Source organism: Peromyscus eremicus, chromosome 17 (genome assembly GCF_949786415.1).
Source record: "Peromyscus eremicus chromosome 17, PerEre_H2_v1, whole genome shotgun sequence".
Classification (NCBI taxonomy): domain Eukaryota; kingdom Metazoa; phylum Chordata; class Mammalia; order Rodentia; family Cricetidae; genus Peromyscus; species Peromyscus eremicus.
The window spans coordinates 26,933,639-27,005,727 of NC_081433.1; the positions used below are offsets into that span (position 1 = coordinate 26,933,639).

Consider the following 72,089-nt stretch of genomic DNA (forward strand, 5'->3'; position numbering starts at 1 on the left):
GAACTCCTGGCTCCAGCACCATGTCTGCCTGTATGCCGCCATGTCCCACCATAATGATAATGGACTAAACCTCTGAAACTCTAAGCCAGCCCATTAAATGTTTTCCTTTTTAATAGTTGCCATGGTCACGGTGTCTCTTCACAGTAATAGAACACTGACAAAGACATGAAGGAGCAATGAAATAATTTTATGGTTGGAGGTCACCACGACATGAGGAACTATATTAAAGGGTCACAGCATTATGAAAGTTGAAGACCACTGATCTAATGTTTCCTTCTCCTCCTCTGAACAGTAGTAAATGTCTCCCCAAGCCTGGTGCTCAAATCGAGCTTTGGGATAAGTGATTTTAACCAGTAGGGTCATGGAAAAATGTGACAGTAGAATATGATTTTCATGTGGCTCACTACTACCTGTAACTCCAGCTCCAGGGGATCACTCTCTCTCTCTGTCTCTCTGTCTCTCTCTGTCTCTCTGTCTCTCTCTGTCTTTCTGTCTCTCTGTCTCTCTGTCTCTCTGTCTCTCTCTCTCTCTCTCTCTCACACACACACACACACACACACACACACACACACACACACACACTGGGGGGGTTGTCTAACAAGGACAAAAACCTGTGGTTTCTAAGCATAAGATTCTTATATCACCAATCTCCATATTTAAGCAAAGAATCACATAACATTCCAAATCATTACATTGCAATTTTCTTATACTTCATTTTAAAAGGCGTCGCTTCCTTCTTGCCTCTCAGACCACTAAGTGGTAAAATGCAAGAGTTACCTGAAGTAAACAATGTAGGCGTTAATGGATTACGACTTAAAGTGTCTTTATTACATTTTACCTGTCTCTCCTGAATTTGAATCTATGTAGTGTTTGGAGGTTGCATCGTCCTCGCCAAAACAAAATGGATGAAAGTCGCCTTGTTCTTCACATATTTCAGGTAAGGCAACAGAGTGTAGCTCAGTTGCAAAAAGACAAAGGTCAGCAAGTGATGGAGAGCTATTCTGTTCCACTACTGCTGGGTGTGCATGGTTTTCACCCAGCTCAGGACGGAATAACCTCCAGACAGAGGTAAGGTGAATGCTCACAGGCAGGTGTGCCTGACATCAGATGAAAGAACCCAGAGGCTGGCACTGGCTGATGAAGAGACTTCATGACATTCCTGAGACACGGGCAGGTTAGTTTCCATTCCGCCTAGAGACTCCTCACCCATTTTACTGTTGTTCATAAAGAAGTCCTCAGTAAGAGCTCTTATTGAATGTAAATTAAAAAAGAGCACCCTGAACAAGCAGACAAAAACATTTTATGAACATATATTAAGAATTAGAAATTCAACACTGCACCCATGTTCTCCATGTAGGGTATGTCTATATGTAGGGGTGCTGAGACATCTTCTAAGGGACTCCACGGAAGGGTAATCTTAAAGGAATTTTACTCCACATTCTCAATGTAAAGCACACGCACATGCAAAATCCAATGCATCCTGTCTACAAAACCAAGGCACACCACTCACCTCGGCTCACTCCAGGGGTGCAGGCCTGAGGCATTAACACTCCTGCACAAAGGTGGGGAGCTCAGCAGTTTTGCAGACATCTGCCCCAGTGGCTCAGTGGCTAAGAGACTTGCTCTGCAAGCATGAAGATCTGAGTTCAAATCTCCAGCGCCACAGAAAAAGATGGGCGTGGCCGCATGTTCCTGTGAGATGTCCTGCCATGGTCTCTGCATGCATACCCACATATTCACATGTGCGCGCTCTTTCTCTCTCTCTCTCCCCCCTCCCCTTCCCTCTCTCCCTCCGTTTAGTAAGAGGAATTAGTAACAGGGATATTTGGGGATCTGTCAGGATGTTTAAAATGTGGATATCTAGAAAAATAGAGCAAAAATAAATTATGATTTTAATTAACAAGTTGATCTCTTTCATCTCTCAGACCCCTACTCAGAAACACACCTTCGTTTTTTGTCTGCTTGCTGCTTTAAATGGGGTCTTGCTCTGTAGCTCTGGCTGGCCTGATACTTACTACAGCACACACGGAACTCAAGTTCATGGCAATACCTGCCTGCCTTAGCCTCCCCAGGGCTAAGATTACAGGCATGTGCCACCACCCCAGTTATTAAGTGCATCAGGTGTTGTCACTTGAGGGCTGTGGTTCCCCCTCTCCTTTTCTTATTGAGACAGGGTCTCCTAGTGACCTTAAAAATATATACTAGAATGGCTGGCTGGCCAGAGCCCAGGAATTGTCCTAGTCCACACCCCGGGTGCTGAGGTTACCAGAGTGTCCAGCTTCTCTTCCTGGAGACGGTACTCAGGCCCTCCTTGGCCCTTCACCCTCTGAACCATCTCCCCAGCCTCCAAAAGACATCCTTCTTTTATTTTCTGAAAAAAATGTATTGGCTTATTATGTGTGTCAGGAGGCTGTCAGTGTGCCACAGCACTCATGTGGAAGACAGCTCTTTCCACCCGGTGGCCCGGGAACCAAACTCAGGCCTGGCAATGGACACTTTTATGTATCATTCCCGGTGAAGCTCCACCAGCTGGGCAGCAAACACCTATAAGAGATACTGAATGCTATAGTGTTTTACCTGAGTAAAATTGTCAACTGTTTAGAAACCAACCAGAGCGGTGAGCTGGTTCAGCAGGCAAAGGCACTGGCTACCAAGCCTGATGACCCGAGTTTGGTCGCCGGGTCCCATACGGTGCAGGGAGAGAACTGGTTCCCTCAAACTGTGCTCAGACTGCCACACTTCATGCAACCCCCCACAACATGAATAAAATTTAACAGTAATAAAAGCATTGAGGACAATGTCCAGTACAATTAAGGGTACAATTAATGTCAGGTTTTTAAAAAACAAAAAACCTCATTCTTAATGGTTCCACCTCCACGTGTATTTGGGTAGCACAAATTGGACCTGGTAGTTATAAAAAAAAAAAAAAAGTAAGAGACAGGAATTGGGAGGGGCTGAGGCAGTCGGGATGGGTTCAAGAGTTAGAAGTTTCCAGGTGAATATGATAAAAATACATTGCGTATATGTATGAAATCCTCAAAGAATAAAAAAAACATAGAAAAACTTATTCTTAGGACAATAAATAAAATAGTAACTTTGAGCCATCAAAATTATATTCTGGTAGTTTATTATTTTTATTGTAGCATGGAATATTTTTATAGACTATCAAAATTTTATGAACTGAATAAAACCTATACACAAAATGTTTCTGAATCATACTGTAAAATATTTACCCCCACAACAAATAACAGTTTACTTAAGCCTTGTAAAATTATTACTACCATCTCCTAGCAGAAGACAAATTAGACGCCAGCTGCCAGATCAGTTTGTTTTCAGCAGCATACAGCACCTGATGTAATAGTAAAACTGTTTGCATTTACTTCCCAATTCTACCAAACATCTCAGTTCAAAACAAGTACTTTTACTGAAAGAAAACATCTCACCTTGTACGTAGCTAACTTGCTTACTAAATGGCAATTTCATACAAAGCATTGACTTGTTACAACTTAGAGAAACAAAACATTGAATCTTGTCTGGTAAATCTACCAGAGTTTAAATCCTCATTGCTTTGTATAACTTTTTTTAAAAAAGATTTATTTTACATGTTCTGTCTGAATATATATATGTGTCCATGTGTGCCTAGTGCCTAGGAGGTCAGAACAGCACACTGGGTCCCCCTGGAACTGGAGTTATGGATAGTCTTAACCACCAAGCCTCTCTCCAGCTCCTTTGTCCAACCTTTTCATCACAGTCTATATTGATTTTTGACGGTTTTCATGTCTTCAGAATTCATCAGCACATTTTATTCACAAGTCACTCTTTCTGCCAAAATTAGTCCCATTTGGTTGACTTACTATGATGGTTATTTTAACTTAATTTTATTATATGATGGATATTTGCCATATATAAAGTCAGGAGTATATAGTACAATAAAAATAATCCAAAGCACTAATTGTATAAAAATACTATATATATATGAACAAAAGATCTTTTGAAACTAACAGGTTGGACTATCCTAATTCTTATTTCACTGGATTAGGCAGTTTCCCTAAGGATCAGCAAGTCCAACTAATATGCACATATGTCTTAGTAAGACTCTTTGGGCTTCCATTCCCAAACCTGAGAATATATAATTCTGAGTAACAAACACTTCTAACAGTCTATAACCTACAAATACTTGTTTTCCACAAGAATAAAAGACCAAGAAGCGAGTCATAATTAAATGACTACTTTTTAAAACTCAGTTTTGAAAACAGATCACAATGTAATCTTTGGCATGGGATTTAAGAAATTGAAAACCAACTGTCCTGAAAGTTATTTCCATTCCTCCTCTCCTTCACGTAGGGGCTGTAGTCACAGTTATATGGATACAAGTTTTAAAAATTAGACATAGAATACTAGGCGCTCTTTCATGAACGTAGCTCTACTGTGGGATGCTTGACTAGTGTCACGCATGAGACCCTGGGTCCAATGCCCTGAACACCCCTGCCCCCTAAAGGAGTACTCCCCAGTTTTCATTTCTGTAATATCAACTATTTAAATCACGAGATCTACTGGTCCACTGGGAACGGCTCCTGCTCTCCAGCCCAGGCACTGTTCTCAAACACCGTAGTGAAAGCATTAGTGAGTGACTGCCGCCTCGGGGACTTCCTAAGTGGAGGGAATGGCCAACTTTTATGTTTCACTGCTTTTACCACAATGTAAAACAATTTTCCTTCTTTTGCACTAATACAATCTTACATTTTCATCAAACTTTTAGGTCCAACATGAGCATTTTTAGTGGTTTTACTGTATTAGAAAATCTTGATGGGGCCGTTGAAATAACTATGTAATTTAAGAATAAGACATACTTTAAAAGTTTTTATTCATTTTCCAGGTTGTTTTTTATAAATGGTGTGTATCCCTGTGCATGTGAATACAGTTGCCATGAAGGCCTGAAGAGGGTGTCAGATTCCTTAGAGCTGGAGTTACAGGCAGCTATGGGCCACTCATCATGGTCATTGGTATTGAACTCTTAACCACTGAGTTATTTCTCCAGCCCCTCCCTATGCATTTTTTTTTTTTTTTTGGTTTTTCGAGACAGGGTTTCTCTGTATAGCTTTGCGCCTTTCCTGGAGCTCACTTGGTAGCCCAGGCTGGCCTTGAACTCACAGAGATCCGCCTGGCTCTGCCTCCCGAGTGCTGGGATTAAAGGCGTGCGCCACCACCGCCCGGCCCCTCCCTATGCATTTTCTATATGGATAGTAGAATTAATTTCTATAGCATTTAGAGTCCATCAGACATAAAGAATGATGCCTATTGTAACATGTGAATATTTATGCTAAGGTGAATATCCTATCTACTGACAACATTAAACCTGGGAAATTTGATGTGCTTTATTGTGCAATGGAGCCAAGGTGTGGCAGCTCACACCTTTAATCCCCATATCAAGAGACTGAGGCAGGTGGGTCTCCGGAGAATTCACAGCCAATCTAATCCACACAGCAAGTTCCAGGCCAGCCTGGACTGCATCATGAGACCCTGCCTCAAAAAACAAACAAAAACCAAGTGCAATGGAATAGTTTCTTTTTAAAAACTTTTTAAAAAAGTATTCATGAAAACCAAACAAGTTGAAGAATTACTTTTCTAAAACAGAAGGGAAGCAATGAATGACCTTTTCAAGGTCAAAGATACTCTGAGAGGGTTTAAAATCAGCAATACAGAGACAGAATAGGAATGAATTTATCATCTGTTTGCTTTTTCTGGCACCTAGAGGGAAAGGCGAGTATTGATAGGGATTAAATATTTCTGACTCTGAGATTCAGGGTTCATAGGAACAAGAAAATGGAAAGCTCTGGTGGTGTCTCTCTATCCAGGCAGCTACTCTTTCCTCAGAGTAGTCTGGATTTAAGTCGTTCACCTTCTCCAGTTCAGGAAGAGGTACAGACATTAAGGAATATATCTCACCATGCCTATTTTCAATTATACATTGTATGTTAGAGTCTGAGGACACAATATGTAAGAGCCTATGAAGACGAAATAGTGAATATGAACCTCCGCGGCACCAATCAAGGGCCCAGTGGGCACAGAAAACACATCAGAAGACATCATCAAAGTCAGGGTAGGCTGGGATCAAAGATGGTTCTTAAGAACCATAAGCAAGAGACCAAGCTTGATGGCCTACTTTCTGGGGACAAAAGGAGTGTCACGTGACACATGTAAGGCAGGGATGGTGATTGGCCTGGGGCAGATGGTCACCATCAAAACTGGAGAATGTAAGAAATACAGACTGGAGAGTCTAAATGCCAGGAGACTTGACTTTCATTTAATGAGAAAAACAGGCTTCTGCGATACAAGTACAAAGCATGGTTTTAGAAAGATTTTTGTGGGAACAGATAGGAACAGACAGTGTCTTCTGGTTAAGCCTCAGCTTGACACAGCCCAGTTACCTGAATCAGTCAGGCCTGTGGGCCTATCTGAGGCTTTTCCTTGATTGGTAATTAATAGAGGAGGGCGTAGCCACTGTGAGTGCTGCTACCGGAGGCATTTCCTTGATTGGTAATTGACAGGAAGTGTGGGCGGTGCTACCACTATGAGGCTTTCCTTACACTTCCTGCACCTGCTTGAGCTCCTTGCCCTGACTTCTCACTTGTTGGGTAAAATAAGTCCTCCATCCTCAAACTGATTTTGGCCATATTATTTATCACAGCAACAGAGAAAGAAGTTAAACTAGAACACAGCACTATGTTTTGAATGCATAGCCTAAAGCTCATGTCTTAGAAACCTCTCAAATTCCTATGTTGATGGTATTGAGAGGTAGAGCTTTTGGGAGGTAGCTTTACGGGTACAGTGATCAAAGCTGGTGTACTCTTACATTTTCTTCCCACCATTCTCTCTATATCATGCTGACACGGCAAGAAGGTCCTTACCAAATGTACCACCTAGGCATTGACCATCCCAACCTCCAAAACAGCAAGAAAGCAACTTGTTCTTTGTAAGACCCAGTATAGCCGAAAGGTTTCTCCAGTACTGCCTGGCTGCACAGTCCCTCAGCCGCTTATAAAATACTCATTCAGAGGCTCAATATTAATTACTAATTGCATGGCCTATGGCAGGTTTCTTGCTAGCTAGCTCTTATAACTTAACTCATTTCTAGTAATCTATGTTTTGCCACGTGTTCCATGGCTTACCAGTCTGCTGGCATGCTGTTCCTTGGGTGGCAGGCTGCTGTCTCCTCCCTCTGCCTTTCTTCTTCCCGTATATCTGCCTGGATTTCCCGCCTGCCTCTAAGCTGTCTTGCCATAGGCCAATGTAGCTTTATTTATCAACCAGTCAGAGTCACACATATCCACAGCATACAGAAAGATACCCCACAGCAGCCCAGTGTGTGGTATTGTGTGTCAAGATCACAAAAATGGACGAAGACAGTGAGACAATGGTCAGTTAAATTTATCAATGGTTGAGGATGTGATAGGTCAAGGATGTGTACCAGAGCAGGGGAGAAAGGACCAAGAGTCCTGAGCGTTTCAGGACTAAGTGGTTCCACTGGCAAAGATAAGTCAATAAAGAAAATAAACTCAAGGAGTAGCGAGGCAGCAAGCAACAACAGCCCTCTGCTATGGGGGGCAACGTCACATAGCAAGCTTAGCAGTTATTTTGTCCTCTTGATCAAACTGCAAAGGACTTGTGTCTAAAATTGTCACCGATCATATTACATGAATCCAGAATGGTCAGTATTCACTCAACAAAAACCAAAGCAAACCCCAAATTGACAGACCTCGAGAACACTCCCTAGGAGGTGTGAAATTGGACTGTATGTACGTCTCAGAACTCCCATTCCTTTACCCAGGCCTTGACACACAATCCACAGAAATGACTTGGTTCTCTAAATCCAAAGGCTCTTCAACTACAGCTTCAATGAACCAGACTGAAAAAAGAAAAGGTTTAAAAAGAAATACGTCCAGGCTGGAGACATGGGTCAGCAGTTAAGGACACTTGCTTTTTTTTTTTTTTTCCCCCAAGACAGGGTTTCTCTGTGTAGCTTTGCGCCTTTCCTGGAACTCACTGTGTAGCCCAGGCTGGCCTCGAACTCAGAGATCTGCCTGCCTCTGCCTCCCGAATCCTGGGATTAAAGGCATGTGTCACCACCACCCAGCCACTTGTTTTTCTTATAGAGGACCCAGCAGCTCACAACTATCTGTAAGCCCAGTTCCAGGGAATGTGATGCTCTCTTCTGGCCTCTGAGGGTATTCCAATTAAAAAATACATCTTTAAAAAAATGTATCTGCAATGATCATTTTCAGTGAAAATGAAATGCAGACATTTTCACCCAACAGTAGTGCATATAGCCATTTCCACAGCATTCATGAGGGTGATTATAAGAGACCTAGAGATGACTTCAAGTATATGAAAAGGACAGGCTCTTTGCACTATGACAGCAGGGAACATAGGACTGTGGCATCCTGACAATTAGTTATCCACAAGTGACTCTGGACACCAAGGCTGACAGTACGCTATCCCCTATCCCAAGCTTAAGCCTTTTAGCTCCTGTCTCAGTAGACATACCATATTAACATTCTTTCCAAGAATATTGGGGTAACTTTTTTAAAAAAGCCTGTCTCCCCAAAGACTCAGAGCCTGCTCGTCTGAAGAGAGAATCAACTGCTCTAACAGTACTCATTGTTAGGTGTAACTTTAACTGTACTGTAATATCTGCTCTAGGACTGCTGTGGGATGTCTTTCTGTATGCTGTGAATATATGTTGCTCCCATTGATTAACAAAGAAAGCTGCACTGGCCTATGGCAGGGTAGAATGGAGCCAGGTAGGAAATCCAAGAGGGATAGAGAGAGAAGAAAGGTGGGGTCAGAGGAGACACCAGCCTGTTGTCCAAGGAGCAACAAGATGTCCTCAGACCGGTAACATCATGGCCACGTGGCAATATATAGATTAATAGAAATGGGTTAATTTAAGATGAAAGATCTAGCTAGCAAGAAGCCTGAGCCATAGGCCACACAGTTTGTAATTAATATAAGTCTCTGTGTGTTTACTTGGGACCAAGTAGCTGTGGGACCGGGCTGCTGCAGGACCAGGTGGAACATGGGAAAACTTCTGATTACATAGGACTCTCATACTATCAATCAGTTTTTCATCTACTGAGGGAGCTTAATAAGGCTTTCAATCAGGAAGAGATCAACAAACGTCTATAGATGACTAAGCAGCTCACTGGCCAGGTTTCTGGTGAATACTCATCTCAGCTGCTGAGGCACAAAAACATAGAATGCAGGCAAATAATTGGGATCGGGAGCTACTCACAAAGCTTTATTTACACTACCAAAATTTTATTTCCCATGCTACCGGTCACCCTTCATCAGACATGGTAGCACTTACCTGTAATTCTAGCACTGAAGAATTTGAAGCCAGTCTAGACAACTGAGAGAGACACCTGTCAAAAGCAAATGCCCATATACACAAGTGCTCTTTTGATTCTGATCTGCCACTTGGCCATCAGATCCGGCCCGTGGTTAGTTTACTGATCCCTTGCTCTAGAGTGAGCTGGATGCTGTCTGGAATGCAGGTCAGCACTAAGGACAAGAAGACGCTGATTGGGACCACTCGTATCAACACTGGAATCAGCTCTGTATGAAAGCATCTCAACACGCATGGCTGGGGAAAAAAAAAAAAAAAAAAAGAGTCCATAGGCCTTCACCACGGAACTAGCCTTCTCTACAGCAGCAGCTCCCAAAGTCTGCCCTTCAAACAGGGCACACCCTTCACAAAGGACACAGTTAGATTCTGAGGTGGCGACCCTCTGGTGCTGCTTCTTCAGACCACTCATGATCCCTCCTTCTCTAGAAATCTTACTATCTACCTTTCCTTCCCTCCAAATTAATATTTTTGTAAGGTAACATTCAGGAAGATGGACTAATGATATTTCACCTTTCCAGAAATTACCATTTAAAGAAACGACATCTCAGTGACAGTATCTCTCTTTACTAACATGTTAGCAACTCCCAACATCTTTTAAGCTAACCCAGTTGAAGAACTATTGCTATAGCAGGACAAGCAAGTCTCTAAAGGAAAAGAACAAAAGAGGAAAGAAAAAAGAAATCTGAAAGGCATTTCTTTGGGGCAGGAGATGGCTCCATGGCTGAGTGATTACTGCTCTTGCAGAAGTGTGGATTCAGGTTCCCAGCACCCACATTAGGTGACTCCCAACCACCTCCAGTTCCAAGGTGGCGTCTGATACCTTGGGCCTCCACAGGAATCTACGGGCACACAGTGCACCTAAACTTACCCAGGCACATGCATACACAAAAACAAATGTTTAAAAAGAAAAAAAATACTTCTTCATTCTTTTGTTTGATCCAGTCAAAGGATGGAAAAGTAGAGAGAAAGAAAATAAGTATTTTCAGAGTCGATATCAGTATTTAATACAAACATGAGACAAAATCTGACAAAATATAGCTGAGTATATATACCAGTTGGTGTGGATTTGGAAATAACACAGGCAAATAACATCCCAATGTGTCCAAGCAAGGAAAAGGAAAGCAAGGAAATTACGTGGCTACTGATGACGAAGGAAAGCAAAGGCTGTAAGTAACTATTAATAACTATTACTATCCGTGTAACACGTTCTAGCAGTAACAACAGTCAAATAGTACAAATATCTTTATACACAACAGCAGCCATTCCTCAACATTTTCCTCCCAAGAATGGCCTGGTTCTATACCTTCGAGACACACCATCACTGCAGAAGCCAAATCTAACCAGAGGAGGTTGGCAAAGACTCAAAACCTGAGTAAAGACGTTAAAACACTCAGCAGAGCCAAAGGAATTTAAAAACGTGTATTGTTGGAATTCTTAACAACAACAACAACAAAAAAGTAAAAGGTTAAGTACTTGATTACTTGTCAGGAAGAAATTTCAACAGGATGATTTAAAAAACAAAAATTAAAAAACCCAGGAAGGTATTAGTGTTTCCTGCCATTCTCCAATTTTCCAATTGTAGTTTCAGCTATTTGGGAGCAACTATGCAATCAGGTGACAAGCAATTCTTTTTCTAGGGCATGAGCCTGCTTAAGTCAACATGGCTTATGTGGGGAAAATCACCTGAAGGAAGAGTAAGTAAGCAGGCCTCCTGGTACCTGTCACGATGACGTGCTATTTTCCATTCTTCTCCTTCAAGACAGAAGCTTACTGGCTCAAGAAACCCACAAGTCTGTGGAGGGAATTCTCATGCTACCAAGCACATCTACTGTCCTTTCTCTTATCCAGTTAAAAAACATGATGAAATAAATCTACTTGATTGTATTAACCACAGAAATAATGTGGCCTCACAGTTACTATTAAGGGTTAAAAACAAACAAACAAACAAACAAACAAAAAGTAATGTCAGTGAAATTGGTCCATGAAAAACTTGAAAGGGGTTTAATTCCAAAAGTTCACACTTTCAGCCTCTAGACAGAATTTTACATATCTCCAAAGCACATTTTGATTTTAGAAATAGGAATTATTTTCCAGTATATACTGGTCTCTCACTAAGACAAGCCAGGTACTTTTACTAACTATGGCACAGAACATTTAACCCCACAGTACTGAACACAAATGTCAATGCTCATCATGAGCTGTAAGTCAATCTCAAAAGTGGGGCAAATACACATTCACAATGGAGAGAGAGGCTAACGTACAAATCTCTAAACATTCCCATTGATTTGTGTCTTATAGCTCTTATAATTTCACTTCTATTTTTTACTGACCCTTTTTGGAGTCGGGTTTGCGTATGTGATGCAGGGTGGCCTCAGATTCATCTCTGTCTTAACTTCTGAGCATTGGAATTACATGTGCATGCCACCAGGCTGCTTCTTCTAATTTTTCATTAGTCAATAACTAGGACTTTTTTTTTTTTGAGTCAGGGTTTCTCTGTGTAGCTTTGCACCTTTCCTGGAAATCACTCTGTAGCCCAGGCTGGCCTTGAACTCAGAGATCCGCCTGCCTCTGCCTCCCGGAGTGCTGGGATTAAAGGTGTGCGCCACCACTGCCTGGCATAATAACTAGATTTTTAACTAGACCCTGTAATCTATGACAAGGTTTCCAGTTATGAGATGAAACTGGCAGATGTGCCCCAGTACTTTATTACATTTTGCTTATTTGTTTTGGAAATACATGTGTGTATATGTGTGGGCTCAGTTCTAACAGTGTGCAAGTAGAGGGTCAGAGGACATCCTTGAATTGATTCTCAGTCCACCGTGTGGCTCCTAGGATCAAACTCAGGTAGTCAAGCTTAGTGGGAGACACCTTTGGAAGCAATTACCTGTCCTGAATACATGCAATGTTCCAGAAAGAACTACCCAAATTTGCTGCCCAGCAAGCACTAACTAAGCTGAGTGGACCTGATGTGTAACGCACAGGACAACTGCTGTCGCCCCCATCACCTCAGACCTAGTTTGTTTCCAGCTGGTGCTGGCTGAGCAACCTCTTTGTGTGCTATGTGGTAAGGCCTACTGTGGTTGTGTGTGCACCAACTTGTATACTTTTGTTCTTGTCATTCACCCTAAATAGTACAACTATCTTCATAGTTTAGTAAGTATGTTATCTAGAGATCGTTAAAATATACAGGAGAATATGTGTAGCTTATATACAAACATTATGCTACTGGAGGTACAGAATGTGAACATCTGTAGAATCTGGTACCCACACGGCATTCCTAGAAGAAATCTCTCAATGATACTGAGAAGAGGACTGGAGATGAACTTCACCTACAAACTTCAAAAATGAAAAGGACTATGATGTACTAAAACCCAATGGGAACATAAACACTACTTCTCAATCCTTTCCACACTTCCAAAAACATATTTAATTTAATGGTGTTAATGTAGAAATTCATTTCAAATTTCAACATCAGGAAGACACGACATTCAAGGAGTGAATCAATAAAACCTGGCATTTTAAAACCAAAGGAACACATTTTGGACACCTTATAAAGTTCAGTTCTAAGTAGGAATGGTTACTGTGTGACAAACACTGCTCCTATCAAAAGTGCTGGTGACAGAGAAGCCAGTGTGTCCTCCCACACAATGTTTGCATACACACCCATCTATCTGTAATTGTAGTACAGTTTCAAATGTTTAAGGTGCACGAAGGTTGCACTAGAGCCGATGCATTCCTCGGCTACCTCTTCGTTTGTAGAAACGGATCCAGACAAAAACCCAGCTACTTTCTGCTGTGTGGCATCTGTGGAGCTGGAGCGCCCTCTACTGGTAAGGAAGAGGACACACTCATCAACTGTCCTCCATGCATTTTTTCATTGATTCGAAGTTCACATCCATCCTGAAGCATCCGAACTGCTATTCTAGCAATATTCTTAGAGTCATCAAGACCACTGTGAGGCCGCCCATCATAATCCATTCCTAATTTTTCCAGCATTATTGTCAGTTTGGTTTGGCTTCTAGGAACCTGAAAAATAAACAGCATAGTAAGTACTTTAGGCACTCAGAATAGTTAAATTAAAAAATAAGAAACAAAACAGCCAGCACCCTATTCTACTTTTCCCAGAGAAAAGCAGTCTCTCTAAGGCACAAGACAAGAACTTCAAGATGGCAATTATGAATATGCTCAAGGACCTTAACAAGAATAGGAATAAATGCCTAAATGAAGAACAGGAAAACACAAACAGTTGAATGAAATAATAAAAACAACTCAAGACATGAAAATAGACTCTCATTGAAGCCCAACTGTCGGGTGTGGTGGAATATGCCTTTAATCCCAGCACTCTGGAGGCAGTGAGAGAGTTCAAGGCCAGCCTGGACTACATAATAAGTTCCTAGACAGCCAGAGCTACAGTATTAAGATTCTGATTCTAAAAGATCAAAAGAAAAAAAAAATTGATGCAGTAAGTCAAAATAAAAAACTCAGGAGAAAAACTGAGGTGGAAGAGAGAATTTGAGGTCATAAAGACAGTGTGAAAGAAAAGATTAATCAAAAGAAAATTAAAAGATAAATCTTTAAAACAAACAAACAAACAAACAAACAGGCACAAAATACCAAAAAACAAACCAACACACACACACACACACACACACACACACACACACACACACACACACGAGAAAAAAAAAAACAGGCACAAAACATCTAGGAAATCTGGGATGGGAGACTATGAAAAGACCAAACCTACAAATATTGACACAAAGGAAGAAGAAACCTAGGTCAAAGGTCTAGAAAACATTTTAACAAAATCATAAAAGAAAAATCCTCAAATCTAAAGAAAGGGATTCCCATCAAGGTTCAAGGGACATACAGAACATCAAATACACAGGCTCAGAAAAGAAACTCCCCATGGCACTTTAATAACAAAGAAAGGCTGTTAGTCACATAGAGAGGCGGCCACTAGAATAACCCGACTTCTCAATGGAGTACAAGCATGGAAAGACCATAGGCACTAGCAGACCACCACACCCAGCTCAACCATCAATCATAATCGCAGAAGAAAAACATTTCATGGACACCAGTATATAGGTGTGGGCCTGCGTGTCCTTGTGCTAAAGCTGGATATTCAATGTCCAGTCGTAACTTTGTGGTACTGACCAGTGGGAACAAATTAAAAACGGTGATGTTGAGGTGTGCTCACACTATGAAACAGGGAGGCAAGCTGAGACTGAATCAACTCTCAATGGTCTGGGCAGAAGACAAGTTAAGACTGCTGGGTCCTCTTACATGGTGTCAGCAAGAACAAAGGCATCACTCAGGGAAGGGGAATATTCTCTCTCCTTCTCCACCTCGCTCAGCCACCATCAGAGAAGCCTCTTATTACAGCAGATGGGAATTAACAGACCCACAACTGGACATGCGCAGAGTGAGACCTGGAACACTCAGTCTTAAGTGGGATGTCTCCATCCAAGTCCGCCCCTCAGGGCTCAGGGAGGTATGTGGAAGAGGTGAAGGAGCCAGAGGGGAAGGAGGAGTCCAAGGAAACAGTGCTGCCCAGACAACAGGACTGATGCACATACGAACTCAGAGACTGAGGCAGCATGTACAGGGCTTGTAAAGGTCCAAGCGAGATGGGGTCCCAGTGCTGAGGATGAAGTGGACAGAGGTTCCCACCTCTAACCAAAACTACTTGTAACTGATACCCACTGGCAACAGAAAAATTAAGTTTTCTCTAACGAAGTCTCACTGAGTATGGTATTTTTGAACTTTGTCTCATTTGGGGGCATTTTTTGGTCTTATTGGTCGTTTGCTCATAGGCTTTGGTTTCCATTTTTGTGAGTTTGTGAATTTGTGGGTATTTTAGAGAGAGAAAGGGCATGAAGTTAGGTGGGTGGGTGGGGAGGATCTGGGAGCAGCTGATGGAGGGGAAAATTGTGATCAGAATATATTTATGAAAGTTGTTTTCAACTAAAAATGGAAATTCTAATAAAGATGATAGAATAGCATTCAACTTTCTACAGAGATGGAGGTGCTACTTCAAAAACTAGTGATGGTTTTATACTTAGCTTTATATACCTGGGTATATGTGATGTTTAAACATGGGGAAATTCTCTCCACTGAGAACCAAGCGAGACTCCCCTGGCATGTTACAGGCAGTGCTTAAATAAGGAAGCACTGTCTCGACTATACCAGTTTATATGATCTTATAGTACATGAAACTGACCAAAATGAACCAAACCCAGGTCCTCGGCAAGAGCATTAAGTGCTCTTAACTGCTAAGTCATCTCTCCAGCCCAAGATTTTATTAAAATGCCTTAACACAACAGGCAGAAGACAGTTATGTCTGCAACCACAGCAGGACACAACCAGTAAAGGCCATACTACTAAAAAAAGTGCCAGGAGTGCAGCCTACACCTTTAATCCCAGCACTGGGGAGGCAGAGGCAGGTGGGTCTCTATGATAAGTTTAGGCCAGCCTGGTCTATTTAGCTAGCTCTGGGCTATCCAAGGCTACAGTGAGTTCTTGTCTCAAAAAAGAAAACCAAACCAAAATACAAAACAAAAAAGATTTTAAAAGGTAAAGTAGCTGCTAACGGAAGGGGACAGGGAGAAAGGAAAATGACAGGTAAACACCTGGAGAGGCTGAAGAGACCCCTTGGGAGGGGGGGAGGAGACTGGCTGCCCTTCCAGATGACGCTGGGTGAAGTCCAGCACCTGTAACATCAGTTCCAGATCAGAGACCTGATGCCTTCTGGCCTCTGCAGGCACCAAACACACATGCATGCAGACAAAATATCCATACACATAAAATGAGATGATATAAATTTAAGAAACAATCTACTGAGACATATTAACTTTATAGTGATTTGGGCTCAATACACAAAATATATAATAAAACACAATGATGCTTATGGCAAATAGATTACAAGAGGAACTGTGGCCATACACCTTAGGTGTAGTAATGGCATCATGACTATTCTGGAGACACAGTGAAGGATCTACAGTTGAGCTGCTGTCTGTCTTCTGGTTCAAAATAGTAAAGTGAGTGAGGATGTCCCTGAAACAAGACTGACTGTGAACTTACAAGGGCTGGAGCTGAGTCATGGCTCATTATACCTTTTTCCTCTCAGTTATGTTTTGTATTTTCCGTAACATTAAAAGAAAAAAAATTTTTTTAATTCCCAAAATGTGTGACAAGAAAAATACACACACACAAAAAAAGGGGTAAATTATGAAATGTCATCAAAGGACTAACAAGCTATAACCAAACCATGCTAAACCAGTAACAAAAAGCCAGGCCCCAAGTTAAAAGAAAAAAGGATGGATAGGTAGCGCCCAAGTGCCTGGTAATCGCAGATGGCGGCAAAGACATGGATCTACTGTAAACTTGCTGCTAACGAGGCAGCAAAGTGGAAGAAGCCCTTTGGAAAATTATCCTTGTGCTACCCAGCAATGTCAATGATGCACACACCCTGTGACCATCGGTCCTCTCCTAGGTTTGTAGCCCAAAAAGGTGAATGCAAAGGGTACTTGAAGACACGTACAAGAACATTCACAGCATCAATGTTCAGAGAAGGCCCAACTAGAAAACTCCAACATACCCCACCACTCGGCCAAAAAAATAGTTTTCAATAAAGCTTTTAAGAAAAAATACCGGGGTTGGGGATTTAGGTCAGTGATAGAGCGCTTGCGCATGGCCCTGGGTTCGGTCCTCAGCTCTGGAAAAAAAAAAAAAGGAAGAAAAAGTACCTTAAAAAAATATCAAACTAGTTAAGGACATACTTTACCAAAAGATGTTGTAAAGGGAGAAAGAACACAGAATGGGACAGGACAGAAAGCAAATTCTCAAGGGATTTATATAAGACTGAAGGACAAATAAATTAAAAATTACAAGACTAATGGCTCCGAGAAGGAATCCTGAAAGCCAAAAGACTTGAGCACTGAGATGTCTGACTGGTGAGTAACGGAGATCTCTGGTCAGCCAGGGTGGTGACGCAGGTCTGCTATCTCGACACTCTGCAGGTGCCGCACAAGCTACACGGTGAGCCTGCCTCCGTATCAGCACAACAGCAGCAGAGAGGCTCTGTGAGCAGTCTCCATCGTCACAGGCCATCAGCATCCAACAATGACTTGACTATACAGATGCAGGGTGGGAAGGACACTTGTACACAGGGTTAAGAGCTGAAACATCTGTCACTGTAGGAATTCAATAGCTAGGTCACTTGTCACTCTGCAATGCAGAGCACCCAGGTTGGGTTCCCAGAACCATCTACAACTCTAGTTCCAGTGGATCTGACACCATCTTCTCCTCCATGGGCAGCAGGCGTGCATATGGTGCACATACATACATGCAGGCAAAACAATCACAACACACACATACACAAAAACCCCCAACATTGTAAAAACCTAAAAAATGTTTACTATACACACAAAGTCACAGCTGAATATATATGTAAAATAGAGCAAACAAGATCAAGAGCATAACTTATTTTAAAAGTACAATTTTTACCTTATAAAAGTTTCCATATGACTTTCGAATATTGATCCACTTTTTAGCAAAGGGAGGGTATTTGAGCCTGCTGAGCTGGCACTGGATGTTCAAGAACTTACTCATATCCCAGGAACTTATCAAAAGAGAAAAAGGGTATAAAGTAAATGCTAAACTATTATTACAAACAATACTTTAAGTTGTTCTTTTATTTCTTATGTTGACCTTCTTATATTCACACAAAATACCACGCTTAGAAAATTAACCTTGATTCTCAGAAAATACTTTAAAACTCTAAAATGAAAAACAAAAACTAAAACAAACAGACAAACAAAATAAAAAAACCCCCGCAGTATCTTCTTCCCAAACCAATTCTTCCTAGGCTCATCTTTACTGCTTTTGTGGTTCTGATTCCTGCCAAACTGCCGCCTTGCTGTAACTGCTCGGCTTGAATGTCACACCAAATTTATCACTGAAGTTCTTTAAGAGTATGCCTTGACATGTAACATGTAAGCAACTAATTTAGAGACAAATTTTAGGGGTTAAATACAACCTGACCTGCTATTTCTCTAGACGGTGCTTACTGCGGGACAGTGTGCGCTGCACTCCTCAATCCTAACACCGCAGCACACAAACCAGCCAGAGCCACACAGTGAGGCCTTGTCTCAAAACCAAGCCAGGGGAGTACTGAGTGCGCAATGTGGAAATCAGTGCATTCAAGTGTGGCTTTTCTCAGGCAGAGTCAAAAACAGCAGTAACTAGAACCGTCCGTGGGAAACTTTTACAACCCCTCAACTCAGCTGCTGTAAAAACTACTGCATACCCTAGGAGCCCACTGCTGCTGCGTACTTTTAACAGCCCTCACCCACCTTAAGCCCATTCCCTGAGCTGCCTGGGGGCATCAATTACTGGTTTGCTGCTGCTCTAATTAAAAAACCAACCAACCAACCCATACTGATTTTGAATACCTATCCCCGAATTGAAGGTCATGTGTGAAGATCTCGAAGCCCTTCTGTGTCGGCACCGTCCTGACAGGGGAGCACACACCACCACGGCATCAACCAAACCTGAAGCTGTCAGGGCTTCCTCCTTCCCCTTCAAGGGCACTGTGGTCTAGTGACCTTGGGACAATGTCTGTAATCCTGTCAACCCTTCAGACCTTCCTATGCAGCTCTTCATTTTCCCTTTTCTTTTTTTGGAGAAGAGGCCCAGGCAGGTTTTTGAGACAGGGTCTCAAAATACAGTTGAGGCTTGCCTCAAATTCACTATGTAGGCTGACCTTGAACCCCTGATCCTCCTGCCTCGAACTCTCAAGTGGGAAGATTACAGGAGTGCCCCCACACCCAGCTCTCACTCCGCTTTCCATTTAGCAGACAACTCTGGACTCGGTAGGTACTACAGGAAGTGTTATGGAAGACTACGGGATAATAAAGGACTGTTCTGACAGGCCTCCCAACTTCCTTACAAAAAGATCACACACCAGATAGTCACATGGCTGACACTGTACTGGCTGAAGACTTTCACAAGAGACGGAAAGACCAACGTGAGTTGTGGTGCCAGGGTAAAGCAAAAGGAAAAGCTGGTAAAGAAGAGAATCTCCCAGAAGAAAACAGGAAGTGGACAGAGAAAGGTAAATCCTGAGAATGAACGGGCAGCCTGAATAACGGCGGGTGAAACAGGTGTAGGTGTGTCTGTGCGTGAGTGTACGCCAAGCTGAAGGCCTCTGAGAGCAGGTAAATGTCATGATGGAACAGGGCTACAGACAAGCTGTTTCAGCGTCCTGTACGGTATGTATCATTCTGGGTCTCTAGTCACAGACTTGATGATGGTGGCCTTCCCTCCTTCCTTCCATCCTAGGAATTCAAACTAGGAAAAGAACATGAAAAGAAAAACACTCTGTCTTGTGGAGTGACTCCTGGGAACTTTTAATGAGTAACACTGGACATTCTAGCCGTTCAAAGAGTAAGAGCCTCTTCACTGTTAAAAGGATTTAAACCTATTTTCCTACTTACCCATCTGTTAATATGCAGTACTTGTACTTAGTGCCCAATTCCTTTGACTTCATCCACTCAATTACTTTCTTCAGGACCTGAGGGAAAGCATCGGCTCTGTCTACCTGATCCTGAAGACACAAAAGGAGAACAAGTTTAGGGCAGCTGCTGCTTGTAGCCCTACAACATGCCCAGGCATGACCTGGAGAGAAACAAACAGTACGTGAACTATGAAACTTTGTGATTTCAATGATTGAGATCTACTTACCACCTAAATGTTCATGTGAGATCATTGAAATAATTTTATGGCCAAGAACTAAAGACTGCTTTCAAGTGAGTGTGCAATTCTCCCAAAATTAGGAACTAAGATTGTCCTGGTTTTGTCAGCTGACACCTAGAGTCACCAGGAAGAATGACCCTCAACAGAAGGATTACTGGATCCCTGGTCGGTGAGTGGCCCGTGGGGGAACTTCCTCGACTGCTGATGCAGGAAGGCCAAACCCACCTGGGCAGAACCATCCCTGGGCAGGTGGCTAGGGATCCTGGCTGTATAGGAGAGCCAGGTCTGCTTCCTCTCTGCTCTGACTTCCCTCAGTGATGGCCTGTGATCCGAAAGCGCAGGATGAAGTAAACCATCTCCTCCAAGTAGCTTTGGTGGTAGTGTTCACTACAGCACCAGAAGTGAACGAGAACAAGGACCGACCCCCCAGTGGCTCTCCCTGTGATTAAGTGACTCTTCAGACAGCAGCAGACCTCCCTCTAAGATACACCCCTGAAGTATTCTGTCTCGTCTCACTTCTCCACACTACATACACTACAGTATGGGGCACATCGTAGCACACTGCCATGAGGCTGGACTTCAAACTGTCAATCTGATACACTGCCAGTCTCTTACACTTGCTTTCAGGATAGGGACCCTTTCTGATTGGCTTGCCTCTGCCGAGCTCAAACACAGTCTCAAGAATCCATAGATCTGAGCCATCCCGAACTACACTGAGTTCTGCCACAGCACACCTAGAATGTCCAGTCCTTCCTTTCTGTCCATTCACTTATCAAGATTCCGTCTAACTTCACCAACCTGAAGACATGTCTCAGGGCAGCCCTACCTTCCAACACAGATGTAAGCCTCCTGTACAGATGTCTACACAACCTAATAAAATACTGACTTGTCACTCTTCCTAGCCAAGCTGTGACTACTGGCTTATTCTGTCTGACCCCAACTTAGACTTGAAATATACAGTGGGCACTGAACTATGTGGAGAGTCAGCAAACTAATGAAGGATCCAAATAAATTAAAGAAGGCCTACACATGAAAATATAGACAAAACCAGAGACTGGCCACCAAAGGTATATAGTCAATACTGTAAACAGGCACGGTCTAAATCCTGTCTGTGTGTATAGCACAGTGACACTTATCTTACCGAAGCTCCATTTCTCAGCTGCAATCGTGACTGCATCATGACAACTCCATGAGTGTGAGGGGGAGCAGGGAGCAACAAAATGCTATCAAGTGTAGAGCTGACTCTTGGGCTTTGACTTTTGTTTCTAAGTGAGGCTCCGTCAGTGCTGCCCAAGCTGGTCTCAAATGTCTGTGCTCAAGAGAGCATTCAGCCTCAGAATTGAGGCCCCTATTCCCTTAGCATGTGAGACTATAACACACCACTGCACCAGCCCTAAGACCTTTTGTTTGTTTTAAAAAATTATTATTTTGTTGTTATATATAATTAATTAATTTATTATTTTTTAAAAAATTCTTTAATTTTGTGTATGTAGGTATTTTGCCTTTATGTGTACCATGTGCATGTTCAGTGCCTATGGAGGCCAGAAAAGGGCATTGGATCCTGGATCTGGAGTCACAGACAGTTGTGAGCTACCATGTGGGTGCTGGGAATCGAACCCATGTCCTCTGAAAGAACAGCAATGCTCTTAACTGCTGAACCATCTCTACAAACCATCTCTTTGTTGTTGTTTTAATTACAGTATGAAAGACTTTTACCAAGCAAGGAAAATAGCACATTAAATTGCTCATAATGATATTCTTTAAACTATCCACAAAATAAATCACCGATTTAAAGATTTCTTTCAAATTCAAAATAAACAAACACCCACCACCCAAACTAACAGAAATGAAGCGAGAATTCTCACCTGAGTAATTCCAGTAAGATTGATGCAGAAATCTGAAAGATGTGAGTTAACCTCTGGCCTCACGTACTGCTGGAACGTATCTTCCTGCAGGGAAGGACACAGTGAAAATGCTGTATGTGACTACAGTCCATGACATGGGAAACAAATCCAGCCACAGCAGAATTACACAGCTATCCATGGCAGAGCATTTCAGAGCTCCTAAGGACAATTTCCCAACAAAAAGCCTTCTGATACCCAAATGTAAAGTCACAGTTCATTTTGATTTTTAAAAACATCATGTCAGCAGGTGTCTAAAAGCAAACCTTCAAGGTTGTGTCAAGTGTTTTCCTGGCATGTAAAATGTTGGTCATTTTGTTTGTTCTATGTTAAGAATATTAAGCCTATTAAGTTGGTCCTTTACGATAATGGGTTTTTAAAATGATGCATGCTTTTGAGGAAATGAGGCTTCAGTCACAGGAAACCAGCTCAAGACTAAATAAATAAATAAATAAATGGGTTTAATAATAAATAAATACATAAAAACAGGAGACAATGAGAGGTAAGAGGAGGCTAGGTCATACATAGAACATGTGTTTTATTTAAAGTTAGGTCAGGAGTCATGGAAAGGTTTTGAAAGGGTTCCATGTGCCCCTGTGTTGGAATCGGCTGGTAACAGGATAGAAACAGACCTACTGATGAAGAACTGCCCAGAAGCTCACAGGCCAGCCAGTCTGGATTGGGTAGGCAAGAGAACTAAGAGATCCCACCAAACAACATGGAAGGAGAGAACCACCTCCCCAAAGCTGACCTCTGACCTTCACACATGGGCCGTGGCATGCATGCGTGTGCACCCTCACATACACATCTTTGTAAATATTTAAAAAGAATACACAGCTTAAACTTGACTGAAGGAAGTGGGTCTAGGAGACGGTAGGAAGAAAGCACATGAAGACAGAAGTGTATGTACCTTATCTGAAGAGTTCTTCCTAAAGAAGAGAAGAGGGGTAGCCGGCAGTAGAGTGGAGTAAAAGGAGGATTTCCCTGTGGTGGGACAGCACGTGACGAGAACACACCAGAAAGCGATGTGCCTAATGTCTAAGTGCTATCAGTGCCCTAAAGTGGAGAAGAAAGGAAGTCCTACAAGTTATCCAGGGTATCTGCCTTCACAGCTGCCGTATGTCCTTTTTGATCATTAATCTGTTTGGGAGAAGGCCACTTTAGAAACAGGCTCGAATGTGCAGGTGGCACAACTAGTAAGAGACCCACTTCAACAAGGGGTGAGGAGAGAACTAAGTCCCGAAAGCTGTCCTCTGACCTGCACTACCAAGGGGGATGGCGACGAAGAACAGACTAAACGAGGCTGTGAACAGAAAAGCCATGCGTTATCATGTACAAGGCCTTCCTGACGTAGTGACTAGACAGATGAGGCATGATGATATCTCCTCGATCACACTTTATAAGGTAAAAAGTATTATTTCGAGGAGTACCTTCTATCATGTCCTAAACTAACAATGCAGTGCCTATAATTACTTAAGGCATACATATACACAGATTGGGAATTAAAGTCCAGCTGCCCATCCCCCCTTGTAAAATATTATTTTAAGGTGTGTTACTTTTGTTTATGCTACATTTGTTTAACTCTGTGAAGCTGTGTTACTCTGCCCGTCTAAAACACCTGATGGTCTAATAAAGAACTGGACGGAGAATAGCAATGCAGGAGAAAGGATAGGCAGGGCTGACAGGCAGAGAAAACATACAGAAGGAGAAATCTCAGAGGAGGACTCCAGGCACCAGACACCCAGTTACACCTCCAGCCAAGGAGTAAGAGTAAGATTTATAGAAGTAAGAGAACAGGAAAAGCCCAGAGGCAAAAGGTAGCCAAGATAATTTAAGAAAAGCTGGCTAGAAATAGGCCAAACTAAGGCCAGGCATTTATAAGAATAAGCCTCTGTGTGTAATTTATTTGGGAGGTGGGTGGCAGGCCCCCCAAAGAGCAAAAACAATCAACACCCCCCCATGCCATCAGCAACTATTTCTACAAACTACCCTCCACCCTCACTGAACATCAAAACCATAAGCTGATATGTTCCACAGAACTAGATTCTTATCTCTGGGACCAGGGCCAGGCTCCAGGGTATTTTTTCTGTTTTATCTGTCACTTCCCTAGAGATTTGCCATCCGCTCAGATCTTCTAAGCAACAGAAAAAGCACCACAATTTCAGCTCATGGTGAGGAAGAAAAGCAGGAAGTGCTTCATTATGATTTTACTATTAATCATGCTGATAGGGAGCTCACAGCAATATGCAAAAATCTCCTTTTGGAATTTTATTTCCAGCTAAAATGGCAAATAGGCGCTTCCAGCTTCCTACTGAACACTAGAATAGTTCCAACTAAAAATAAGATGAAAATGCAATTTCCATTTCTTACTTACTATTTCTTACTTACTATTTCTAAGGTGTGTATATTCAACAGAACAACAGGAAACTCAATGATTTCATGTAGAAAATCAGCTGGGTTTCCCTCTTCACAAGTAGCCTCAAAGTCAATAATACAAATGTAGTCATAATAACTGTCCACAGAATTGCTTTCTTTCAACATCAACTTCTGCTTCTTGTAATAGTTTTTCAATCTCTTCTTTAGGACATCCTTGACTCCTCTAAAAAACAGAAGATTGGGCGAACGTTACAGTCAAGAATCCCAGGTCCTAACTGCTGGCACTGGTTGAACAGCCGCAGGCACAGAGCTGAAACAAATGGAAGGAAAGAAAAACTCAACACTAAGTTAGCAAAGAGCCAATGAAAACAAAATGCTTACTACGACCAATCTTCCTTCACAAGAGAAGTCTTTTCTTCATTTTATCTAGTATTTCAAGGCATAACCTTGCACACACACATAACATTGCCCTATATGCTATAATATATGATATAAAAATTGAAGATAACTGGACAAACTGTAACATTAAGTGAGAAAATGCAGATTGAACACATCATAGTCTTTCTTCTGGCATTCATGGGTTAGACAAACGAAAAACCTCTTAAGGGTATGAAAGCATTACGGCCCTCAAGTGGAATGTCTTATAGCTACTTCAACAGTAATTTAGGGTAAACCCCCAGAGCATGCTTTGAGAGAACACTACTATACCCCCAGTTCTCTAAAAGTAGGTTGTTCGATTTCTTGGTCACATCGCCAATAGGGGACTTAACTGACGTGTTGTAAGCCTTCTGTCTTCCTTTCTAAACTCCCACTGACACACTGAACAAGTATCCTACTTGTGGAAACTGAAAATCAACCAGCTGCTTGTTTTAAGACTATTTTAGTGTTTTCTTCTTTCTGAGACAGGGTCTCCTTATGTAGTCCTGGCTGTCCTGGAACTCACTGTGTAGACCCGGCCAGCCTGGAACTCAGAGATCCACCTGCCTCTGCCTCCCAGTTACCAGAATTAAAGTCATATACCACCATGCCCGGCATTTTAGTGTTTTCCTTACACATTATCCAAACCTAGAAAAGTCCCTCAACCCTTTCCATATTAAGACAGCGAGCGCCCTGTGAGGTGTGACTACCTTCTTGTCTGTCACTTGATTTACTGTTTCCCTAAGGAAATGGCACTGTACACCTGGCGGCAGCACCGACATTAAACCAGCCGTACCGTTGAAAAACTTCTCCCTCTACCATCCGCCTGGCTCCTTCTTATCCAAACACATTTACCAGCTCTACCTCTGCACACCTGAACCAGGCTCTCCTCAATCCTCTCCCCCACAGCTTCTCGTAGTTTCTTGGACTATGGCAGAGGCCCCCGCGATCAGTCTGCAGCACACTGCTTCACCTCACTGAAGAACTGAGCACTACTTCAATTTCCCATGTAAGCCATCTCAGTGGCTTCCTTCTATCTGCACAGGGTTCCTTTACTCAGTACCACTGTCAAACATCCCTTCTCCCCACAGCACACTGCCACACCCTAAGTTATGGGTAAAGCACACTGTGTGCCGTAGCTGGACTAGACAGCATGCTTTTGAATTCTTTAAGTTTGACTGTACAACAAAGACAAGAATATATGACTGAAAACACACAAACAGAAATTACAAGGTTTTCTGTTTTTAATTTCTTTTTGCCTGAAATATGCTCCTTCCCTGTCCTATTGGTCGTAATTTAAATGTCGCATTTCTGAATTCCTGGGACACACCGCTTTGTGCCCTCAGCTGCACTGCAGTACTCAGACCTCCAACACCACCCTGACCGCTCTAATCGTGACATTTGTGTGTTTTCACAAGACTGAGATTTGCAGAGTGGGGGAATGTATCTGTATTTACCTTTATAATGTCAATGTCTAGTGTAGTGCTTAGAGTTCAATACAGGCTTGTTGAATAAATGGATAAGCATACATCTAGACCTCTAGCTCCCATGTAAGCCAGGAGTAAGCAACTGATCTTCACACCTGGGAAGAACAAAAATTTTTCTCAGACATCTTCTGTAGGCCACAGGTTGTACTTTAATAACAGAAAGAGTCAAGAGAAAATAAAATGAAAACTTTCCTTACAAACTATGATACAGACAACCTGGAAGGGGAGAACAGGTAGGTGCTCTTTTGAAAAGTACCACAGTTCCATCTGAAAACCAGTGGAGGCAGCCTACTTAGAAGGAATAAGAATTCTGACTGCCCTGAAACAATGTTTTCAACTATTACATACAGTCAGGGTTTTTTTTTCCTTGATATCAAACACTGTGCATATTTCTGGACGATAAGAGCCAGAATGCCACATACCCCAAACTTAAAAAAAAAAAAAAAAAAGTGGGAGGGGCTAGAAAATAGTTCTGAAAACGCATGTGTCTGTTTCTTAGAAGACAGAGGGTTCATTAAGCTACACTTTCTTATTCAGTACAGTTAAATGTGATGGACATAACAGCTCCTTCAGAAACTAAAACAAAGTGATTGAGTGTAAGTGAATGATTTCTACCTGATTTCAGACAAACTTCTGTCATAAAAATATCCTCTATCATGTCAACTAAACGAGCAACTATTACACAAAATTTTCAAGACCGGTATGGTGAAAAGCCTTCCCCCAGGAGGCAGGGAGAGGAGGACTGTGTGTTCAAGGCCAGCTGCTCAGACTACAGAAAAGCTCGTGTCAAAAGTAAAAAGTCAACATACTTGCTATAACAAACGTGACTATACATCTATACAACGATGGTACATTTCTAAAATAGTCACAAACTTTGATTCGGAGACCTCCTTTTGCTATCTAAAGGAGAACAATACTAAGTTGCATGCCAAGACTCATGTTAAAGAATATAAATTATGCTGGGCAGTGGTGGCGCACGCCTTTAATCCCAGCACTCGGGAGGTGGATCTCTGTGAGTTTGAGGCCAGCCTGGACTACCAAGTGAGTTCCAGGAAAGGCATAAAGCTACACAGAGGAAACTCTGTCTCGAAAAACCAAAAAAAAAAAAAAAAAAATTACAGTTGTGATTTGAATGATCTCATAGTAGGAATTTTTTTGTTTTAGTATTTTCAAGATTTTCTAAAATGAGCAGGTACTATTTCTGTAATTATAAGGTTATTATGGTTTTGAGAAATAGAGTGTATTAGCTGTTTTAAGCAGCAGGTTAAAGTTAGTTTTAATTACCTTGTTTCAAGTTTAAATTCTGAGAGTTTGGCTTTGAGTTCCTCCTTACTCATTCTGTTAATACAACCATTTGTCATTGCAATCTCTTTGTAAACTGGGTCACTGAAGTCACTTCCATTGGAGGTAATGATCTTACATCCATCTGTTTCTTTGCCATCAAGTCTACATCGCTGCTTTTTCTACGAAAGAGAGAGAGAGGTCATTTGCAATCAGTGCAAATACATTTTTAAAGATGCAAACTCCTAAGCATTCTCCATGCCGTATGTTCAATGAAAAGGTCCCCCTTGACACCAGAGGAGGAGGACAGGAAGATGAGAGATGTGTTTCCAAGATAATTGGCCCTGCTCTGTTCTGAGTCATGAGACTCCTCAGAGGCAATGAAGCTAAGTAAAAAGAGGACGGATTATAGAGTCAGGGCCATGACAGTCTGGGGCCCCAGCTGGCCAATTACAGCAGCATGGCCTTGGGCATTTATTAGCCACTCATCTGCAGTTCTCTCACCTATACAAATATACTTGTCCTAGATGGTATTTGGTAATGGTAAACAGTATTTAGGTAGCATTTATTCTAAGTATGAGCTTGCGTACACAGCAGGCTAACTACTGATGAAAGATAATTTTACTTACAATCATCAGACTATAGACAAACCCTTTCACAAACAGTATCCTGAAACTTAGAAACAAGCCAAGTTTAAGTAACCTTTTACACCATTGTGTGTGGGAGCCCGTTTTCAGGTTCCTAGTGGCTTTACCCAGCAGGTCTGCTCTGCATAGAGGATGATTGGACCACAGGCCTGCATGCAGGTGTCTGAGATGGTCTGCACTGGGTTGTGCTGGGGGGAGGAGGTCTTTTGCTCCATCCCTTGGCATTTCTATAAATACGCTAGGGCAGAGACAGTCAGGGCCCATTGGAATAGGTTCCAGGCCCTCTTGAGGCTACTCTGTATTTTCCATCTGTTTCTCCCCCCTCTAATCCTACTCAAGAGCACTCTGAGGAAATGTGGGGGTGGTGGGTAGCCCCCCAATTGTGCATGTATGAATCAGCGACCTCCCTACATTTTAGCTTGGCTTTATTTCACAAAGTTAACAAAACCTACCCAAATGAAAAGAAAACAAGACTTCCAGTCCAGTACTAAAACTTCTGAGGACTTAAAGCAAACAAATGCATTCTGTTTCAAAGCTCCCACATTAAGTCCCACATTTATCAGTTATTCAGCTCTACAGTGTTGCCTTTCTGTCACATGACTCCACTCTATTTTCCCCATAGGTAGACCTGAACCACAAATACACTAATTTCTTTTTTCTTTTTTTGGTTTTTCGAGACAGGGTTTCTCTGGGTAGCTTTGCGCCTTTCCTGGAACTCACTTGGTAGCCCAGGCTGGCCTCGAACTCACAGAGATCCGTCTGCCTCTGCCTCCGGAGTGCTGGGATTAAAGGCGTGCGCCACCACCGCCCGGCCTAATTTATTCTTTATATTTAAACTTACAAAGAATTTTAAGCTTCATCTTTATTCAGGTTACAAAACTGTCAACGTTAAAGAATATTTTAACCAAAACTGTCTTAGTTAATTCATACAAATTCTCTTCTTCTAGTAACTCCATTCTGATACACTTGAAGAATTCTTATAGAGCTTTGAAAATTTACTTCTTCTAGACATATAACACAAACACACTTCTTCTAGACATATAAATAGTAACTTCTATAATGATTTATCTTTGCTACTAAGGACAATTCCATCCTTGATTTTGGGAAAATTGTTTCCTCCTAAACTTGAGGCCTACACTACAAGTTCTCCCCCCAAAAAAGACGTTTAAATATACCTACAAAGGAATAGAAGGAAACATTTCAAATGCCCATATGCATGAATTATCTACAAATACACATTAATTTACTAAATTAGTGCCCAAGATTAGCACTAGCATCCACTCCAGTCTCTAGATCCATCTGTCGTGTCTCATACAGGACTGGCCAGATAAGAAACATGGAGATGAATTCACAACACGGAAAGAAATAACTCATTTTCATAGAACCTTGACATTCTGGAATTTTCATGTACCCAATTAAATATATGCATAGTTTCTATTACCACAAATAAGACATCCTTTTACATTATGGGAAATGATCATCAACTTCTACATTAATTTGCTATAACGTAGAGAAGTACTTTCAAGTGTGGAACTTAAGAATGGGTTGCACACTTTCCAGAATAAAAATTTGAGTACCTAAAAAAATGGCTGTTCTTTTTCTATTGAGAAGGGGGCTCTAGCTTGGTCTTTGAAAGCCCTTTTTAAAGAACACGACCTACTGTTTCTGAGGTGAGACTTTTATAAAGTATAACTACTGCTAAATAAAACCTGTTTCCACATCTTGTTGCCAAAACTATGCACTGTCTACTTACAAAAGAAAAGCTTTTGCATCTGCACACCAAAACAAAAATGTTCAAACATTAAAATGTTTCTTCTTTCCTTCTGCTGGTTTACATCAACCATTGAAATTAGAATCAACGGAAATTTACTAGATAAATCTCAAAAACAACAAACAACTTTGTGTGGCTGAAATCAAGGAAAAAAATATATACACTCATTTATTAAAAGCACTTAACAGTAAGGTTTTTTGTTGTTTTCTTTCTTTCTTTCTTTCTTTTTTTTTTTTTTTTTTTTTTTTTTTTTTGGTTTTTCGAGACAGGGTTTCTCTGTGTAGCTTTGCGCCTTTCCTGGATCTCGCTCTGTAGCCCAGGCTGGCCTCGAACTCACAGAGATCGCCTGCTTCTGCCTCCCGAGTGCTGATATTAAAGGTGTGCGCCACCACTGCCCGGCAACAGTAAGGTTTTAATGAACAAAATCATCCCTAAAATCAATCCGAACACAGACCCAGGCCACAAAACATTCTATTTCAAAGTTTCAGGACCTTGAAAGACAATGAAGTTTATTCGGGTTCTCTTATGAAGCTTTGCAAATTAGCTTTAAAACTGACTTTGATGATGTTATTGACAACGTGTATTAGAACGAAAGGGGCATCTTTCCAGAGGGCGAACTTAACAGAGTACCAACTTAACAATGGCAATAACATAACGCTGTAAAGATCCGGAGGAAGAGGGGCCAGTACATGGGGAACACACGATCTTTAAGGAAGAAAACCCTCCACCACAAAAGAACACAGGGAAGTCAGAGCGGACAGCAAAGATGTGCACGGACTGTGCACTAGGCAAAGGCGGCAGGGGCGAACTGAAGGCACGGAATGAGGGCAGTAAACTAGCTATATTCAGACTATTACAAGATCACTCTAGAGCAATTTCTGCTCTTGCAAGAGGACCAGAGTTCGGTCCCCAGGACCCATATCTAAACCTCCTATTCTGGCCTTCGCAGGCACTTGCACACACGGGAATCCATTTACACACATATACATTAAAAAAACACATTGAGCCGGCGGCGGTGGCGCACGCCTTTAATCCCAGCACTCAGGAGGCAGAGCCAGGCGGATCTCTGTGAGTTCGAGGCCAGCCTGGGCTACCAAGTGAGTTCCAGGAAAGGCGCAAAGCTACACAGAGAAACCCTGTCTCGAAAAACAAACTAACAAACAAAAAACAAACAAACAAAAAATAACATTGTAAAGGCTATTCTGGCTACTACAGCGTGGTGCAAATGGAAAGAACAAAGGCACTAGGGAGCCTCTTCATCCCACCCACTTTTCGACATTTTGGTTTTGAGCCTCCACTTTCACGGCTGAGCAGACGATCCTCTCTCTAGCCCTGCCAATACCCTCGATCCCTAGTGCTCCACTCCGACGACGAAAAAGGGACGGGCTTTAGGCATCTCATTCACAACCCGCAGCGCCAGCCAACACTAACTAGTTCATCAGGATGAATACATTTAAGTCTGGGGATCCGGCTTACAATCTTGCCGCTGTTGCGAGGATGGGCCAGTGGGGAGGGGGAAGCAAATTCCTTAGAAAGCCGTTCGTGGTTGGATTCTGGGAGTGACAGCAGGGGACCGAGCAAGACAGGGGGGGGTGGGAACCGGTGCAGATGGCAGTGGGGTCGGTCGTCCGGGGCTGGGGAGGCACAGGCGGGCGGCGCTCGGGAAGCTCACCCGGGGGAGCCCGCTCAGCCAATCAGCGCCGCGGGGCTGATTGGCACGGCAGTGCGCCCGCGCGCGCCGCATGTTTACGCGGAATTCTCACTCGGAACTTCCCGCCCGACCTCCTCTCCCTCACGCGGAGGGGTGCCCGCCCCGCTGGGGACGGGGATCGGGAAGCGCGGCAGCCCCGAGCGAGCAGCCTCACCTCCACGCTCAGCGGCCGCGGCTCCTCACACTCGGGCCGCCGCGTCTTCTGCTGAGCCGCGTCGCCGCCGCCGCCGCCGCCGCGGGGCCGGCCCCGCTCGTCCTCCATGCTGCCTCTCACCGCCGGGAGATGGCCGCCGCCGCTCGCTCCTGCTCCGCCGAGCCCCGCGAAGCCGCCTTTTCTCCCTTCAAAAAAAAAAACAAAACAAATAAAGAAAACTACCGCGCTCCCCGTTCCCGCGGCGGCCGCCACACAAACTCCGCCGGACGCCTCCTACTTCCGGGAGCGTGTGGCGTCGTCACGCCGCGCAGGCGTCGTGGGCGGGGCCAGGATCGCTCGCGCGCGCGCGCCGGGCCAGGGGGGCGTGGCCTGGGAAAGTGGGCGTGGCCGAGCCGCGCTTTCAAAGATGTTTCCCGCTGCCTAGGCGGCGTCTCTGAAGCCGCCCTAATTAGCGGTTGCTGAGGGTTCTAAGATCCTTTCCCCAGGAACTCAAAACGCCTGTGTATTTCCTTCCTGTAGCCGAAGTTGCTTTGAAAACGGCCAGTGTGAGCCGGGCGGTGGTGGTGGCGCACGTCTTTAATCCCAGCACTCCGGAAGCAGAGGCAGACGGATCTCTATGAGTTCGAGAACGACAGACAGAGCTATGCATAGGCGCACTCCTTTAATCCCAGCGCCTGGGAGGCAGAGGCAGGTGGATCTCTGTGAGTTCAAGGCCAGCCTGGGCTACCGAGTGAGTTCCAGGAAAGGCTCAAAGCTACACAGAGAAACCCTGTCTCGAAAAACCAAAAAAAAAAAAAAAAAAAAGAAAGAAAAAAGAAACTGTCTCGAAAACCCAAAGAAAAAAGAGGGGAAAAAAAACCAAAAACAAAAACGGCCAGTGTGATCTTTGCCCTTCTGCAGATGTGTTATGTCTAGACACCGCATGTTTCCTCTCGGCTAGTTGCATACTTAAATCTACAGCATTTCCTCCCTTTCTGTTGCTGTTTGGCATTCTCTGGAGTTTTTCAATCACTTCCTTCAGGGAAATTTTCATTCATCATGCGCTCCCCAGTTTGTGTTCATGGGTGTTTTACCTGCAGGTATGCCTGCATCTTGTGTGTGCAGTACCCCAGGAGGACAGAAGAGGGCGTGGTATCCTCTGGATTGGAGTCAGAACCAGTTGGGAGCTGCCACATGGGTGCTGGTGTTAGAAGTAAGTTTGAGAAGCAAAGGAAGAGACCACCGTTCCAAATGAAGTGTGTGGGCAAGGCAAACTTTACTCTTGACCAGGCGGGTGTGCTCCGAAGAGTGAACACACAAGAGACAGGAAGTGTGTTTGGTGTTTATTCTAACTTTGGTGGTGGTGGTGTTTCTTCCGCGTTGCCTGGGGTCCAATCTCAGTCTTACTCAATTGGCTAGTGGGAAGAGAATTGGAAAGGGAGAAAGGGAGAAAGGGTCCCTGTGCCAGGCCATCCAGGTCCTAGAATAAAAGAGCAGTTCTTTGTGCAAACAATGGTTTTTCTGGTTCTGGAGGACTGAAACATTTGCATTAAAGTCTTAACAGGTGGGGGAAGATAAAAAAAAAATTAATTCTTTGTCCTAAACATAAGTTTTATAGTATTTATAGAGAAATATTTATTTATTTTATTCTATGTGCATGAGTATTTTGCCTACATGTCCATCTATGCACACTGCATATATGCACGTGCAGTGTGAGAACCCCTGAGATTGGAGTTTCAGATGGTTGCCAGCTGCCATGTGGGTGCAGGAACCGAACACTTGTCCTTTGCAAGAGCAGAGCATGCTCTTACCGTCTAAGCTGTATTTCCAGCCCCTTCATTGGTTCCTGAGGTGTAGCTTCCTCCAATTCTTTTCTGTCTGGGATTCATAATAGAGATACTAACACTGTGCCTTTCATGTCCTTTCTTCTTAAGTTTCTATTTCTCGTGTCTTCATTTTCTTTCTCCAAACTATTGGAGGTCATTTATGATAGACTCCTCCCCCACTTCAGCAGCAGCAGCAGCTTGTAAGACCAGAAACTGAAACTACCTGACTGTGGTTCCTAGTCAGAGGACTGGAATCTGAGTCATGTCTCTAGATTAATATCTGCCACACTCGAGGCCTTACAGAACAAGAGCACACCTCCATTCCCTCCTAATCCAAATGGGCCTGTTAATCACCAGTGCAAGGGGGGGGGGGGAATCCCATCCCCTAGGAAAAGCTGTATTCTAGAGACTAGAACTGGTCTCAAGCATAACTAGAGCACAGGTTGGCATGGTCTCTTTGGCCTTTGTCCAAACTCACTCATTGAGAGTATGTCCTCTATAACGGTGCCTTCGGTGACCGTCTGCACACCTTGAAAGTGCTCCATTTTCTCTGTCATAAACCCAGGAGGGAGAGAGGTGGCCCAGTGGTTGGGAGCAGAAGACTGAAGTTTGCTCTCAAGTACCCACATTGGGTGGCTCCTAACTGCCTGTAGCTCCTGAGGATCTGACACTGACTGCCCTGACCTCCTAGGGTGTGTACACACAGACATGTACAACTAAATAATAATAATAATAGTAATAATAATAACAACAATAATATTTTTCTATACTATACTTTTTTTCCTCTGAATTCTTTCCACAGAGTTCACAAGGACCAGGGAGCCAAAGGGACTCCAGCGTGAGATCTCTGTGATAGTGTCTCCTAGAAAAGTTCCATAATCTTGATTCTACAAATCTCTCTTGGGGTTGTTGCTATGACTCAGTGGGGAAAAGGTGCCACAAATCTCTACCTTATTATTCAGCTGTTTCTGCCTGTTATTTTTCTTATTTATTAATTTTTATCTTTGTGGGTTTTTTTTTAATTGAGCCAAACAATAACTCAGGGATGGTCAGTTGATTTACTTCAGATATTTGATCCCATAAGAAAGGCAATCATGGAGCTGGAGAGATGGCTCAGAGGATAAGAGCACTGGCTGCTCTTCCAGAGGACCTGAGTTCAATTCCCAGCACCCACTAGTGGTTCGCAACCATCTACAATGAGATCTGTTGCCCTCTTCTGACATGCAGGCAGAACACTATATACAACTTGACTACATCTGGAATCAACCAAATCCCAAGTGCCTGGGTACATTTTCTTCTGTTGTGTGTGGGGGGTGGGTGGGGGGGGGGACGGTTCTTCATTGGATCATTTGAGGTGGGAAGAGCCCACTCCTAAGCCTGGGTCATGCCCTCTAGTGGCAGCCTACATAAAAGGACATGGAAAAAGAAAGATTTTGCTGTTGGCCCGCTTGGCTTCACTCTCCATAGTAAGTTCATCTGTCCTGCTGCTGAGGTATTCCTTCCCTGGTCAGGATTCCAGCGAGACTGAAGACTCACCGACATCAAGCCTAGTAGACTCTTGGCCTTTCCACTGGCAGACAGCCATTGTTGGACTAAAGGGACTAGTTGGCCTGTAAGCCATTCTAATCAATTTGTGCTCTCTGTGCATGCGTGTGTGCACGTGTGTGTGTGTGTGTGTGTGTGTGTGTGTGTCTATGTGTCTGTCTGTCTGTCTGTCTGTGTGTGTGTGTCTGTCTGTCTCTCTCTCTCTCTCTCTCTGTGTTGTGGTGGTATTGTGTTCCCCAAAATATTGTGCACCCTAATAAATTTATCTGGGGTCAGAGAACAGAACAGCCACTAGATACAGAGGCTAGAAAATGGTGGCACTCACGCCTTTAATCCTAGCATTCTAGAGACAGAAATCCCCCGATCTCTGTGAGTTCAAGGCCACATTGGAAACAGCCAGGCATGGTATCACACGCCTTTAATCCCAAAAAGTGATGGCAGGAAGCAGAAAGGTATAGAAGGCGTGAGTGCCACCATTTTCTAGCCTCTGTATCTAGTGGCTGTTCTGTTCTCTGACCCCAGATAAATTTATTAGGGTGCACAATATTTTGGGGAACACAATACCACCACAATGTGTAGCTGAACTGAGTCAGTTTAACCAAGGAGGAGACTTCCTTGAAGGCAGGCAGCAGCATCCCATGAGTTGGAGTCCTAAACGGAGTAAGTGGAGAAAGCAGTTGAAGACTGGACTTCATCTCTCTGCTGCCGTACTGCCATGTTCTCTCTTACTGTACAGCTAGAACCACAGCGTCACACCGCTCTGACGATAATGTGTTCTACCTCCAAATTCTTCCAAAATAAACAGTGTGCATCGGAAACGTCGAGTGATTTGGAAAATTACAAGTTGTGTCTGATTGCAAATTCTGTGCATGTGCACATAGAAAATTAAGAAAATAGAAGTTAGGCACAGTGGCTAACATCTTTAAATCTCAGCATGTGCGGGACAGAGACAGGCAGATCCTTATGAGCTCAAGGCCTAGCCTGGTCTACATATCAAGTTCCAGGCCAGCCAGAGATACATAGTGAGACTCTGTTAAAAAAAGAAGAAGAAGAAGAAGAAGAAGAAGAAGAAGAAGAAGAAGAAGAAGAAGAAGAAGAAGAATTCTGTATTGTATTGAAGTTTACCACCACCAATCTCTGATTTTGCTGTGCAGGAAGTTAGTTCTTTGAAGTGCCAGCAGAGGGCAGTCGACCCCAAACTTCCTGCATATTGTGTTTGACCATTGGTTTTCATCATTGAAAGTACTAACAGATTTTCACTTTTAGTTTGAGGAGATAGCAATTGAAAATTGATAGGAACGCAGTTATAGAACATCTGCCTAGCATGCATGAAGCGCTAGGTTCAATCTCCCATACCCTGCTCCAAAAAAAAAAAAAAAATACTAGTTTAGCCGGTGGAAAATGTATATGAAAGTGTTCAAATTTTTAAAAGGATTGTCACTTATTTTATATTCTTATATTAGTAAATCTATTGTTTTTTGTTTTGTTCCTGTTTTTACTGTGTTTTGTGATGGATGCTGTTATTTAGGAGGGGAATACAACCTTTTCCTCATATTTTGCCATTCTTATTTTGATGGGCAGGTGGCATACATAAACAAAATAGGATCAAATATGTTTTGCATTTCACTAAAAATCTTGGAAGGACAGAGTTAATTCTGCTGAAGACAGGTAAGTCAAAAGAATGCTCTACAGCAGAACAAGATCTTACCAAAGAAGTTTAGTGCTTGAATTTCTATACTGAAGTGGTGAATTCAACTTGTACATTGTCCTCCCCCACTTTAAACACCATAAAATAGAGGTTATGTTTTAAAACCTAATTCCCCAAAGACTAGACTAAAGGATAAGAGACCATGATCATGTTTTTAGAAGCTGGGGGTGGGGAGGATCAGTAGTCTATTTAACAGACCCAAGAACCCCGAAACACGAGCTAGCAATGGAAAAGCCCAGCAGATCTGTGTCATATAGCAACGTCTTAGAGCAGTTTCTGGGGTTTTAGGGTATGCCCAGGACTGCAGGTGAATGGAGAGGGGAGCTCAAGACAAGAAAGACAGGGAGAGAGTGGTTTGAGAAGAAGCAGGAGTCCCAGAGCCTTGCTGACCTGGCGGGGTTAGAGTGTTTATTCTTCCTGAGGGGAATTAAGGGATCCCCCCCCTCCCCCAAAGCTCTTACCTAGTTCCCAGAATAGACCAGCTAGACTTCACCCTCCTGGTAGAAGATGGAAAGGCTCTTCCCTTAGGGCCTCTGGCCATCTATAAAGAAAATACACAGGCTGTTTAACTGTTTGAAGAACAGGGTCGGACTATGTAGTCCAGGCTGGCCAGAAACTCATAAAGCTCCTGCCTCTGTCTTTAAGTACTGGCATTACAAGTGTGACCCACCATGTCCGACTTGTTCATTAGCTCTCAAAGGAGTCCTCAAGCCAATATAAATTGAAACTGGCCTCACTTAGTAGTGCCTACTAAACATCCCAGTTGAATCCAGCTTCCGCAAACCTTCTCAGAACCCCTTTGATTAACCTACAGCTGGCAAAGTCATCTAAGCAGAATCTGCTTTATAATCAAGTACTGGATAGCTCGTATAATCTGTAGGGAAAATGAAAACCCCTTCCCACCCTCAGTTAAAAATAATCATTGAGGAATGTCCGGCAGCAAGTTTCCCAATCAGCCTTCTCCTCCATGTTACCCTCTTCTGAAATACAAGCTTTAGAGACAGGAATGTGCTGATTAGCTTTTGTCAACTTGTCACAAACTCAGGTCACCTGGGAAGAGAGAACCTCTGGAGGAAGTGCCTCCCTCAGATCGGGCATGTCTGGGGGGCATTTTCTTAATGACTGATGTGGTGAGGGCACAGCCTGCTGTGGGTGGTGCCGGTCCTGGGCAGGTGGTCCTGAGTTGTATAAAAGAAAGCTGGGCTAGCCAGTAAGCAGTGTTCCTCTGCACCCCCTCTTCAGTTTTCTGCCTCTAGGATCCTGACAGAGCTCCTGCCCTGGCTTCTCTCAAGGGTGAGCTGTCACTTGTAAGCTGAAGTAAAGCCTTTCATCCTCGGGTTGCCTTTGGGCATGGCGTTTATCACGACAGAAAGCCAACTAGAACAAAGCATGCTCAATACCATCACTGCAAAGCTATTCGATGCTATGGTATATGCTGTGTAAGATGTGAGTAGAGTCCAGGGAAGCTGTCTTTGTTCATCTGCACTTGCATTGTCTTAAGCAAGACTTCATGAAATTCTTGGTTTTCCCTCTGAGTCCCGAGATGCGTCTTTGAAGATCATCATTATATCCCAAAACATATTCTGCTTTGAACTACTCGAAAGGTGAAGGCAAAGCTTGGCAAACTAAGAAGGAGAAAATCTACTGCAGCCCATTCTGTCTGGCCAGGTCTCTTCTCCATGTCTGACGCACCATCTGTAGTTCTGGGAGACACCCCTAAGGGGCCCAGTTCCTCAGGAGGGACTTACTACTTTGTCTATAGACTTCCAGAAGATCTGTAAACTATCCAAGAGTCCAGTCTATGACTTAGGGGCCAAACGATCCTGGAGCCTTCATAAAAAGTGTCAATTATTTTCTTCCTTATATGGCCGCTCTCCCTTTGTGTTTGTCTCTTAATTTTTCAAAACCAAATATTTTCAAAACTAAAGTATCCAGGTTACAGATCCATCCCCAGGTGAAAACATTTTTAAAAGCCAGTTAATGGAAGGCATGAAGAAGGCTCCTAAAACACTGAGCTTCATTTCTTATTCTGGATTTCAGTTATAAAAAGGACTTACATCATCATCATCATCATCATCACCATCATCATCATCATCACCATCAACATATTTTAAAAAGCTTTTGTATATATGATTCATTTTATAAGTTAAAATAATTACAGAATAGGAAAATATCATTCCCAAAATGTTACACACCCCTACTTTGCCTTTAAATTATGTCATTATAAATGGACATTTCATGAAACTATGACAAAATATAATAATGAGGATGGGGTGTCGAAACACAAGAGACAAGAACGAATTTGAAGAGAATGCAGAAGTACTTAAGTTGAGAAGGCTTGAAAGTATCTGGCATGGACCACTAATGGAAGATACAGTGAAGGAAATTATCCTGTATAGGAAAGCAGTGTGTGGTTTGGGTTTGATGTGAAATGCTATCCATAATCACCTGTGTGTGTATACTTGTTTCCCAGTATACTGATGACTGCTTTGTTAGGTCATGGAATTTCAAAGGCAGCCTCAATGGAGGAAGTGGCTTACTGGGATGGACCTTAAGTTTTATGGCACACCCTAGTTTGTGTCCTGTTTTTGCTTCCTGTTCTGTCACGATGTGAAGAGCGCCGGCTATGTGTCCCCACTCACAGATACTCAAGGTGGACTGTACCCTCTCAGACTGTGAACCCACCCCTCCCCAAGCTGCTTCTCATCAGGTCAGTAGATTACTGTGACAAGAAAAGCAGCCACTGCGATACAGGAAAGTTAGTATGCCTCTTGGTACATTTTCAAATGAAAACAACACGAGATTAGAGAATCGTCTAGGTATAAAAATGCTAGGACTCGAAGAACAAAAATTAGACTGTCACTGGGCATGTGGCACACACCTTTAATTCCAGCACTCAGGAGGCAAACACAGGAGACTCTCTATGACTTCAAAGCCAGCATGGTCTATGTAGCATTCCTGAATTCATGGTAAGGCCCCGTTGTTGTGGAATATTAGTTGAAGATGTATTACATTTGCTTGTACTGTGGAATGTTTTTTGGTGATGCAAAGACATAAAAGCATTCTTTTATGTTGCATGTGTTTAACTCTGTAAAGCTGTGTTATTTTGCCTGTCTAAAACACCTGATTTTTCTAATAAAGAGCTAAATAGTCAATATCTAGGCAAGGGAGGGATAGGTGGGGCTGTCAGGCAGAGAGAATAAATAGGAGGAGAAATCTAGGCTTGAGAGAAAAAAGAGGGAAGAGGGAGAAAAGGAGGAGGAGAGGAAGACTTGAGGGCCAGCCACCTAGCCACACAGCCAGCCACGGAGTAAGAAGGAAAGAAAGATATATAGAATAAAGAAAGGTTAAAAAGCCCAGAGGCAAAATGTAGAAGAAGAAAAAACAGGATAATTTAAGTTAGAAAAGCTGGCTAGAAATAAGCCAAGCTAAGGCCAGGCATTCATAAATAAGAATAAGTCTCTATGTATTTATTTGATAGCTCGGTGGCAGGCCCCCAAGGAGTTAAAAAAAAAAAAAAGCAAAAAACAAAAAACAACTACACCCTGTCTTTAAAATAACAAAAGGATTGTCCTCAGATCTCCCTGAAATACTAATTCTCAACAATCAATGGAGCATGTTCACAGAATTTTGAAGGCAGGGTTTGTACTCCAAGAATTTTAAATTCAATTTTAAGTGTAATTTAAACAAAAATGATTTCCAAGAGCCCATCAAAATATTCTCAATTACTCTGAGTAAATAAAAATAATACGACTTAAATTGAAGATTTTATAATTTGATGTGTTCTGTTTTGTTTTGTTCTTGGGACTGAGTATAACTATGTTGCTGAAGCTGGCCCCAGATTTCTATACAAGCCAAACTGGCTTCAAACTTATAATTCTTCTCTATCGACTTTTTGAGATTACAGATGTGCACTACCATGCCTGGGAGGGAGACCCTCTTTCCTATCTCCTCCCATCCCTGCTAGCTTCTGTCCCACGCCTACCAGCCCTTTCTCAGATTCATGACTTTTGGTTTTGTTCTATGACTCCATTTAGTTTAACCAGGGCCACCTTTGTGTGCGGCTGTTGGATTGGAGTGGTCATTGAAATGGGCCATCAGTGGTTACACTACCGAAGGCAAGGGATTTTCATTTTTATCTCATATTGCAGGGTTTCAGACTGGATAGGAAGGCTAATCATATATCATAGTGGCAATAATATAAATATAAATATTATGAAATAATAAACTCGGTTTACACAGTTACAAAACAATTGATATGAGGGCTGGGTCATGGCTCAGTTGGTAGAGTGCTTGCCTAGCACACATAAAGCCCTGGGTTTGAATCCCAACACTGTGTAAAACTAGGTATAGTGGTGCATGCCTGCAATCCCAGGACTCTAGAGGTAGAAGCCAGAGGGTCAGAAGTTCAAAGTCAGCCTCAATCTGTACAATGAGTTTGAGGCCAGCATGCAACCCTGTCTCAAAACACAGAAGAAAAGAAAATGTAATAAGTAAAGGAAGAGAATTTTCCAGAATATTTAATATCTGCAGTTTCGGAATATAGCATGTAAGGGCTTTTTAAATAGATGAGATAGATGTGAAGTGGTGTTATTTAAATTATTAGTACATTAATAAATATAACTCATTTGGACATTAAGTACATAGACAAGGCACAGAATCAGTATGAAGAATTCATACACCTGTTTCACCCAGACTCCCAAGATGTACGTCCATTGTTCCCTTTTTCAAAACAAAGGATATTTTCTTCATGGCCACCACACAACTCTTTTAACCAGGGAATCAAAACTCATGCAAACTTACTGCCCCAAATAACCTACAGGCCTTACTCAAGTTTTCCAACTTCTCCAACATCTTTTTCTTTTCTGGCTCAGGGTTCATTTCAAAGTTATACATGATGCGAGTTGCCATGCTATTTTAACCTCCTTCACTATGGACCTTTCCTCAGCTTTCTCTAGTCTTTCATTATCTTGATGGTCCGCAGACCTTTCCCTTATGTTTGGTGTTATCAGTCTGCCCTTGTCGGGTCCTCAGACTTGGATCAGCCATTTCTGGCTGAAGGATCATAGAACTCTCTCTGTGGTTTTCTTGACATACCACACTAGAGACAACATGAAGTCATCCCATCTCAAGTGATAACAGGTGGGACTGCCAGAACAAAGTTCCATGAACTGGATAGCTTAAATAAGGAAATTTTTGTTTTTCCAATTTCGGACACTTCAAGTCTATAATTAAGGTGCAGATTGGTTTCTCCTCGAGCCTTTTTGGTTTGTAAATGACCATCTTCACTTAGTTTTCTCTCAGTAGATGTGTGGTGGTTTGGGTAAGAATGGCCCTCCGTGGGCTCATGTATTTAAATACTTGGTCCCCCGGTTGGTGGAACTGTTTGGGAAGGATTAGGAGGTGTGGCCTTGTTGGAGGAGGTGTGTCACTGGGGACAGGCTTTGAGTTTCAAAAGCTCATATCCTTCCAGTTAGCTCTCTCTGCTTTGTGCTTATGGATCAGGTGCAAGCTCTCAACTACTGCTTCCATGCCATACCTGCCTATCTGTCTTCCATACACCCCACCATGATGGTCATGGACTCACCCTCTGTAACTGTAAGCCCCAATAAACTCTTTCATAAATTGCTTTGCTCATGGTGCTTTGTCAAAGCAGTAGAAAACTAAGGCGGTATGCCTGTATCCAGGTTAGTTTTTTAGTAAGGATAGCAATCATACATGGGTCACCCTAATTACTCACTTTTAACTTCATCAATGCTGGGCTGAGATATATCTCAATGGTAGAGCATTTGCCTAGCATGTACAAAACCTATTTGATTTGGGTTTGCATTTTGTATTTGTATTTATATTCTATTCCTATCTATGATGATCTCTCCAAAAATAGTTAAATTCAGAAGTATTGGGTGTAGATGTAACCAACCTTCTTATTAAATAAGAAACACAGAATCAATGCAAAGAAGAAAGCCAAGAGGTCAGAGCTAAGAACTAAAACCTTACCCTTCCTCCTGCAGTGGTCCTACCTCTCCGAACTCACTACCCCTGTGTTAATGTCTTTATATAGTGTTCCTGTTCTGCCTTCTCATTGGTTGTAAACCCAACCACATGACCGCCTCGTCACGGCCTGTCTGTATAGGCCTCCAGGTTTCCCTTGCTTGGTATTGAGATTAAAGGCATGTGTGTCCAATAATGGCTGTATCCCTGAACACACAGAGACTTACCCAGCTCTGCCTACCAAGTGCTGGGATTACAAGTGTACGCCACCACTGCCCTGCTTTCCTATGGCTTGCTAATAGCTCTGACCCCCGGGCAACTTTATTTATTAACATACAAATAACATTTTAATACAAATAAAATATCACCATATTTCCCCTTTTCTATTTTAATAAAAAGGAAAAAAGAAAAAGCTTATAACTAACATAAGAAAAACTATATACAAAAGTACAATAACTATATACAATATATACAAGTAATAAATACCTAAACAATGTCTAGTTCATTTGTATTTGACAAATTCAGAGAAAATAATTCCATTATCTATTCTATTGTATCTAATTCACTTTCTATCCTAATTAATCGTCAACTATAACTAACTAATCTTCAACTCCCTTAGAGACCCAAGAAGGAAATAGTATTAGCTAACAAAAAAAAAAAAAAAAAACAGGAAGTATATGCAAGCAACTTCCAAAAACTTGTGAGTTGACAGAAACAGCCAGCTGCCTGGACAATCATCTGAGGTTTCTCCGCAGTGTTGGGGCATCATCTTCAGCCTATAGGCTTAGCGTGTCTGACAGACTCATTTGTGAAGTAGAATGTACACAAGGTCAACAGTTCAACCTCACATTGGGTGAGAGCAGTCTATATACCAGAAATACCTGAATTCCACTAGTGTCATGTCATGATTCAGGATTTTAAATTCTGGAAATTGTTGATGTTTTTTTAATTCAGCCGTCCATTCTTCTTGGCTATGTGTGTATGTGGCTTCATTTCAGCATCCCGTTCTTCTCCACATCCCTCTATTAAATGCCATTCTTCTGTTGAGAAGTGTGAGCTTAATTACTCTTCAAGAATAACTGTTTCAGCTACCTCCCCATTGCACATCAGAAGCCATCGGCCCACTGCCTGTTCAGCTGCCTTCGAAGAAAAGGGCACTGTACCCTTCCCAGATTGCAAAGGCCACTTCAGGAATGGTGCTATATTGTCCTGGCCTCAGAAGATGCCTTTTGATAAAGCCATAACCACACTTGTTTTCACAAGAATCAGTAGTCCTTTGTTTCGTGTCCTGTCTGTCCTGTTTGTCAGCAGTTGATTCGAGGATACTTTGTTGTCCAGTGGCTAACTTTTGCTACAATGAAAGTTAACTCCAATTGCAGTTTTTTCAATGCCCATATTTTCTCTGAAGTAGATTGGTACTGTCAGGAGCCGACATGTCTCATAGTCATAACAAAAAAGAAAAATTTTCTAAGTTATTAAAACATTTTAAATGCCATATTCTGTAGATCTCTGAAGGGTTTGAAGATAACCTGTCTATCTAAAATATATCTACTCAATCTTGAAAACATACCTAATATAACTACAAGTTCTATTATAATGTCTAACTACTAACTTTCATTTCTTTATATCCTAATAGTTGGTAATAACAACATTCAAGGATTAGAAAATTGCATTACATTGTTAAATGAATGGTACAATTAGAAATATACATATAGCATTTTCTAACAATATCAATTTCAATATATATAATTTGTATACAATATAAAACAATCCAATCCAATGTAAAGTATTTACATTTTTTTCTTTCTTTCTTTCTCTTTTTTTTAAAATAAGAATCTTAAATCTAATCTCCTTTGCTTAGCCCTTTTCCTCACCCTTTACAACAACTTGTAACCAACCCCCCTAATCAATGAAAATTATCCCAGACCCAAAACCCATTAAAAGACCTAAAAGACCAAAAAAACCAACCACCCCACACCACCTCTTTTGGAATGTGGGCGTCGTATTCTTGAAATTGCTTCCTGCTGGGTATGGGTGAAGTTATCTTTATCCTGAAAGAAAAATTTTAGGCTAATTGTCAAATTCTAGGAAAGGTAACTATATCCTTCATTATCCAGTCTGTGTATAATGCCAAAGTTCAGGGTTTATCTCAAATCTTTATTCAAGTAGTCTTTGAGACTGGATCATCTCAGCTAGCGCTCTCAAAATTGCTCTGAGCACTTTGTACTTCAAAGCTGATCTGTAGATGATGTTTGTCAGCTTAGTGATGTTATTATTGTCCACGTGGAATTGTTGTTGTTGTGGGGCCCCATTTTCTTCCTGGAGACTTCAGTTGATATTAGGCCTGACCGTGATTTCCTGCAAAAAACTGATAAGAGACTCGAACATAAAGACTATATATGCGGCTTTTTAGAATTAGTTAGTACTGTATATGACCATTTATATCTTAACAAAGTTTAAAATGTATATATATCTATACATATTAATCTTGTAAATTTTGGTATAAATTTCATACTTTAAGTTTAAAGAATCAGAATAGAATCAAAGAGTTGAGATTAGTAATAGAATAGTCCCTTAATTAATTTGGCTTTTCTCCTGTCCCATAGCAGAAGATGGCTCTTTTCCTCTGGCATGATACAGGGAGTCTGTATTTTCCTTTTAACAACATGCTTGAGTTTAAAGAAGGAGAGAGCCATTCTCTAACTCCAAAGTCAGCTTTAAATTTTAATTGAACTGGGACTATTAGAAGTTAAATAGTGTTAAATCTTTAAAGAAAAGCAGAAACAAACATTTAGGAAGACATAAAAATTTTTTAGATAACATACCCATACGCCATTTCACCCTGTTTCTTAGGATAGACGATTTGTCCCTTTTCTTCAGTTGTCTCATTTGTCCAGTGTTCTTCAGATTCCTTAACTTTCATTCTCCTAAAAGACAAAAACAAAAACCTTTCCCCAAGGTTTTTTGGGGATGTTCCTTTTTTGGCAAGTTATTATCTGATTAAATGAAAAGGCATATGTTACTGGTGTAAGTTAGTTTAAATTGGATGTTCATGATAGTTGATGAACTATCACCTCCTCTAATTAAGAGGTCTCTTTTGTTCAAATCAAACCTTTATCAATTTTGATGGTACTCACAGCTTATCTTCTCCTGTAGAAATAAAAGCAAAACCTCGTCCCCAATGTAATACACATCCTGGTTTCCATTCTGAGGTCAGCACATCCTTAAAGTATATAGGTTGATTTAATTCTGTAGTTTTTTCTATTATCCAATGTCTCTCTGCAGCTGTTGTTCCTTTCTCATTGGCATTGAGAAAATTCAAAGTTAATAGAGCATTATGTAGTCTATTTCTGGGGGTTTTTGTTACTCCTTTCTGTTTATTTAGCATATCTTTTAGAGTTCTGTTTGATCTTTCTATAACTGCTTGACCTGTAGGATTATGTGGTATACCTGTAATATGGTTTATATTATAATAAGCAAAAAACTGTTTCATTTTAACAGAGACATATGATGGAGCATTATCAGTTTTGATTTGTGCAGGTATACCCATAATGGCCATAACTTCTAGCAAATGAGTGATTACAGAATCAGCTTTTTCAGAACTCAAAGCAGTTGCCCATTGAAATCCTGAATAAGTATCAATAGTGTGGTGTACATATTTCAATTTTCCAAATTCTGCAAAGTGAAACACGTCCATCTGCCAGATTTTATTCCTCTGAGTACCTTTTGGGTTATATCCTGCTGGTAATGGCGTTTGATTGTAGAAGGAACAAGTAGGACATTTCTTTACTATTTCTTTGGCTTGTTGCCAGGTTATGGAAAAATCCTTTTTTAAACCTTTACTATTTACATGATGTTTTTTATGAAATTCTGAGGCCTCCAGCACATTTCCTATCAATAATTTATTAATCTCATCATTGCCTTGTGCTAGAGGGCCTGGCAGACCAGTATGGGATCAGATGTGAGTTATATATAAAGGATGACTCCTTTTTCTGATTGTATCTTGTAATTGAATAAATAATGAAGTTAATTCTGAAGTATCATGGATAAATTCTGCAGTCTCAATATGTAATACTACTCTTTCAGCATACTGAGAGTCAGTTACTACATTGAGAAGTTCTGAAAAATCCATTAATACCAACAGAATAGCATACAATTCTGATTTTTGAACTGAATTATAAGGACTTTGAACCACTTTACTTAAATTTTCTGATTTGTAACCTGCCTTTCCTTGTTTGTTGGCATCTGTATAAAATGTACGAATTCCAGATATGGGTTTTTTCCTCACAATTCGAGGCAAGATCCAATCAGCTCTCTTTATAAGATCAATTCTATTGCTTTTGGGATATTTGCTGTTAATTTCTCCCCAAAAATTACTACAAGCTTTTTGCCAAGCTTCATTTTCTATCCACAATTTTTCAATATCCTCCTTAATTAAAGGTACAACAATTTCTGTTGGGTCTATTCCTGCTAACTGACGAAGTCTCAATTTTCCTTTCCAAATCAAGTCAGAGATTTTTTCCACATAAGTTTTTAATTTTTTATTTGGTTTATTTGGTAAAAATATCCATTCTAATATAATATCTTCCCTTTGCATTAATATTCCTGTTGGAGAATGCCTAGAAGGTAAAATAACCAAAATGCAATCCAGCTTTGGATCAATACGATCTACGTGCCCTTCATGTACTTTCTTTTCTACCAAGGCCAATTCTTTCTCAGCTTCAGGTGATAATTCTCTTGGACTGTTCAAGTCCTTATCACCTTCTAAGGTTTTAAACAAATTATTCAGTTCATCATTTTTTACCCCAACAATAGTTCTTAGATGAGAAATGTCTCCAAATAATCTTTGAAAGTCATTAAGAGTCTGTAGTCTATCTCTCCTAATTTGCACCTTTTGAGGTCTAATTTTTTGAAGTTCTATTTTATATCCTAAATAATTAATAGAATCTCCTCTTTGTATCTTTTCAGGAGCAATTTGTAAACCCCAGCAAGGCAAAATTTTCTTTACTTCTTCAAACATTCTTTCTAAAGTATCTGCATTTGAGTCAGCTAATAAAATATCATCCATATAATGATAAATTATAGATTTAGGAAATTTTTTACGTACCACTTCTAATGGCTGTTTTACAAAATATTGGCACAAAGTTGGGCTATTCAACATTCCCTGTGGGAGAATCCTCCATTGAAATCTTTTAACCGGTTGAGAATTATTATAAGTAGGCACTGTGAAAGCAAATCTTTCGCTGTCTTTTTCTTGTAACGGTATTGAAAAGAAACAGTCTTTTAAATCAATAACTATGAGAGGCCATCCTTTTGGTAACAGAGTAGGCAAAGGAATTCCAGATTGTAAAGAGCCCATTGGCTGAATTACTTTGTTAATTGCTCTAAGGTCTGTTACCATTCTCCATTTACCAGATTTCTTTTTAACAACAAATACAGGAGAATTCCAAGGGCTGGTTGATTCTTCAATATGATGAGCATTTAACTGTTCTTCCACCAGCTCTTGTAAAGCCTGGAGTTTCTCTGTTGTTAAAGGCCATTGCTGAACCCATACAGGCTTATCTGTTGACCATTTTAAAGGTAGAGCTGTTGGTGTTTTTGGAAAATTATCAGTTGTGCCCTGTTCTTGTATGACATGGATGGCTGGTGAGCACTCATTAGAATAATATCTTTTAATATTTCTCTCAGAAACATGTACTAATTTATGATTTGTTTCTGAGATTGGAGGGATATTAATCTGAGTATTCCATTGTTGTAACAAATCTCGACCCCACAGGTTCATAGCTATGTTAGCCATATATGGTTTTAATTTTCCTTTCTGTCCTTCTGGACCTATACATTCAAGCCATCTTGCACTTTGTTTCACTCAAGATAATGTCCCAATTCCTAACAGTTGAACGTTTACCTCCTGAAGAGGCCAAGTTGGATGCCAAAATTCTGGTGCAATTATGGTAATGTCAGCACCTGTGTCTACCAGACAAGACAACAAAACACCATTTATTTTTATTGTTAGTTTTGGTCTTTGTTCATTAATAGAAGTTTGCCAAAAATTTTTCTTTATGTTTTTTCCTGAATTCCCTATTTTCTCTGTTTCATCATCTCGACTAACATGATTTATTCCTATAGACATTTGGTTATTTAGTTGCTTTGAGTAGGGGTTTCCTCTACAACTGCAGGAAAGGTTTGAAATGGATTTACTGTGGGGGCCTGCCTGAGGCCCCTCTGGGAGTTTCCCGAAGCTCGAGGCAGAGGATTACCCTGTCTGTCCCTTGTTGATCTACATTCGTTGGTCCAGTGTTTTCCCTTACCACACCTTCTGCATACTCCAGAAGGAAGGGGCATTCTGTTGCCAGTGTTCCTTGAAGAAACATTATTTCTAGGAATGACCTGTTTACAATCCCTTTTCAAATGTCCTTGCTTTCCACATCCAAAACATCTAACATTGCTCAAACCTTTTGAAATTGCTTTTCCTACCCACATATCATCATGGTCATAAGCCTCAACATTAACTGTATCTCTAATCCAATCTTCCAAAGGTGCAGATCTTGCCTTTAACGGCCTGATTATTCTTTTGCATGCTGCATTTGCATTCTCAAAGGCCAAAGATTCAATTATTATCTGACTAGCCTCTGAATTCGGGACCATTTTCTGTACTGCTGGAGTCAATCTTTGTAAGAAATCTGTGAAAGATTCTTTGGGGCCCTGTATAACCTTTGTAAATAACTCAGTTTTTTTTCCTGGTTCTTCAACTCTGTCCCATGCATTCAAAGCTGCCGTTCGACATAGAACTAGGGTTTGGACATCATATAAACACTGTGTTTCTACTGAAGCATATTGGCCTTCTCCAATAAGCTGATCCTGACAGACTTGTATTCCGCTATCCCTCCATTGTTTTTCTATATTTTTAGCCTCATTATTGAACCACATTTTCCACTGGAGATGTTGTCCGGGTTCAAGAACAGCCTGTGCCAATTCCCGCCAGTCCTTTGGTATAATCCTATTACAAGTTGACCAGTTGTTTAACATTTGCTTTACATATGGGGAATGCATGCCATAAGATGCTATTGCCTCCTTAAATCTTTATAAGTCTAACATTTTAATTGGAGCCCAAGTATTTTGTTCATTCTCTGCATCAGGTAGCTGCTGTACCGCTACCGGATAAATTAAGGGTGATTGTGTGAAAACTGGCTTTCTTTCTGTAACCTTATGATCCAATTTTGAAACAACTTCACTGTTTATTTCTTCTGAGTTTGAATTTCTCTATAATTCATTTTTACCAGTTTAATAGGTTTTTCTAAGACTGTTATCCTGGCACTTAAATTGACTATCTTTTTAAATAGTAAAATGAGGATAAGAAAAGTAATAAACTGAATAATTCGATCAATATTAACCTTTTCATATAGTTGTTCCATTGTCAGAGTGCCTAAAATTTCAAACAAAGTCCAATTTTCTTCCAATGCACACATAAAGCCCATTTTTTTAATGTAGAAAAAAAAATTCTCTTTTAAATAGATATGTTAATTGACTTACCAAGTCTGGGTAGAACAGTAGAATCCCAGGGAATTTCAAAACAGCTACCTGGTGTTCGAGGTGTGAATCCAGAGAGAGAGAGAGAGAGAGAGAGAGAGAGAGAGAGAGAGAGAGAGAGAGAGAGAAAGCGTAGCTGCTTGAGCCAAGTCAAGCCTTGGCTTTACAGGTAGGGGCCCTATTTGGCAGGGCAGGCCTGAGTTGTTTGTAGCAGTTGCAAGTAGCTCCAGCTGCGGGTCAGTCAGGCCTGGGCCCGAGCTAGGCAGCCGGGCCGCCCAGGCCGGAAACCGGACCTGCCGCCAAGCCAAGCCAAGCGGTTTTTAATGGATTCTTGTCACGTTGGGCGCCAAATGTAGATGTAACCAACCTTCTTATTAAATAAGAAACACAGAACCAATGCAAAGAAGAAAGCCAAGAGGTCAGAGCTAAGAACTAAAACCTTACCCTTCCTCCTGCAGTGGTCCTACCTCTCCGAACTCACTACCCCTGTGTTAATGTCTTTATATAGTGTTCCTGTTCTGCCTTCTCATTGGTTGTAAACCCAACCACATGACCGCCTCGTCACGGCCTGTCTGTATAGGCCTCCAGGTTTCCCTTGCTTGGTATTGAGATTAAAGGCATGTGTGTCCAATAATGGCTGTATCCCTGAACACACAGAGACTTACCCAGCTCTGCCTACCAAGTGCTGGGATTACAAGTGTACGCCACCACTGCCCTACTTTCCTATGGCTTGCTAATAGCTCTGACTCCCGGGCAACTTTATTTATTAACATACAAATAACATTTTAATACAAATAAAATATCACCATAATTGGGTATTAGCACTTCAACATATGAGTTTTGGAGGAAGAGTTTGCACTACAGTAACAGCCAATATTGCTTGGTCAAGCTGTTGTCAGGTTTCTTTACTGTAACATCAGAATTATGCCATTTGAAATTGATAAATATTTAAGGGAGAAGTGTATGGAAACTATGTCAGTGCTTTATCAAACTTCAGCCCACAAGCTTTAGCATCTGTTGACAATTCCCATCCCGATAGGCCGTTGTTGTGCTGGCCAGTCAATAAATTACTCTTCCTTCCCATCATTCCTGCTGTAGTTAACAATTCGCTGCAACCGAGCCTTCCTACCTTGGTGATTCCTTTATATCACTACGGACATGTGACTTACTACTCTTCCTCCTCTCTCTCCCTCTCTCCTCTTCTTAGACTGACCTAAACAGATCTCCTTCAGGCTGCTTCTTGGGTCTGCCGTGCATGTTCTTATTTGTTTTTTTTCCATCATTTCCTTATTTTGTTGTGCAACATGCAAAAATATTCAAGCTCACTGTGTGTTTTCTTGACCTTACCCAGTGTACTCTTCCAGAGAGTGACAGAGCTATTGCCTCTGAGCTCACTCATGAGCAGAAGGCACAGTCATACATGTACTCTGTACAGCTAATTCTACCTTTAAAAGTAAACTGTATATTCATGCTTATGTTATTGTTCACAATCCATCATCATAGGTCCCAATTTGTAATCTCCCACACTGAAAAAAAATGTAAAATCTTCACTTTTCATTATTTCAATTTGATTTTCTGTTTGCTTACTCCAACATATCTACCACACGGACTCTCTCTTCTTACTAGAGATCAAATTGATGAAGGCTATATCATTTCTTGCTCCTCAGGATGAATCATAGGGTACTCAACTGTTAAAACATAGTTGTAGTCAAGCACCTGGAAATGTGGCTTTCAGTTTCTAAATAAATCATAATCTCAATGTTGTAGACACAGGTTCATTTTTGTTCTGTAATATGTGTTGGTGGAAGAAATTGGAATGTCTTTTACTGAAGGAAATGAACTCACCAGTCCTGTTCTCTTGTCAATATTTGGTTGTGTAGGCTCCTCCATTAGACAGACCACTCTTGGTTCCTGGGGTTTTCCTTTTCTTCAATATAAACAAAGAAGCAAAGCTGGTTGCTTTGCTTGATTAATTAGGTACTTGAAATTTTTTTCTTAATTTTTGTAACTATTATAATTTTAATAAAGTTTATTATAAAAACTTGCAAATAAATAAGAAAATGTTACACACCAAAATTAGCCAGACCCAAAGACTATGCAATTCAATTAATTTCTACAAAGTTAGAATTGGCATTCTAGGCATAAGCTGTGAAGCTTCACATTAAATTTTACACTTTCAGTGTTGAAAATGTGTGATGCATTTATCCACCACCCCAAACAAACAAATACCCATAGCAGAATTAGCATTAGAAAAATAATTAGCCCCATATCCTCTTTCATAACTCATATTAATTACCCACAGTCTGCATTCAGTCCTTCCTCATCCCCATATAGTTAGCCTGTCTTGTTTTCTTTTCTTATTATACTGTACTTTCATAATAAATTAATATTTTTGACTATTTTGTACATGCTTGCCACTGAATTATTTTTAAAATATGTATTTATTTTATGTATATGGATGTTTTGCCTGCATATGTATATGTGCCCCTCATGTATGCAGTGCCCGAGGAAGCTAAAAGAGGGCATTGGATGCCCTGGAACTGGAATGCATAGGTCATGTGAGCCGCCATGTGGGTGCTGGGAATCCAGTTTGGGTTCTCAGCAAGAGTAGCAAGTGCTCTTAACTACTGGGTCACTGCTCCAGACACTCCCACCCCTAACTCTTGAATAGCTCTGTGAACTGATCAGGACTGTGTTGTGATACCCATTTCATGGACGAGAAAGCAAGGCTCAAAAGAGCTTCATGCTTTCAGGTGGGCCCTTCCAGCTGGGAGAGAAATAGATGCCCTCCAAATTCAACAAATCATCCATCTTTCTGTGGAAAAGGAAGTATAACTGCAGTTACAAAACAAAAACAAAAACAACAACAAAGAAAAAACATGTCTTTGTTAGTTCACAGAACTATTTCAGCTTAAGAGCTTTTTACTTTAGAAAATTCAGCCATGAAAAATTATTCTAAGTGTGTGGCCAGTGCCCTTCAATTCCCCTACTACTTTTGCTGAAGGAAATAATAACACTGGATTGCCCAAGGAGGTTGGATACTACTCATACCCCATATTTCCTGTGGAGTGTCCCAACTCTAAATCCTTTCTTATTCCATAAAGGCCAGAATTGCTGCCTCACAAACCCTTTCACAGCACCATTGACTGGCAGTGAGGGGTCACAAGTGTAGTGCTCTGCTTAAGTCCAACGCAGCTAGTCCACTCCAAAGAGAAGACTATCTCTCATACAATGAAAATAAACTGGAGAGATATTCCACAATGGTTCCACCTGCTTTTCTGAACTACTCATGTGTCCTGTTTTGTGTCCACCACTGTTAATAGTGAACAGCTGGTGGGCATTGTTCCAGGGTCTCTTCATATATTAAACATCAGGCTCCTCTCATGGTTTGGACAAATACAGCATGAAGACAATCGATGTCACATAACAAGTTGAATTGCAAAGCAGTCAACTAAGAAAGCTTAAAAAGTGAGATTTGGTTTATGGGCTGGGGCGGGGTGTGGGGGTGGGGGGTGTTGTTGCTCAGTTGATAGAATGCTTGCCTAGCGTGCATGAAGCCCTGGGTTTAACCACCTACATCTCTTTAACTAGGCATGGTGGTGCACACCTCTAATCCAGTACTGTGGAGATGGAGGTAGGAGAATGCATTTAAACTCACCCTCAGGCATGGTGGCACATGCCTTTAATCCCAGAACTCAGGAGGCAGAGAAAGCAGCAGGCAGATCTCTGTGGGTTTGGGGCCATCTTGGTCTACATAGTGAGTTCCAGTACATCCGAAGTACACAGTGAGAGACCCTGTCTCAAAAAAAAAAACCCAAAAAACAAAAAACAAACAAACAAACAAAAACACCCAAAACCAAAAACAAGCAAGCAAGCAAACAAACAAACAAAAAACCCAAACCCAAAGTAATTCCTAGCTACATGGTGAGGTCTCTGCCAGCTTGGAAAAAAAAAATTGAAAGGCGTTAGAGAAGCTTTGACCCCTTTAGCCAAAGTCAAGTGCAGCCATGCTTCATTTAACAATGTGGCTGCTTTCTCAGAAATCTGTACCTAGGCAGTTTCAACAGTCTTCAAACATCACAGTACATACTTGGATGATACAGGCCACCCATTCCACATAGACATGCGGCAAACATGAGATGCACACTGCTGCTCCCAGTGAAGCCTGGGATGTTTTAATAAGTAGGAGTGTATTCTACAATAATGATATGAAATCAAGTATAGTAAGCGCAAACCAGTAACTGCCCTTTACTACCGCCATCAAGCATTATGTGGTGTACCTAATTATATGTGCTATACTTTTATGTGACTGGTGGCGGCAGTACAAGAGGTTTGTTCACACCACAAACACACAAGTCATGCACTGCGCATCTCCAGACAACTGGCTTTTAGCTCCACTATAAACTTATAAGATCATGCCATTCTGGCCAGTCTACCATTGACAGAAGAGCTAGCATGCCTGTAAAAATCACTGAAATGGAGAGAACGTTTTTGAGAAAATGTGTTTGGAAAGAGAAGCACTAAGGATCCTTTTCTATGTTGGCCAGAGTGGTTGGTAGTAATGCTTCCTTCTTTACCTCAAGCCAGTTTCACTTGGGACCTTGGAAAGCTTGCCATGTCAAGACACAGTGAGCTGTATTTCGTGCATGGGAAATCTAGAGGGCCAGAGATGCCCTTAGCAGTTTGAAAGGGAGTTGCTGATGCTGTGAGCATCTAAGGTCTATCAGGGCAAAGAATGCATCTTGGACCAGGAGAAGAGGTTGCTGTAGCAGTGGTTCTCAACCTTCCTAATGCTGCGACCCTTTAATACAGTTCCTCCTGTTGTGGTGACCCCCCCCAACCATAAAATTATTTTGTTGCTACTTCATGACTGTAACTTCATTACTGTTATGAATCATAATATCTGATATGGGATGTCACTGGCATCCTGACCCCCAGATTGAGAACCATTGGTTTAGAGCTTCCCAAAACCCCAGCCAAGGAGCTTCCTGGGCTGCTACATCGATGCCACATGGAGTGGGACTGAACACACAGGTACATATACATGATGTGGGTGGACACATGGATGATGGAGTGACACCTAATCAGCAACCAGAAGAAGATACATAGCTTTCCATATGTGACGTACGGTCAACCTCATGGCGGGAGACTCAAGTACCATGAGATATAGGTACCCTTAGTCATTTGTCAAGCTTGGAAGTGAGAGAGGCATTTTCCAAAAGAACCAGTTAAGGGAGATCTTTTCTGCCCACCCCATCCTTACCTTTCTTTTCTGCCCACCCCCTCCTTACCTTTCCTCCCACTTCAGCTGATAAACTATAATTGCCGTGTTGGGAGTACAAGATTAGGGGGATAAAGTGAGTGAAAAGAAGAAAATAGAGGTTTGTCCTCCCAAACCGGCTTCTCTTCAGAAGATCCCAGCAGCAGGAAACTGGATGACACCTGAAACTTTTATTGGTATATGGGCCACAACATCCTAACGTCACTGTTCTTTGGTACTATGTCTGGCTTTAGATAGAACTTTTTATTATTTAGAAGAAGCATTAGGGAACCACCTGACTCTTTTCACTTATGAACAGAGATAGATCTTCTTCCACTAAATACATTTTAAATGGATGAGCGATAAAATAGGCTTCCTTTCCCATCAGTCTTGCTTGTGAAACATTCTGGTGATATATATATGGAGTATTAGGGCATCTGATCCTTACCAAATGTGATAAGTCTCTTTTGAGTGTGTGTTTGTGCGTGCGTGCGTGCGTGCATGCGTGTGTGTGTGTGTGTGTGTGTGTGTGTGTGACAGAGAGAGAGAGAGTTATATGTTCATGTGTGCTTATGGTTTCACGTGTGTGTTTGTGTGTGTGTGTGTGTGTGTGTGTGTGTGTGTGCGCGCGCACATGAATGGAGGCCGGAGATTGAGGCTGGTTATCTTCCTCAGTCACTAACGTATTTTTTGAGAAAAGTGTTGCAGAATATTCTTTTACACTATGTGAAGATGTGTCACTGTGATTGGTTTACTAAAGAGCTGAATGGCCAATAGCTAGGCAGGAAGAGGTTAGGTGGGACTTCTGGGGACAGAGAGGACTCAGGGAAGATGAAAGGTGGGGTCGCCAGCCAGAGGCAGAGAAAGCAGCATGAGCAGTATGGTGAGATGAGGTAATGAGATACACGACAGAACGTAGATTAGTAGAAATGGGTTAATTTATCAGAGCTAGTGGGACAAGCCTAAGCTAAGGCTGAGAGCTTTCATAATTAATAAGTCTCTGAGTCATTATTAGGGAGCCGGCAGTACAGAGAAAGACTTGCTAGAGAAAAGGTCTGTCACTGAACCTGGAGCTCATCATGTCTTCTAGGTCATCTGGCCACTGACCTTCAGGATTGGTGTTTCTCTCCCTCCTCTCCACTCCCCTGCAGTGTTTACAGGTATGTACTCCCATACCCAGCTTGTTTTGTTTTTTAAAGATTTATTTTATCCACCCCTGTTCTAGTTAGACTTACTACAGCTGTGGTAAAATATCATGACAAAAAGCAAGTCGGGGAGGGAAGGGTTTATTGGGCTTACACTTCCATATTGCTGTTCATCATTGGAGGACATCAGGACAGGAACTCAAGGGCAGGAACCTGGGGGCAGGAACTGATGCAGAGGCCATGAAAGAGTGCTGCTTCCTGGCTTGTTCCTCATGGCTTATTGAACCTGCTTTCTTATAGAACCCAGGACCACCAGCCTAGGGATGGCTCTACTCATAATGGGCTGGGCCCTCCCCATCAATCACTAATTAAGAAAATGCCCTACAGGCTTGCCTAAAGTCCAGCCAAATGGAGGCATTTTCTCAGTGAAGGCTCCTTCCTCCCAAATGACTTTAGCTTGTGTCAAGTTGACATAAAACTAGCTGGCACCCACACCCATGGTGTATGGGTGTGGGTATGTGTGCATGCATATGTGCATATGCCCTGGAGCTGGAGTTACAGGCAGTTGTGAGCCACTTGACCTGGGTTCTGGGAACTGAGCTCAGGTCCTCTAGAAGCAACAAGTGCTTTTTTTGTTTGTTTGTTTTGTTTTGTTTTTCGAGACAGGGTTTCTCTGTGTAGCTTTGCACCTTTCCTGGGACTCACTTGGTAGCCCAGGCTGGCCTCAAACTCACAGAGATCCGCCTGGCTCTGCCTCCCGAGTGCTGGTATTAAAGGCGTGTGCCACCACCGCCCGGCGCAACAAGTGTTCTTAATACCTGAGCCGTATCTCCAGCCCCCATGCCCAGCTTTTATGAGGGTTCTGAGAATGGACTTGAGTCCTTATGCTTGTGTGGCAGGTACCTTATAGACTGAGCTGTCTCCCAAGGCCTATTTTTATTCCCATTTTACACCTAAGGAAATGAGTCACAGAGAGACCTAAGGCCAAGTTGACAGTAGATGGCAGAAATGAAATTTGATTGCAGATGACCACACATGTGGCTTTATGACTAGAGAGAGTAAATACCATAAATATAGGGCAGCCTGGCCTGGTTTTTAAAATTCATTTTGTTGCAGTAAGCACACTTTTAAATGTGTATTTTCCCATTGTTCCTTTTCATAGAGACCTTCACTATTCCACATGTGTTTCTTAGGAACATGCTTTCCTTTGTGGGATTATAATACTGTGAAATTAAATGACTCTTTATTAACCATAGAGCAACCTAGCAACCACTAGGTAGAGGATGTTCACAATACTTCTGTACGATAAAAAAGGAGAGAATTATTATTACCATAGGAAGTCTTATCAGTCACTGTACTTTCAGGAAAACTGGAAGCAGAAAGAAAATTAATCCAGAGAATGTTGGACAAGGTGCTGGAAGATGTAGAAGGACGAAAAAGAAAAAGGAGGGTATTCCCCAGAAGACAAGAGCTGTTGTAGTTCCTGGTCCAGAGCCACTGAGTGTCTCAAAACCCTGCACTCCAAAAATCTTGGTGCTGTATGCCTCCTGTTCTAGGCAGTCATGGGTTCTCCATTCTATGGAATGAAGGATGATGCCTCCTTTTCCTCTTCTATCTGATCAGCTTCCCCTGGAGCAAGGGAATGTTAGAGATGATGTGAAGGAAAGTGGATAGGATAGAGTAGAGGGGAGAATCGATAGCTTCTTTCTTACATGGGTTTAGAGGACTCAGTGATTTTTCAGGTGGTCAGGTACAACATTCCAAAGTTCCCAAGCCCCTCTTCCTTTCTGACAGCAGCTACAAGCTAATGGGTTCTCAAGAACACAAAGCTGATATACTGATAGTTATGGTTTATTATAGGCAAAGTACAAAGTACAAAGGATGGAATCCCTAGTCTTTCCCAGTTAAGGTACAAATGGCACTGACTCCTCCCAACAGTGTGTGATAGTCTGTGTGAGTATTGCCAACCAGGAAGGCTTGATGACTTTGTAAGGGAGCACAGACTCATAGATAGTTGTCTACATGCATAACCGACCTCAGCCACCACGCCCTACCGAAGTTGACCTGATCATGCATGACCCAAAGCTCTCACTAAATTACATTCTTAGTGTAGATTGTCTTGTGTGGCCCACAGCCCTTTGGTAAGTAAATAAATGGCTACTCATCATTTATTTTTCAGGACATACTGGCAAAGAGTTGAGGACAAAACCTGAGTCTTTCTGCAGCTAACATTAATACTCTATGGTGAATCAAGTCTTTTCAAGATATCATTGTCCAGTTGCTTATTTGGTCCCAAAAGACATTTTTTTTTCCTCTCTGTCACTGTGACGAAATACCTAAGAGAAGCGACTGTTTTTGGTCATAAATTCTACAGTTTTACAGTATGGCCAACTGCTCCCTTTGCTCTCTGAACTGTGTGGGTCACATCATCCTATGGAGGAACACATGGTGGAGAAGAGACATCACCCTGTGGCCTCTAGGAATCAGGAGAAGATGGAAATAGGAGCTGGGTAGCAACATCCTCTTCAAGAGCACATTACAAATGACCTAACAACTTCCATTAAACCTCACCTTCTAAATGCTAATACCAAGCGTGAATCATAAATATGGGGCAAGCTGGCCAGGAAAAATTCCTTCTGATACAGTAAGCATATTTCCTTCCATTAAACCTCAACTTCCTCTACCCAGGGGGATCAGGCCCACAACACAAAAGCCTTTGGAGAGTGTATAAAATCTAAACAATAAAAAAACTAAACAATAACATCTAGCATGCTTCAAGAGAATTGAAAAATGTTACTTATAGGTCATAAAATAGTCATTTCATATATGAAGTGGATTTGCACTAATTATATTTTATACAGTTCTAAGTAATACTTAAAATATAGAGACATTCAGATTTTTTCCCATTTGACCATAACTTCTACTGCTTTAAATTAATTGTGTAGCAAAAGTATAATTTAGAAATAAATTAGTTCAAGAATAGCTTATTAAAGATTAAGATCTGAATTGAAATTTAAAACTCATTGACATGGCATGAATGAATAGTATGGTACAGATTTAATGTAATTGTCTATTGCATCAAAAATAAAGTTGATTTATTATGATATCCATGTTTTAGTTCTATTATGGGTTAAGAATAAATATTTTAAGTTTCTAAACATAGGAATTTCTATTCAAAACATATATGAGATAAGAATAGTATCTATTCAACAGCTAAAAATTCAAATTAAATCTTATGGACCCATTTTCCTTTCTTTGAATAGCAGATCCTTTTAAAAATTCTAGAGGTATATTGTTGCACTAATACCCTTAAAGAATCAATAAAAAACATGGGTCTCCAACAATCTCCTTGAAGTAAATTTGTGTATTTGTTAATTGTTCTTCAGTAAGGTGTTGGACTTGAATATCTTGGCTCTTTTAATAGTAGTATTCTTTAAAAATAATAAAATAATTTTAAACTGTTTATGTAACTATTTCTATAACAAAAACAGTCACAAAGTGCAGAGTTCCAGGTGAGGCTTTATTGAGTTTGTTCTGAAGAGCTAGCATCCCCTAAGTCAGAGATCTTAAGTTGTTATGGGGCAAAGTTCTCTGTGAAAGTCTAGTAAAACTTATGAACCCTTCTTTTCACTACTGTTTAAACACATAAATGCATAGGATTACAAAGGATAGCACTTATATTGAGACATATTCATTTAATTGCATATAAAGCAAATGTGTGAACTACCACTCTATATACTAAAATGAAATGATCTAGTAGCTGATCAAAAAAAACCCATTGATTTTATACTATGATAAACATCATGATATTCTGAAGTATCTTCAATATTTGGAATGTGATACAGAAAAAGAAACACTCCTGGTTTCTGAATTACAGTTACTCTTAATAATTAATTAATAAACTAATACTCTTAATACTGTGGTCATTTTTCTTCCACACTCATGAAGATGTGCTTGTGTATACATATACATATTTTCCCCATTTCTTCTTACAGATCACTTGGTATATAACCTCGAATTCCTTGATTAGGGTTCCTGCACCCTATAGCCATGAACTAGTCTACATAGTTGGGAAACAGAGACATGTTCTGACGAGAGAGAGAGAGAGAGAGAGAGAGAGAGAGAGAGAGAGAGAGAGAGAGAGAGAGAGAGAGAGAGAGAGAGAGATTGAAATCTGGTGAAATTGTTTTTTGGGGAAATAAAACCTCCACTTTCAATGATACTTAGGGAAGTAGCATCAATATGTCATAATCACTTGCTTTCATATTCTACAGATGAGAGCCTAGCTCCACAACCATTGTGGGGAGCCAGACCAACACAACTTTCTCATAAGGCTCTGATGAAGGGACAAAGGGAACTTTGGGTCTGTGTCTTTGTCCAGGAGCGAACTTATCAGGACTGGTCTAGGGCTGGAGCCAGTGCCTTCAAGGGGTCAAGGTTGTGGTTTCTGGGGATTAGACTCATTCCCCTGGGCTGTGGTTATCTGTCCTTAGGCAGCCGTGTCTGAGATATCCCATGTTCTCTTTGTCAACGCTGTCTCACTTAGCTCTCTGCTGATCTTGGCCATGGCCCTGGCCCCTTCCCCCACAAATAGAATATATGATACTGTACTTCTTAATTTGTTTGGCATAAGTCTTCAGCTTATGCAAGACTTCCTGGTCTCAGATATTGCTTTGTCTTCTTTATTTTTCTGCTTTCTTTATTTCCTATCCCTGGTCCTTTTGCTTACCATTCTGGATCCTTATTCCTGCAGGTTTGGGTCAAAACATAACTGACTAAAATTAGAAAGAGGCTAGAGAGATGACTTGGTGGCTAAGAGAGCTTGCTGCTCTTTTAGAGGACCCACGTTCAATTCCCAGCAACATATCAAGAGGCTTATAGCTACCTGTAACTACAGCTCCAGAGGGTCCAACTGCCTCTTCCGGTCTTCTCTGGTCTCTCTCTCTCTCTCTCTCTCTCTCTCTCTCTCTCTCTCTCTCTCTCTCTCTCTCTCTCTGTACATTCATGTTTGTATGTGTGTTTGCAAAGCTCAAGGCTGACTTAGAGTGTCTTTGCTCTCTATCTTATTTACTGAGAGTCTCTCACTCAAACCAGAGTGTGCTAATACAGCCATTCCATCTTGCTCCTGGGATGACCTAACTCCCTTCCGAGCACCAGAATTATAGGTGGGCTGCAACACACACACTCTGCACTCATGTGAATTCTGAGGATCTGAATTGTTCTCAGCTCGCTGCTTGCATGGCAAGCACGTTAGCCACTGAGCAATCATTTCCGCCCCAGCTTCTTTTCCCTCTGCCATTCAACATCCAGGCATGAACTTCGTAAAATTACCACACAGGCAAAAAGGAAAGCTTCCATCCTTCCATTGTACCTAGTTGCTCAATAGGTGGACATTATGTTAGAACAATGGGGTCATTTTTGTCTTTGTTGTTTGTTTGTTTTTTCCTTTTGGGTTCTGGGACTGAACCCAATGCCTCAAACTTGCTAAGCGCATATTTTACCACAGAGTTACTCCCCTCGACTCTGATGAGATGTGCGATATTAACCAGAAGCATGATACTACAGTCACGCCCTCAGCCAACATGGGTAGACGTCACTACAGAATAAATTAAGCTGACTGCTGTCCAATCAAATAGCAGAGAGAACTGTTCTTTAAGGATTAGATTTAGGACCAGTGCCACGGTTCAGCGAGTAAACACACTTTGCTGTCAAGCCTGACGACACAAATTCTATTTCCAGGACCCACATAGTGGATGGAGAGAATCAGCTCTCACAAATTGTCCTCTGACCTCTACATACACACACACACACACACACACACACACACACACACACACACACAATTAATGTTATTAAATTTACTGGGGAACAGCATTTCATCATAGTGTGGCTTGTGGCATAGTAAATGTCTAAGCAGGTTCAACAAGGTTGAGGAGGGGAAAGTTTGTAAAGGTAAAATGAGGATGATTACATAAGATATTTTGAAATAACAGTCCTTGGCTCTACAGATCAATAAAGCCTTTGTGCAAGGTTATGGTTCTCTCACCTGAACAGATTTTTATTCTAACATTTATTTACTGTGTGCACCTACCTGCTGCAGCATGTGTTTGGAGGTCGGAGGACAGCTCTGGACACCCACAAACATATGTACATATACCACACACACACACACACACACACACACACACACACACACACCCCTATTAGAATGATTTTTCGGAAGTAAAATGAGAGGAGGACCGAGTATCACTATTTTAAAGTCTTCCCCAGAGCTTCTAAGGGCAGCTAGGATTGGGAATTACAATCGATGGTGGTTTGAACAGGTATGGCCTCCATAGCCTCACATGTTTGAATGCTTGGCCCATAAGGGATGGCACTATTAGGAGGTGTGGCCTTTGTTGGAGGAAGTATGTCACTGTGGGAGTGGGCTTTGTGGTTTCATATGCACAAGCTACACCCGGTATGGGACACAGTTCACTTCCTGTTGCCAGCAGATCAAGATGTAGACCTCTCAGTTACCTCTCTAGTACCATGTCTGCCTGCATGCTGCCTTGTTTCCCATCATGATGATAATGGACTAAACCTCTGAACTGTAAACCAGTCCCAGTTAAGTGTTTTCCTTTATAAGAATTGCCATGGTCATGGTGTCTCTTCACAACTATCTAAGACACTATCTCACCTCTTTCCTCTCCATGCAGTCTTTCTACCTGCATATCTGCTATTGACTATTGAATACATGCCAATGGGTGTGCTTGTGCATATTTGCACACAGACAAATAAAATTTGCTTACACAGGGGATGTTGTGCTCAAGCCAGGTTAGAATGCAGATAGGCAGCTGTTTGGAACTGCAGAGGCTGAGGAGCCTTCCTCTCGTTCTCCTCATTTCACTGAGCTCATGACTGCCCATGCATTTGCATCTGTGTTATTCTCCATGCCTGAGGGCCTTAGGCGGCCAGTGGACCGAGGGCCAGATGCAGTCACGAACTGCCTGGAAAAGCATCTGGAGACACAGCACTTCTAGCTGTTCATTGTCTCACTGCCTCATCCTTCACTCTCTGGTCAGGCAGGCAGCAGGGAGGGAAGCCTTGCAGTGTGATCCATCTAAACTTGATTTCTAAGCCAGTCTGCTTTCTAGCAACTTAATCATCTTTATCTCAATTAAAATCTCAAGTCAATGAGTAAAATGCGTAATACTCCTGTTCAAGCCCTTTAGAACAGAGATTAAAATAGAAGCATGGTATTGGTTGCTCTCCACAAACTTATTGTGAGGCCCTTTTGCTGAAGACAACACTTATATAACTCACTGAACACAGAGAGGTCAGGCTGGTTCCTCCCTAGAATCTTTACCTCTACTGACTAGTGTTCCTGGTACTGGGAGATACTCTGCCCAATACTAAGGGAGAAAGGTAAGCACCACCCTAGCTATAAACTCTGCAATCTAATATGGTGATCTACCTGCAAGATATGCTGGTGTAAGAGTAGTACAAAAGTTGTGGGAACATCCAACCACTATCTTGTTAGCATTAAAGCCCACTCCATGAGATAGAACCCATCTTATTTAAATCTCATTAGAATTAAAGCCCAACACTGCCTGGATGGCTAAGAACCTGATATTAGATAGGCCATGGACCTAGGGAAAAACCAAATGCCACTGTTTTGCTAAAGGAATGTAGCACTAAAAGTACTCCTCACAACATCCTGCAGTACCCATAGGTCAGTGTCTTATTCAGCTGAGAAGCTTCCTCCTGAAGTAGCTGGGAACAAATGCACAGACCCACACTTGGACAACGTGTGGAGAGTGACAGACCTTGGAACACTTGGTCCTAAAGAGGAGGTCTCCATGAAAGCCCTCCCGTCAAGGCTCAGGGAACTCTGTGGAAGAGAAAGCAAAAAGACTAAAGGAGCCAGAGGGGATGGAGGACACCAAGGAAAAAAGGCCTTCTAGACACAGCAGGACCAAAACATATCTGAACCCACAGGGACTGGTAGCTTGCACAGGGCCTGCACATATTCTTGTCTGTGTATGCAGGGTCACAAGTAAAGTGACAGCTACAAACACAGACAGATGTGGATTGTGTTGGCAGGTTCAATGGTTTCCAAGCTGTGTGTGTGTGTGTATGTGTGTGTGTGTGTGTGTGTGTGTGTGTGTGTGTTTTAATGACAAACAGCCTATATAGTAAGCCAAGAAAAACAACGTGTAACCATCCCACTTATACGTGTAGAATGTACACCACAATCAGTGAGCCCTAATGTACACAGTGGACTCTGACGTGTGGTATAGGGTCATCCACGTCAACAAGGTACCGTTCTGTAGAAGAGTGTTGATCATGGTCTATTGATAATGAGGGAGGCCATGCATGTGGTGGGGGCATATGCTAAACCTCTATACGTAGATGCAACCAACCATCTTATTAAATAAGAAACACAGATCCAATGCAAAGAAGAAAGCCAAGAGATCAGAGCTAAGAGCCTTACCCTTCCTGCTGAAGCTAGCCTCTTCAGCCAAGAGACCTCTCTGAAAGAGACCTACTTCCTGTCTGTTTGTCTTTATATAGACTTTCTGTTCTGCCTTCTCATTGGTTGTAAACCCAAACACATGACTGTCTTGTCACTGCCTGTATGTACAGCCCTCCAGGTCTTCTATGGTATTGAGATTATAAGCGTGTGTCTCCAATGCTGGCTGTATCCTTGAACACACAGAGATCTGCCTGGCTCCGCCTACCAAGTGCTGGGATTAAAGGCATGCACTACCACCGCCCAGCTTTTGCTATGGCTCTAATAGCTCTGACCCCCGGGCAACTTTATTTATTAACATACAATTAAAATCACATTTCAGTACAAATAAAATACCACCATACTATACGATCTTATTTTTTTTCTGTGAATTTAAAACTGCTTTAGAAGTCAGGCTTCAAAAACCATTAACTATGATATGCTTATTGTATTAGTTACTTTTCTGTTGCTATGATGAAACACTTTGGTTGCTACGATGAAACACTTAAGCTGAAGGGAACTTAGGGGAGGAAAAGCTTATTTTAGCTTGCAGCTCCAGGACACAGTCCATCACTGAGGGAAGTTGAGGCAGAAATACCATGGAAGGAATTCAAGGCAGGCCTGCTGGTTATCCACACAGTATTACTTCTAACCAGAGAATCCCCTTACAGCCAAGGAAGTACAGTAGAAACCATGCAGTAATGTTGCTTGACAATTCACTCATAGGTTCATGCTTTGCTAGTCTTCTTATATACCCCAGGACCATCTACCTAAGGAATGGCACTACCCACAGTGAGCACCTTACATCAATTAACAATGATGACACCCCTCCCCGCACTAACCATGACCACAGGCCAATCCATCTGATCTAGGCAGTCCCTCTCTCAGATGACTCTAGGCTGTGTCGAGCTGACAGTCAAAGTTAACTAAGACACATATTATTTTCTTCATCTGAGAGATCAAATGTCTGATAAGAAATGATTGAGAGAGGAGGAAGGCCATCATAGCAGGAAGGGCATGGCAAAGTTCATGCCAGTGAGAGTTTGTGGCTGGGATTCCTCACATCCTGGCAGATCAGGAAGCAGGGAAAAGAAAATGCCAGCCTTTAGCTGGGTCCCCCACCCCCCTTCATTGAGTCTGGAACCCCAGCCCATGGATCAGTGCTACCCACATTAAGGACAGGTCTCCCTCTTTGGTTAATCTAATCTGAAAAACCTCTTAAAAGGCACAACGTTGTGTCTTAGGTATTTACTAATCCAATCATGTTATAATTGAAATTAACTAACACAAGTCCATCCTTCATCAGCTTGACATCCAATGAACCACTGATTTAAAAAACAGTCATTTGTCTGTGTAGAAAGTCACACTACAACTTATGGGAGTCAGTTCTCTTTCTGCCATGTAGGCCCCAGGGGTTGAAATTATGTCTGTCCTCCCTCTTTCTGTACTTATCTCCCTCCCTCTTCCCTCATTAGAGCCCCCCATCCCATTTTTCCCATTTCCTCTTCAGACCTCTGTTCCCTGTTATTCCCCTCTTATTAGATATTTAAAAAAATAGAATCATTTACCAATTGAAACTAACCATCACATTGTATTATGTGAATATTGGATCTAACAGAGTTAAGATTCTTCATTTTGAAGATAATGAAGTCTTACTTTTTAGGCTAGACCTAGAAGTATCATGAACCTTAACTCTATATCTAACATCAACATTTACGGTAAACTTTGAAGTATAAAATATGTATCTATTTTCTGAATATCAACTCTGAAGTACAAAATTTCAGAATAAATATATTCAGCATGTATATAATTATATGCAACACACATACACATATATAATTATATATGCACCTACATCCTATGCATTGTATATGTGTATGAAAAATGCAACTGTATAAAATAAGAATTAGGTAGAAATCGCAGATATTTTCTTCTGGCACACAGAGAAGGATATACTTTCAAAAGTTTTGAGTTTGCATAGTTCAGAACTTCACCATGAAAACAAGCCATCCTTCAGGCTTTTCTGTGAGGTCTCTAAACTACACTCTACCCTCTTAGGCCCCAAATGGAGATGCAAATCTGTCACTACAACACCTAGCTTCCTCTAGAGGTTTCAAATCCCTCTCAATCCAGAGGAGGCCTGATCTCTTGTCCCTGTTGCTATAGGACCAGCCTGGCCTGCAGGGACTGTTCCACCCCTAAACAAACACATGCAGAGAGCTGCAAACAGATTGCAGCCTTCCATACTTTAGACACCAAGGAATGCAAACAATCTGTGTAATGCAAATGGGACAAATCTCAGTGCCCCAAAAGGAAACGTCTGTTTGTTTTTAGGCTTTCAGCACCAGACCCAGACTTCAGCACTTGCAGACTGAGCACCCCGAGTTGTATGTATGGGGTCATCTGTCACAGGGCCAGTTTAAGGCAGGGGGTTCACATCTCCATCTGGGGTTGAGAGCAGGGCATGTGCAGGCACACACCTTAAATCTCAGCATTCAGGAGGCAGAAGCAGGCAGATCTCTGTGGGTTCAAGGCCAGCCTGGACTACCTGGTAAATTCCAGGCCAGCCAAAGCTACATAGTAAGACCCTGTGCAACAACAAACAAACCAAAAAAACTCCAGTCCTCTGATGTGCACACCAAGGTACGTGTGTTTGACTTGCTTAACAGGCTGCCACAACCAAACTTTAAAACTTTCTATCCATTGATAGGGGATAGGTTTCTAATGTCATTTTACCGCACAGATTTTTTTTTTCTTGCCTTATTTGATTTTATTTGGTCGGGAGAAAATTAATTAAGGAATGAGTCATTCTGTGAGTTTGCTACCGCTGTTTGTATATGTCAAGTCTACTTGGCCTATCTAGTTACTTGTGGTAGACCGACCGGCTCCCACTTTTTCCCAGGGTGCTCTTGAGAAGAGAGAGATAAGAAACATTAGATAGAAATATAGTGGAGAGAGAAACAGAAACACAGGATAGCTTCAGGAGGGCCTGGATCAATATCCACTGGCCCCTTCTGTCTCTTCAAAAGGGCTTTTTATAGGAATGCCAAGGGGTGGGGCAAAAGACCTCCCCCCAGCACAGCCAAGTGCAGACTCTTCCAATCACCTGGTAACCACACACATGGTCAAGCCATCCCTTAATGCATCCCTGCTGGGCAAAGCAAGCTCAGATCTCACTAGAAAACCTCTGTGGGTCCCCCAGTTACTGAAATAGACTGTAATTTACAGTTATGTTACATTTTCTGTTTATCTTTTCTTTGTAGTATTTTAAATGTAGCAACTTTGAATTGTGTTATTACTATTATTTTACCAATTTGTTCTTGTGTGTGTGTATGTACACATGCAGGGCAGAGGTTAAAGTTGGGTGTTGACTGGAATCACTTTCACCTTATTTTGACACAAGGTCTTTGACTGATCCTCGATCATTGATTTGGTTATACTGCTGGCCAGCAAGCCCCAGGAAAGCTTCTGATTCCCTCCCCAGTGCAGTGATCACAGATATGTGTTGCCCCGCATGCTTTTGATGTGGGTGCTAGAAATCCAAATTCTTGTCTTCATGCTTGTGTGGCAAGCAGTTTAGTGAGTCTTCTCCCCAGCCCCCTTATCTTTTTTTTTTTCAATCATTCCATTGAACATCACAGAGGCAATCTCCACTCTCCTCCTTGAATTCAAATGCCATTTATGACGATCATATTTCAACTACTTAATTGTTTCATTCGGCAGCTTAAAAGCACATTTGTTCCCTTTGAAATTCTGGTCATTTTCCTTTCACGTTGGCGGTGAAGTTGCAGCAATGGGTGGGATCTTAACAGAAAGCATCTCTAGCCATTGTCAATTGGTGGGCTCACCCCTTCGCACGCTCCATTTGCAGGGAGAGTAATACAGTCCTGTCATTGCTGTCCAAGCCTCCAGCTGTCTGTCTGCACATGAATACCCCAGCCTCTCAATATCCCACCAACCAGATGAGCCACGCTGAGGTGTTATATTCATGAATTCTGTGTATCTATTGACAAAATGTAAACAAGTAAACTGGATGATGTTCTTCTTACAAAAATAGGATCTATTCCTAAAGGCAAGGAAAACACACCCAAAACAAAGACAGAATAGGCTTGCCATCTCCTGACTTGGTTGTTAGCCGAAAGGCGAGTTTAACTCCGGCTTTCTAACCGCTGGATGGGAAGGCCCTTGGATACTGCTTGTGGGGTTTAAGGGAGAGGGCCACAGGTCCATTCTCAGCAGAGGCAGACCTCATGCTGAGACATGAAAAGTCAGAGGAGAGACAGCAGCACCTCCTGTGATGCAGGTGAGCTGGTCCTTCACGTATTAAAATCTTAATCCCCAACCTGGCTTAACTGGGGATCTCTGTGAGTTTGAGGTCAGCCTGGTCTACATAATGAATTCCAGGACAGGTAGAGCTACATAGTAAGACCCTATCTCAAGAGGAGGAGGAGGAAGGGAGGAAGAGGAAGAAGGGAGGAGGAGGAGGAGGAGGAGGAGGAGGAGGAGGAGGAAGGGAGGAAGAGGAAGAAGGGAGGAGGAGGAGGAGGAGGAGGAAGGGAGGAAGAGGAAGAAGGGAGGAGGAGGAGGAGGAGGAAGGGAGGAAGAGGAAGAAGGGAGGAGGAGGAGGAGGAGGAAGGGAGGAAGAGGAAGAAGGGAGGAGGAGGAGGAGGAGGAGGAGGAGGAGGAGGAGGAGGAAGACTCTAGTGGGAGGTCTTAGGGAACTGGGTCATGCTCTTAAAGGGATCTACTGATGCCAACTTTTCTTCATTCTCTTTCCTTCCCAGATAAGGATCTTTTTCCAGGACACTCTTGTCACGATAAGCTGTGTTGTGGAGTATTAGTTGAAGATGATCTGTTACATTTGTTTATGCTGTGGAACATTCGTTTAATGATGCAAAGATGTGTTACATTCTTTTATGTTGCATTTGGTTACCTCTGTGAAGCTGTGTTGCTGCTGTGCCTGTCTAAAACACCTGATTGGTTTAATAAAGAGCTGAATGATCAATAGCAAGGCAGGAGAAAGGATAGGTGGGGCTGGCAGGCAGAGAGAATAAATAGGAGGAGAAATCTGTGAAGAGAGGATTGAGGAGCAAGAAAAAGGAGGAGAGGATGCCAGCCACCCAGCTACACAACAAGCCATGAAGAAAGAAAGAAAGAAAAGTATATAGAATAGAGAAAGATAAAAGCCCAGAGGCAAGAGGTAGACGGGACAATTTAAGAAAAGCTGGCTAGAAATAAGCCAAGCTAAGGCTGGGCATTTGTAAGAAAGAACAAGCCTCTGTGTATGTATTTGGGAAACTGGGTGGTGGGCCCCCAAAGACTAAAGAGCAAAGAATAAAATAACACCAACAACAGTGGTGCCCCACCACAGTCCAAAAGCAGCATGGTCGGCCAGTTATAGACTGAATCTCCAAATCTGTGAGCCTAAATAAGCCTGTTTTTCTCTATGAGTTGATTTATCTCAACTTGGTTTTTGTTTGTTTGCTGTTAGGGTGGTTTTAAGACAGGGTCTCTATCTCCCAGGCTGGCCTGAAACGTTCTTTGTAGCTCAGACTGACCTCAAACTTGTAAATTCCTACTTCTGCCTCTCAAGTGCTCCAGTTTTCTATTCTGTATTGCGTATATTTTTATCACAATAAAAATAAAAGCGATTGTTATTTTAAAAAATTAGCCTGCACATCTGCAACATCATCCCTGCACCTATGGCTCAGGGGTCATTGTGTAAGAGGGAGTGAAAATGTGACAGGAGCCAGAGGAACAGGAAGCTGGCTGTGAGACTGTGTCTCTGAGGAGTGTCAGAAGCCATACCTATGAAGGCTCACTATCGTGGCTGCGTAAACATGAGCTAAATAAGGACGACACCAACACACGTGTGTGTGTGTGTGTGTGTGTGTGTGTGTGTGTGTGTGTGTGAGACTCATGAGGCCTCAACTCTACACAAAAAAAACTACAGACAGCTAAGGAATGCTGAAAGCTGGAGAAATAATCTTCCCCAGAGAAGAGCACACCAATTGCTTATCCAATTCCAAATGGCCAGTCCTGAAAACATATACGTACATGTAACAAGTAACAGTATACAGACTGAGCAGGTTGTACTTATGCTAAATTTAGAAATGCGCGCGCATGCACACACACACACACACACACACACACACACACACACACACACACACACCAATTAAGAACAAGAGTCCATGAGCTTGAAAGATATCGAGGAGGATATACCTGGGGGTGGGGCTTAGAGGGAGGAGAAGGATTGAAGGAGAAAGCTGCAATTCTAATAAAAATTTAGCCGGGCGGTGGTGGCGCACGCCTTTAATCCCAGCACTTAGGAGGCAGAGCCAGGCAGATCTCTGTGAGTTCGAGGCCAGCCTGGGCTACCAAGTGAGTTCTAGGAGAGGTGCAAAGCTACACAGAGAAACCCTGTCTCGAAAAACCAAAAAAAAAAGAAAAAAAATTTAAAAACTATTTTAAAAAGGAAAGAGATTATAGTGGTTTCTGGAACAGAATTAACTCATATTTGCTCAGAAACAAATCCACTCAAGCTTATCCCCTTTTGCTTTCTCATTTAAGTCCTCAGCCCAGAAGTTCTTGAAGGTGGCACCTGGCCACTGCTGCCTCTGCCAGTGTCCCCACCACCCATACCCACACACCTGCATCCTTCTGTCTACAGCCCTGCTGAAAACCCGTAGCCACACTCTATAT

The 72,089-nt window shown here is 41.9% G+C and overlaps 1 protein-coding gene across 4 annotated transcripts; it reads right to left on the reverse strand.

Annotated features, from left to right (window-relative positions):
- Positions 1-11,390: 11,390 nt before the first annotated feature.
- Eri1 (exoribonuclease 1) lies at positions 11,391-32,215 on the reverse strand. Of its 4 annotated transcripts, none has more exons than XM_059244610.1 (7): positions 31,910-32,215; positions 27,630-27,808; positions 24,454-24,664; positions 22,030-22,113; positions 19,906-20,015; positions 17,915-18,029; positions 11,391-13,432 (listed from the first exon to the last, which is right to left on the reverse strand). In XM_059244610.1, the coding sequence occupies exons 1-7, from the start codon at positions 32,015-32,017 to the stop codon at positions 13,190-13,192; spliced, it is 1,050 nt and encodes a 349-aa protein (XP_059100593.1). In that variant the 5' UTR covers positions 32,018-32,215; the 3' UTR covers positions 11,391-13,189. The 4 variants fall into 4 exon arrangements, with proteins under 4 accessions (XP_059100593.1, XP_059100594.1, XP_059100596.1 ...); XM_059244611.1 differs by lacking the exon at positions 31,910-32,215 and adding an exon at positions 26,316-26,440 and having other exon boundaries at positions 27,630-27,742; XM_059244613.1 differs by lacking the exon at positions 31,910-32,215 and adding an exon at positions 26,316-26,440 and having other exon boundaries at positions 24,454-24,751; positions 27,630-27,742.
- Between the last annotated feature and the right edge of the window lie 39,874 nt (positions 32,216-72,089).

What these genes read in the sequence shown, in the direction of transcription:
- Eri1 (XM_059244610.1), bottom strand. Translation starts at nt 32,017, where the DNA reads ATGGAGGACGAGCGGGGCCGGCCCCGCGGCGGCGGCGGCGGCGGCGAC. An exon ending in CGCGGCCGCTGAGCGTGGAG is followed by an intron (nt 27,809 to 31,909) that starts GTGAGGCTGCTC and finishes TCTCTTTCGTAG; the next exon opens with AAAAAGCAGCGATGTAGACT. An exon ending in TACTGCATATTAACAGATGG is followed by an intron (nt 18,030 to 19,905) that starts GTAAGTAGGAAA and finishes TCTTTTGATAAG; the next exon opens with TTCCTGGGATATGAGTAAGT.